Source organism: Pongo abelii, chromosome 1, assembly GCF_028885655.2.
Source record: "Pongo abelii isolate AG06213 chromosome 1, NHGRI_mPonAbe1-v2.0_pri, whole genome shotgun sequence".
In the NCBI taxonomy this organism is placed as follows: domain Eukaryota; kingdom Metazoa; phylum Chordata; class Mammalia; order Primates; family Hominidae; genus Pongo; species Pongo abelii.
This window is the reverse complement of record NC_071985.2, coordinates 426,485-498,573: the sequence shown is the minus strand read 5'-3', so window position 1 is coordinate 498,573 and position 72,089 is coordinate 426,485. Positions and strand designations below refer to the sequence as shown.

The window sequence follows — 72,089 nt, the reverse complement described above, 5'->3', positions numbered from 1 at the left end:
CAACTAGAAGTGACACTTCATGTGAAAATACTGCTGGGGAGGAAACTTAATTCTCTGTACAATCAGATTCGTTATGTCTTATAGTCAGGGTTGCCATCTAGCCCTGTTTTCTCAAGATATTCCCTTTCTTATGCCTGTTGTCCTCATGCCCTGTCTAGCTTAGCCTTTTAGCACTCAAATGCATTCTGAGGTAGATGGTCACCAAGAATTGTGCCAATCTTTGATGCAGGGCAGAGTCTGACAGAAGAACGACAACATCAAAAACGGAAAAGTAGAAAACTTGGCTTACCTGCTGCTGGATCTGCTATTGAAGAGAAAAACATGGACAGCAAAGGGTGAGATTCCCAAAGCTAACTGTCGCTGCTATTATAATCTTAAAGCTAACCTGGCACTTTCTTTTGTACCCACTTTTTATACCAGAATTTATACATGCAACAAGGGTGAAAACTAATTTTACCCATGATAGTGTTCCCACATCAACAAGGAGAACTGTTGGAACTTAGGTCATTCCTGCTCATCATTCACAATTGAACTCCTGCTTATTTGAAGAACTCCAATTAGATAGAACTCACCGGCATGATCTTAAAGTACAAATTTATCATATGGTTGACCTCATAAACCAATGGTTGCATAGTTTTTAATGTCTAGACCAAAGATTTTAAATGCATAGTTACATTTTAAAAAATTTAAAACTGTATATTAATCACATACCTGGATGGAAAATATCTTTTTCAAAAATCCAGCACACAGAATGAAAATAAATGTCTTAAATATTTCAAAACTTTTTGGCCTAAACATCAAATAGCTACAATTACAAGTAACTTGGGGGGCAAAATGGCTGCACTAAATAGTACATAAGAATATTACTAAATAATCTATAGACACTAATCTTGACAAATCACCTATATAGAAAAGTTCATGAAAAATCAAAATAGACAAAATATATACTATGTTCAATTTTTTTCATAAATCCATATTGTGAGTTTAGATACTAGTGCTAAATGCTGGGGCAAGCATGATGCTGCTGCAAGTGTGTTCTGTTACTGTTCAGCATCTAACAATTTGGTGATAAGCTTCTAAAGCATAGTAAGCCATTTTCCATGAATTATGCCAGAGAATTCACCTCAGAATATTGTATATTTATAATAAGCAAACTCAATGTGAATGTAAACCAACTAAGCTGAGTGTGTCATATTATTCAATCACAGCAATATTCTGTATAAAGACTACGTGGGAAAGATGTGCTAAATATTATGTATATATAAAACTGGACGTTTAAGGTTTGGAATTATGCATAGTTATTACATGGGGCATGGTATAATCCAGTTGATTCCTTTATTTTCTAAGTATGCTTAAATGTTGCTATACTGGGTAATTCTTAAAATACAGGGAATGAATCAACACTACCAGAGTGGAAAATGGTTTTAAAATCTGAGTGGTTAGGAGCCACTCATATCTCCCCTTTCCCTTTGTGAAGAAAGCTGGGGAGATCCCCAGGGTCTCATTAGCAAGTTTCAGGGCCAGGAGTATTCATGGTCAGGGTTCAGGACACAGCTGCCCTGATAAGGATATTTTTGGACCCATTTTTTCCTCTTGGGCTTTAATATTCCCAGTGGACCAATAGCAGTCACTGTGGCTGGTCCCCAGTAGGTAGCCACCATTCTCTGAATTTACTGTGAAATAACAAGCATAGCCCTCCAAGGATCTTGTTCTTATTAAATTATGGACAACCAGGTCTGGGTGAGCATTTAGTGCTCCTCCACCATACGAATTGCTACTAAATGTTTGCCTTTAATTTCCCCAATGGTTTACAGTTTTTTAAATAATAGATACATTATAAATCAGCTGATGGAAAACTCCGGCATAAAGCTGGTAATATTTCAAGAATGAGAACTGAAAAATGCATAAGGATATAATGTGGGTTTCATCAGTAAAAATCTGAGAATTTAATTTTCATCGTTTTCCATCCATCCATTGTGGCATGGTTGTGGTGGAATGTACTGAGGGGCCCTGGTGTGAAGTTCCTGTCTACCAGCCAGTGGGCTGCAGCTTCCATCATTTTTATTGTCCTTTGTTCACATACCAAATAAGTCAAAACTGCTGAGGTCTTAAAACCATTCTGAAAGTGCACCTGTGATCACACAACACACGTTCTTCATGTGCCTCAATTCTAGGCTCCTTGTTGAAGACAGACAATGTCTTATATTCAAGTCCTTTCAGAATATCAAACTTTGGCTTACCCAATGTGCTTCTCGGGAAACATTTATGGAATGAATGAATTGATGTCTACTTTGTCCTGTTGGAAAACAGCATAGAACAATTACACTGTCACTGTTTAAAGAAAACCATGTTCCTCTGGGGAAGTTTCCTTAAGCCTCATTATTTTCAACTGTAGAATGGTCTAGTATCTTACAAAGTTGTTTGGAAACGTAAAATTTACGAATCAGTTATTAATGTTCTTACTGCTATTTGCAGGTGAATGCATATACAAGTAAAGCCATTTTTCTAATTTGGTACACACCTAAATTTTTTGGATCAATTGTCTAATTTGGGGTGTGTTTAATTCTGGAGGACTGGTTTGGATGAAGGTATTTGGAGCTGTCATATTCTCAGGGATAACTCTAGACTGGTGCTGCCTAGTAGAAATCCTAGGGGAGTCAGATAATTCTAAATTTTCTAGTAACCACATTAAAAATGTAAAAAAACAGGTGAAACTAATTTTAATCTGTATTATCCAAATATATCTAAAAGTTACCATAATATATGCAACACATCTCCTTAAAACTTTATATTTTTAACAAGTGTTTGAATTCTTAACTTGTGCTGACGGCACATCTTGATTTGGAGCAGTCATGTTTTAGGGGCTTCACAGCTTCATAAGACTCATGGCTACCACACTGGATAGTGTAGAGATCTGTATGATGCAGGGAGAAGCTATCCAAATAACTCATAAGTGTTCCTAAACGTAAAATATTTAACTGATATGGATATATATGCATAATCTACAAGTTTGAGAAATCCCTTTTGGGATACACTGTCTCTAATATTTAAACTAGTTTATTTTTTCATAAGTTGGATTATAACATTTCAATGAGTTGTATGTTAATAATTGGTAGTTAGCTGCTGCAAGAAGGAAAGCAAACCCCACTTGACCCTCAACGTTTTCTCCCATGATTTTTCTTCCTATGAATTCTTAGATGACTTCTCAGAACTCAGCTTTTTATTCAACACAGGCTCATTCTCAAATACTCCACCTGATACATGTAAGTTGAGCACTCAAATTTTACAATGTACAAGCGTGTCAAGAATGGTATAAATTAGGTCAAATAATGCAGTTATTTTTCCATAGGCAAATACATACTCATGGTGATTTTGAAACTGGATTCTAAGTGTGAGAACTAGTCTAAGGAGAGCAGTGTAGGATGCGGACAATCCTCCTTTCCTCCCCACCACCCTATCCTATGCAATCAGGCTGGTTCCATTATTATGTCTTAGGTGTATCCTCACCAATATAAGGTACTCGAAAGACAGAAATAAATGGTCATGAACAAAGATTGTTTCATTGTGAACTCTAAATAGTAATCACCAAATCAAGAAAATCCTTAAATGAACAATGATGGTATAATGAGATGTAGCCCAATCCTGCTCAGGCAGTTCTGTCAGGAAATTATGAGCTTCAAGAAATAAGATGACTTGACCTTGGTTTGTTCATGACTGCATCATAATGTCTTATGTAAATCACATACCTTTCCAACTTTATCATATCTATCTCTTTTGTGTACCCTACAGAGCTATGGAGCAGGGCAATTATTCCGTGTATGCCGACTTTATCCTTTTGGGTTTGTTCAGCAACGCCCGTTTCCCCTGGCTTCTCTTTGCCCTCATTCTCCTGGTCTTTGTGACCTCCGTAGCCAGCAACACGGTCATGATCATTCTCATCCACATAGACTCCCGCCTCCACACCCCCATGTACTTCCTGCTCAGCCAACTCTCCCTCATGGACATCCTGTGTATTTCCACCATGGTGCCCAAAATGCTGGTCGACCAGGTGATGAGCCAGAGAGCCATTTCCTTTGCAGGATGCACTGCCCAACACTTCTTCTACTTGACCTTAGCAGGGGCTGAGTTCTTCCTCCTAGGACTCATGTCCTATGATGGCTACGTAGCCGTCTGCAACCCTCTCCACTATCCTGTCCTCATGAGCCGCAAGATCTGCTGGTTGGTTGTGGCGGCAGCCTGGCTGGGAGGGTCTATCGATGGTTTCTTGCTCACCCCTGTCACCATGCAGTTCCCCTTCTGTGCTTCTCGAGAGAACCACTTCTTCTGCAAGGTCCCTGCCCTTACGAAGCTCTCCTGCATGGACACATCTACCTATGAGACAGCCATGTATGTCTGCTGTATTATGATGCTCCTCATCCCTTTCTCTGTCATCTCAGGCTCTTACACAAGAATTCTCGTTACTGTTTATAGGATGAGCGAGGCAGAGGGGAGGCGAAAGGCTGTGGCCACCTGCTCCTCACACATGGGTATTGTCAGCCTCTTCTATGGGGCTGCCAGGTACACATACGTGCTGCCTCACTCTTACCACACCCCTGAGCAGGACAAAGCTGTATCTGCCTTCTATACCATCCTCACTCCTATGCTCAATCCACTCATTTACAGCCTTAGGAACAAGGATGTCACAGGGGCCCTACAGAAGGTTGTGGCGGAGGTGTGTGTCCTCAGGAAAGGTAACCACTTTCTAAAGAAATAGCATATGCTGCTAGAGACTTGAAATGAAGGATACAAGACTTTATCATTGCCCTTGAATTTAAATATTCTCTGCCTGGAAACAAGTCACCCCCATGCCAGCAACTGTGGGGCATTTATGGGATTTGGAAAGCTGCCTGGGATCTTAAGGATTTCATTTTTTTTTAAAGGTATTGAAGGTTCTGAACAATGAACAGTTTGGGATGGGGTAGGTGTAAAGTTGAGGTTTAGTAGTCACCCATGACGTTTTAACAAGGTGTGTATTCCACTAAAAATCATGGAGTAGCCTGTTTCTGGCTCTGCTCAGTCATGACAAAAACGGTCATCTTCAACAACTACCCTGACTTCTCTCGACTTTTCCCCTTTAGACACTGTCCATTGACCATGACAAAGAATCAACTCATCAAATATTTATCATATTTCAAATATAGCAGTCACCATCTTATCCTCAGGCTGTGTTCTAAGACTTCTGGGGGAAGCCTGAAACCATAGTATAGAACTATAGAAACTGACTGCCATCAGTCACAACATATTTGCTCATCTTCTACCATAAATGTAATGTTTTTTCTTACCTAAGCACTCACAGACACAGTGTGATAAGTTTTGCAGTTTGAGGTGTGGCAACAAAATTGCCACAAATGTGTTTTCCCTTCTACACAATTTCAAAGAAGGTTCATTCTTACTGTAGATCTTGGCAATCTCAGCATATTTTTTTTTCTCGCCAGAACCTCCAGTTAAGAACTTATTGGATTGTGTCTCTGATAATGGTTTGGCTGTTTCCCCACCTAAATATCTTGAATTGTAGCTCCGATAATCCCCATGTGTAGTAGGAAGGGCCTAGTGGGAGGTAATTGAATCCTGGGGGTGGGTTTTTTGCATGCTGTTCTCATGATGAATAAGTCTCAGAAGATCTGATGGTTTTACAAAGGGTGGTTCCCCTGCACATGCTTCTTGCCTGCTGCCATGTAAGACTGGCCTTTTCTTCTCCTTAACCTTTCACCATGGCTGTGAGGCCTCTCGAGCCATGTGGAACTGAGCCCATTTAACCTCTTTATAAATTACCCAGTCTTGGGTGTTTTATAGCAGCGTGAAAATGGATTAATCATCTGTTTCTCAGAGACATGAGCAGAGGGCCAGTATCTTTAGAAATATAGAAAGAACACTTAAGTCTTATAATAACTAGCAAGGTTTTGCCAAATACGGATTCACCCAAAATGTCAAGTGGCACTTTGGAATGGAGTGAGAGTGGGCAGGCAGAATTATCTGAAATTAAAACAATCTAAACTCCAAACTGTGGGAGTCACTCTTGGCTTGTAGCAACCAAGTCTATACCTACTGACACAAAAGGATTACTTCCTGAATAAGAGTTAAAGCGGAGGAAGAGAAAAAAGGTGAATAAGAAACATGAAAAGATTGAGACACCACAAAATATCTTATATAAATAATTTAGACTATTTTTACAAGATAACTAAGTTCAACACTAGACAAAATATTGACACATGAGTTAGAAACTAATACCGATCAATACATTGTTCACAGGTCTGTTATTTTTCCTTGGGAAAGTTAATACAAGCCCAACCTAATTGATATAGCAGCACTTCTCAAATGCTTTCATGACATAACTATAAAAATTATAGTTACATGGCACCTTGAGGAAAACTGATGTGGCTGTTGAGAGCAAAATCAGCTCCCCTGTGGCTGTAGCCACACCGGACACTGAGACCAATCCAGGGTTGAGAGGATCAATATTGGTTGTAACCCTTTTGTGGCTCTGTAGAAAGGCATACCACACCAGAGGGAAGAGTCTATACAATCAATCCAATAGCTAGTCTGGAGAATTTATGGATGACATATAAAATATTCTTCAGGAAGGATTATTGAATCACATTCTAAAGGCTGAAAAGGTATAGGGTTTTCTGCCTATCTGTAACAGAGGGTGTAAGGTATATGTCTAATGGATTTGTGATGACTAGAAATCATAAGTAATGTGACCATTAGCTGACTTAATGCATGAAAAGCATTCAATGATGTTTGGGAAGCAGAACTTTAGTAATAAGACCACCTTCTTTTCCCCATTAGAGAAATAAATGTTAGGAAGTTCAATTTTCCTAATGTTTAAATATCTTAATATGCTCTGGTGAAAAAATTTTAGAAAATGTATAACTTGTATTACCCTCACTTTTTTCTTCTCTACCAGTTGCATTCTTTCCCTCATTCTTATTTCTCATGTCTCCTTTATTCCTACTGAATTCAATATTCTTCTGTACTATGCATAAGACAAATCATTCTGAAAAACACAAGTGACAAATGCCACTTTTGTGAAAATAGAAGGTAGGAGAAAGTAGAAGGAAAATCTCTTGTGACCCAAACTCATTAAGCCAAAGGGAAAAGTCAAGCTTGGGAAAACTGTCATGCAAAACTATATTCCATGTCTGTTCCCGACTATGGGGCTACAGATTCCATACTGTTCCCAAATGGACAGCTACACAGGTAGAAAGCTACATACCTCCCCAAGGGACCTCCCTCACAGTCTGCTAGCAAGAAAATTCCTTGCTGGCCCAGAGATTTTTACCCTAAAACCATTCTGTTGAATGTCATGCTGACAATGTAAATGAATGGCTTATCTTGACAGGCAGTGGACAAAGACAGGCCTGGGAGAGTCATCCCTCCACTCCCCTGAAACAAATGCATATTTGACTGCTTCCTCTGCTGTGTACCTTATCTTATATACAATCCAGACTCACTGAGCAGGAGATGAACACCCAGGTGACTGTTCCTCTAAACTCTCTCCTGTCACATCTAAAGTGCGAATTCAGTGAACACTGATTAAAACCTCGAAAGAAGGCAACGACTTCATTTATTCACACTTCCTTTTTCTTTTTTTTCCTCTAATGCTCACTGTTTCCCTTTTAAGTATTGAAGCCTCCCAACCCTCTTTAGAAGAAGCACAAATCTCAGATGTTCCTGTCATTTTGTTCCTTTTTCCCAGGTGCATCCTCAACCTTGGCACCAAAAACCTCTACATTGAGACTTGGCTCCAATGCTTTTTGGTTCACATTTATTAACTTTAAAGATTTCTCCCCAAACAAAAGAGGCCAGTGACTTTTGAGAGGTTTTTAAGTTTGTCATAGCCTCTATTTCTAAAGAAATTTAAAATCTAATTTTCAATTTGGAGCGAGGCTGTTATCCCCACATCACTGCCCTTAAAATCTCTCTGGAGAGATGCCAAGATTCAGTAAGACATTTTCATGATGAAATACCAAGAAACGATTCCAGTCCTTCACTTGGGAAAACAATGCACCCTCTGCAAGAAAGGATGGGCTGCTTCTAAAGTTCATGGTAAACCCAGTCAACTTGGATTAATTGCTAACCCAGGAATTCTTCCTGGGGGATGTGGGAATCTATTAGTGAAAAGACTTTTTGACCTAGCCTCACCCCTACACAATGTATTTAAGAAGTCTGACATTCTAAAGCAGCAGTGGGAAGACTTGGACCCAGCTTCTCTGAGGTAGGATCTTAGACTTTCATGAAAAACAGAACATTACCGAGACTACTGGGATGTTTAGGTATTACTCCATAACTATTGGAAGGCCACCTTACTGTGAGCTTATCTGCTAATAAGTTGAGGCAGTGGTCTTTTCAAGATTAAGAAGCATAAATACATATATTCACTATCTGGCAAGCAGACAACTGGAAAAGGGCATTTAGCATGAAACGTGGGAAGCTAAGGGAAATCTAATAGTTTAGTAGAACATGAATAGATTTACTGAAGGAAAATGGCATGTAAGAGCTGACAGTTGGAAGAATGTGCTTTGTATTCACACTGAGAAAGTTTGACTTAACTGGTAGCAGCGGTGCATATTATTGGATAAGCATAGATTGCCCTCTGAATATTTTGTTAAAATTTTAACTTACATTTTAAGTTAAATGATTGATTGCTCCCTTCATATGCATTTAGGTGTGGCTGAAGACTTCTTGCATGCTTGGAGGGGAAATTATGATTTTATTTCATTCTAACCTCCTTCCTCCTATTTAACCCATAAGGCATCCACATGTGCCTAAGATAAAATCTTTTTTTAATATAAAACTATTAAAGAGGTCTCCTAGAAGCCATCTTAGCATGGCATATAAAAGCCTGTTGAGCTGAGTAATTGGAGCCCAAGGGGGGGGAGATATGGACATTTTGGAAGCTCAGACTATAGGGGTATAATAATGAGTGCATTGTGTTTATAAGCTGCAGGTGTCTGCCCCTCGCCTCAGCTCAGCTCGCCTCACCACTGCTGCTCCTGTGTAATCCTCCATGCCCTCATTCTCCATTTCCTCTTCCACAGTATTAGCAGGGTGGACTGGATGGGCCATATACCAGATCCTTTGATTTCTATTTGCCACCACACAAACTGACACCGCTGCCCAGAAGCATTCCTCTGCACATCCAAATCACAGCCCTCCTTCTGGCAGCTTGGAATTTAGACCTTTTACTTTCAATGCTCCAGGAAACCAGATGCACTTCTTTCTTTCTAGTCCATTGGTGATATCCTTGACAATATAGTTTAGGTAAGTTGGCATCTAGCATTAAAACCTGTATTCTTCAAACTGAACTAATTTCTGGCATAGTAAGTGTTCAATAAATGTTCACCTACATGCCATTATAGTGCTGATTTTTATTTTTTTTTTAGCCAAGAAAACCTCTTCTAACTTATGCCTAACTTTCCACACTGAAAATTTCCAAATTGTCAGTTGGGATTGGGAGGGAAAGTAGACTACTTTTCCATGAATGAAAACAGTTACCATTTAAATATGCAGATAAAGGGGGTGGTAACTAAGGCAGTATGTAATTAGAACTGGAGAAAAGGTAAGGGAACTATGTTGCTGTGGAGAGAAGGATAAAATCTGATTAATGTAGGAAGCAAGGTCCCAAATGCGTTCATTCATAAAAGTTAGACGGGGTTCAGCAGTAGCTTGTGTAGGTAGAAGAAAAGGAGTTCTGTGGCCAAAGCCCACTGTGGCTATGAACACTTATGAGTAGCAATTAATATTAATCTTGCTTTCAAAACTAAAACTGCTAGATCTTTCGTAAGTACCTATTTCAGCATATGTAACTTTCTGACTGAAACAACTCCCATTTACACCTTATTTCTAGACACTGAGTTCTGGTCTCTCCACCTTCACTTTCCAGCCGCACTCCACCCCACACACCTCAGCTCTCCACGGGCTCTTCAGCTGTAGTTAGACTGAACTCTCCCCTTTTTCTTCCACCCCGGTGCCTGCTAATTCCCGCTTTCGAGCCTTCTGACATTACTTACACTGTCTTTGATGATGTCCTCTCTCCTTCAGTCTCGAGTTTCGGATCAGACCGGTTTCCCTCTCCACTATTGCACTGTTTAACTGAACTGACTCCTGTCTTCTGGTTCTTGTGAGCCACTATTTTCAAAGCAGTGATCGCTTAGATTCTCCTGAAGATCCTTTCAGCCTCTAGCCCTAGGGTGAAACTTTGAGGTAAAGAATTCTGACATAGTATTCCTCCCTTAACACTTTCATTTCCATAGTTTGTTACCTGTAATCTGCCAGGTTGCTATCTGCCATGTTTAAAAAATATTAAATGAAAAATCTCAAATTTTAAACTGCACACCACTTTGAGTAGTGTGGTGAAATATCATCCCTTTGTCTAGTTTATTCACACTGTCTGCTACCCCCTGAGTCATTCAGTAGCTGTCTAGGTTATCAAATCGACTGTGGCGGACTCAGTGCTTGTGTTCAAGTAACTCAGTTTTTCTTAATGGCCCCAAAGAGATGGAGTAGTGAAGCTGGCAATTTAGATGTGCCAAAGAGAGGCTGTAAGGTGCTTGCTTTAAGTAAAAAGGTGAAAGTTCTTAAGGAGAGAGAAACCCTCATAAGCTGAGTTTGCCAAGATCTATGTTAAGAAAAACTTTATCTTTGAAATCATGAAGGAAAAAATTATGCAAGTTTTGCTATCACATCAAACTGAAAGTTATAGCCATGGAATATTGTTTTAGGTATTCTATTTTATTAGTTATTGTTAATCTTACTGTGCCTAATTTATAAATTCAACTTGATCATAGGTATGTATGCATGGGATAAAATATGGTGTATATATAGGGCTCAGTACTATCTGCAGTTCTAGATATCCAGTGGGGGTCTTGAAAACTGTCTCCCACAGATAAGGGGGAAACTACCTTTGTCTACTACTCAAACTTATGCATAGCATCTTCTGGTTTGCTATGACTTCATGTATGTAAAACTTCTAAAGTACCCAGCACATGTAAAGCCCTATTTGTTTATGGTTTGGGGAATACCAAACTTCCTGTTTCTCTTCTTCTATCTCTTAGTGCCTTTCACACCATTTATCTTCTCTATAAGCTTTAATCAAAGCAGAAAGATCCCAATATACTATCCTTGGCCCTCTTTTTCTCATTCAGGAACAAATAATCGATGACTCTTATCCTAAGCGCCATATAGCTCTTAGTAATATGTTGGTGACATGCCATTCTTTTACTGAAAGAACCCTGAAGTCTGGAGAAGTAACTATGCGTGTCATCCCCAGAGCAATTTGACAGCTGAGCAAAGCATAATGGAATTAGCTGTGTTATTTGTGGTTAAACACCTTTAAAAAGTCCCCAACATATTTTCATTTTTAGAAATCCCCACTTTAGACTTAAAATGATCTGCTTCTATGAGGATTTTTGATATGATACATTAATCAAACTTAACTATATACTCCTTAAGAATAGTCAGTTCTATCTTCATAGCCCACACAGTACTAGGTAAGTGTCTTGAATACGGAATGTGTTTGCGCTTGAGGCACTCTGTCTCTAAGGATGGAATGGAAAACCCTTCCCCTTAAAGCTTTACAGGTACGTTGTGTCAAGTGGAGAAGATCAGTTCTGGTTAGCAGCTTTATTGCCACAGAAAGGACACTGGCAGATACTTCTCATAGCTCTAGTCATGCTGAATTCCCGGAAAGGGGTGTCAGAATGAATTGCTCTAAGCTCTTCTCCCTGGTAGAAGAACATCTGACCTCTTTTGGAGATCTCTTTGTACAATTTTCAGTGAGTCACCAGTTGTTCTTGATTTCTATGGCTTTTCCCAGAACAACTCCAGGGCTGTTGTCCTGAAACATACAGCTTTGATCACCTGGCACCCTGCAGAGAGATTCTCCTCCTCTTTTCCTCTTCTCTCCATGTGGCAGACCACAGGTAGAATAAATGCCTCTTGGCTCACTCATCCCTTGCCCATCAGCCCAAAGTGTGCAGATAACAGAAAAAGAGCTCCTGTGTGTACGGTGTCTTCCACCTCTTGGCTTGATCTTCCCACCCTCTCATTCCTGCCAGATAATTATGTTGCAACATTGGTTGATGTTATAACTGGTCCTGGGGGTCAGGGGTTCTGGGTTATGTTCTAATCTGCACTGGGGACAAACAATTCCCCACCTTGAACAGCCTGAAGCTTTGATCAATGCAAATAAAAGCTTTTTCTTTTCTTTTTTTTTTTTTTTTTTTTTGAAAGACTAGTTGATGAAGGAACCTAAGGGTCTTAGAGTGGAGAATGATGATAGTGGGGGAAAGATGACCTGATGGGGAATGAAATCTAGGATCTTGTATGTGTGAATAAGCCAAACCACACACAATGCTAAACAATAGCGTCAATTCTAATGTTAAAATGTAGATGCTCGGAACTGATGTAAACAGAAGTAACCGATAACATATTTTGTCCATAATGCAAATATTTTCACTGTCTACTTGCAATGCCCAGTATCCTATGGAATAATATTAGGCACGCATTTGAACATGTCACATTTGGTTCTCAATATTGGCTCCATTGAAATGGGTGAATTGCTCGTTTGTGCCAAGCGATGCGTAGTGTTCTGCTCTTCAGCAGGGCCTGTTCCCTATACATATCCCCACCCACTCACAGATGCACACACCACACATGCCATGCTCACACACATATGAACACACTACACACACATGTACGCACAACACTCACAAGCAACCTCTAATTATTTTTATACAACCGAGACCGTGTTAAAAAAAAAAAAAAAAAAAAAGGAGGTGGCTAAAATCATCTTTCTCCTGTTTCAGCTTTTTTACTCTCCTCTTCTGGGATCCTACAATTAAGATAAAATCTAGGAATTGAAAACGTTCTTATCCTTTTATCATAGACATTTGAGGCAATAGTGTTTTGCCTCTTCTTTGAATACCTTGTAAAGTGGAGTCTGATTATTTACATGAACAAAATGCTCTGGCTCATGTTCTGATTCAAAAGTAATTGGTTATATTCTTAGGTCATTTTCATTTGTCTCATTCTTGCCTATTTGTTTCTCAAAGTGTATTTTTAAAAGTATGATTGTAAGCTAACTTAACGCTATAGTAATTAATGTATAACATCCATAATGCATTTAAGTGAAACAATAGATGTGGGTCAAGACAAACTTACTGTCTGCGAGATTAATATTTTTAATTTACAACAAGCTATTGCAAAAGCCACTGCAAATGGAATTTTATATTTAAATAGTCTCTTGACCCATGATTCAAAGCTGTGGCTATCACAAAATCTTTCACCTGTTAGAGAAGGTAAAAATAGCTGACTTTTATCACGCTTGACAGGAGTTAATATTTGATGCTCATGTATTTGTTTTTTTTCTCATCCTCAACCAAGGTGTGATAAACTGAAGTTTCAGCACAAACCAACACAAAAATTGCTTTTTTTTTTTTCTTTGGATGTTTACTCATCTTTTAGGCCTATTACTCGTATCTCCATCTTCAAGCACTAAAAAGGAAAACTGTCTCTACTGTTCCTATTGTTTTTGTTTCAACATAAGGGGAGTTTATTCCTTCTTGATGCTTCAGGGTCTGTAAATTTGACTATTCTGGAACCAAAAGATTCAGATATATTTGTAGTATTGGTGGCCAAAACGTTTGACAGAAATAAGTTTCTTCAGTAATCCTGTCACTAAAATCAGAAGAAATACACCATAATCTAATAATAAAAAGGAACAATTCATCCCTCAGTATCCCTGAACATATAAAAGGGACACGCATTCACATTACTCAAAAATAAAAAAGCATGAGAATTCATTCCATTTATTCAAGGAATGTTTGATACTGCTGTGTCTTCTGAGTTCAGAAATTTCTTTACCATCCTATAGTTTTTCTTTGTATTCTTGTTTTGTTTCTTGAGACAAAGTCTTACTCTTGTCCCCCAGGCTGGAGTGCAATGGTACGATCTCAGCTCACTGCAACCTCCGCCTCTCAAGTTCAAGCGATTCTCCTTCCTCAGCCTCCTGAGTAGCTGGGATTTTACAGGCACCTGCCACCATGCCCGACTAATTTTTGTATTTTTAGTAGAGATGAGGTTTCACCATGTTGGCCAGGCTGGTCTCGAAGACCTGACCTCAGGTGATCTGCCTGTCTCGGCCACCCAAAGGGCTAGGATCACAGGTGTGAGCCACTGCGCCCGACTTTAGTTTTTACTTATATAAACATGAAGGATCAGTAAAATGGTAGAGAAATAAACTTGAGGAAAAAACCCAACTAGCAGTGGATTCCTAGGATGATACAATATTAAGACAGGTTCAGGATGCCACTCTCAGAGAAACTCTAACATTTTGGCTAAACAATATTTTAAGAAGATTAGGTCATGATTGAATTATATGATGCAGTATTTAGTCATAAAATTTTGGCAGAATTCATTGTGTCAACCAGAAACACCACCACGATAACGAAACTAAAGCCCTCCTCTGAAGCAGTTTGTGGTGGTCGTCCTGCCAGATTTATGATCCCCAAATTCTGTGAGAATAGACACAAGTTCTCACAGCAATCCATGCCTAAAACATGAACTCCTTTTGCAGGACAAAAGTCTAACCACAAGACAGTGTGGCTCCTGACCCCAAATAAGGTCATCTGTACTGCTTTGGTGTTCCAGACTTTCATAAAGCTGTTCAGTAACAACAACAGCCAAAAGTCAGTTATGTAGATATTTTCTATCAATTTAAGTCACAAATAGATGTCTGCGTATGCCTTTAGTACAATCATCTCATTGGAGATAGGGAGCAATTTAAATTCAAATCATGTATTGCAAGGCGAAATGGGAAATAAGGCACAGTAACCACCCTCAATCTAAAAGTGATAAGATTATAAAATGTATTCAGAAGATAGTTCAAAGTAAAAATCAGATTCTAAACCAGGTACTGTATGAATTATTACATTTACATGTCACATCCAGCCTGTAGAGTACAGAACTATGAGGACCTTTCACAGATGATGAAATTATTTGAGAGTTTCTGTCCAATATCATACAGATCATTAATACTGAAACCCAGGATTTCAAATGATCCTGAAGTAGGTGATCTTTTCTTGATCTCACGCTGCTTCTGACATGCTATTACTGGTGGGCTCTTCCTACATATCAGGTCATTAAATAAGCTGCCAGATTTCTGCCTTTACAGCCCAAGGAGCTGTCATGGACCATGGGCATGGAGGGTCTTCTCCAGAACTCCACTAACTTCGTCCTCACAGGCCTCATCACCCATCCTGCCTTCCCCGGCCTTCTCTTTGCAATAGTCTTCTCCATCTTTGTGGTGGCTATAACAGCCAATGTGGTCATGATTCTGCTCATCCACATGGACGCCCGCCTCCACACACCCATGTACTTCTTGCTCAGCCAGCTCTCCATCATGGATACTATCTACATCTGTATCACTGTCCCCAAGATGCTCCAGGACCTCCTGTCCAAGGACAAGACTATTTCTTTCCTGGGCTGTGCAGTTCAGATCTTCCTCTACCTGACCCTGATTGGAGGGGAATTCTTCCTGCTGGGTCTCATGGCCTATGACCGGTACGTGGCTGTGTGCAACCCTCTACGGTACCCTCTCCTCATGAACCGCAGGGTTTGCTTATTCATGGTTGTCGGCTCCTGGGTTGGTGGTTCCTTGGATGGGTTCATGCTGACTCCTGTTACTATGAGTTTCCCCTTCTGTAGATCCCGAGAGATCAATCACTTTTTCTGTGAGATCCCAGCCGTGCTGAAGTTGTCTTGCATAGACACATCACTCTATGAGACCCTGATGTATGCCTGCTGCGTGCTGATGCTGCTCATCCCTCTATCCATCATCTCTGTGTCTTATACGCACATCCTCCTGACTGTCCACAGGATGAACGCTGCTGAGGGCCAGCGCAAAGCCTTTGCTACGTGTTCCTCCCACATTATGGTGGTGAGCGTTTTCTACGGGGCAGCTTTCTACACCAACGTGCTGCCCCACTCCTACCACACTCCAGAGAAAGATAAAGTAGTGTCTGCCTTCTACACCATCCTCACCCCCATGCTCAACCCACTCATCTACAGCTTGAGGAATAAAGATGTGGCCGCAGCTCTGAGGAAAGTACTAGGGAGATGTGGCTCCTCCCAGAGCATCAGGGTGGTGACTGTGATCAGGAAGAACTAGCGGGGACTCCCAGAGCATCAGGGTGGCAACTGATCGGGAAGGACTAGTGGGGAATCCCAAAGCATCAGGTTGGTGACTGTTATTGGGAAGGACTAGCGGGGACTCCAGAGCATCAGGGTGGCGACTATGATCGGGAAGGACTAGTGGGGGACTCCCAGAGCATCAGGGTGGCTACTATGATCGGGAAGGACTCCCAGAGCATGAGGGTGGTGACTGCGATCGGGAAGGACTAGGGGGGACTAGTGCAAACATCCGCGGTGATGCGGCCAATTACGCAGCTATTACAGAAAATATGGTATTGGTTCTGAAGAATATTCAGTGTCACTTTTAGCATTCAAAATTAACAGGCAAAATCAACCTGTTGCAAGGATTACTTAAGAACAGTAGCAAAGCTGGCGAGCATCTCTGCATGAGTCAACGTGTTCAACTGGATTCACAAACATTTCCAGAGGGCATTCTCAGTCAAGTAGCCCTACAAACCATTCATGGCAAGCCAAGCAGCCCTTGGAAGTGCCCGTGTTGCCGTGTGATCATGAGTCCTGCCTGTCTGTAATGTTAACATGTGATCATGAGTCCTGCCTCTCTGTATTGCTAACGTGTGATCGTGAGTCCTGCCTGTCTGTATTGCTGACCAACTTTTGAATGGAAATTGGAAGGAGCATTTGTCATCTCCTTGATGACTTAATTTTAAACATTCAATACAAGTAAAATATTTTCTAGTGCTAATAAACGTGTAGCAGTTTTATTTAGAAAATAGGCGATACTATTTTTGGTTCCGTATTAGTTACATTTTATGAATGTTATCACTTACCTCTGAAACACTTGCCCTGCCTTTGTTCACATGGAGTCTAATATATTCCTGGAAATATTGATTCATTGATTGAAAATTGACTCTGCCATTAAGAGAGTTACATGGCCAAAAACCTACAAAACTGCCATTTATGCTCAAATTGTTAATAGATAAATGTAGAATGAATAAACCAAGACATTTTATTAGCTAACTTAGTTCCCTTGGAATAAGTTGCTCAATTTTCTTATTCTCAACATCTTCATTGATATGCTAAAAACAAGTATTTTTGTAATTAGCTGGAGTTAGATGTGGTGCTTTGATAGATGTGTAACTTTGGTGGAATACTAAGCAAAGACTACACTGACCCCTCCATTCATGTAATTTTAGCCTCCTGTGTGTAAGGTCCTGAAATGAGACATAAAAAATATTGACGGACCTGGTGTTTATTTATTGATAGAAGGCTTAGAAAACATTGGACAGAGCGGTTACATAGTTGACAAAGACTAAGCAAACGTTACTCAGCCTTATGTTGTTCTAGTGTTGACACAGATAGATAGATGGAAAAATGTTTCCTCCATTGTTGCTGACGTAGATAAAGAATATTCCCTTCAATATGCTAACCCCTAGGTGGCTTTTCGTTCAGAAGGTTCCTAATAATTTGTTCTTTACCCTGATATCAAACACATGGAAAAGAGATGGAAGAATGTCCTGGAGGGATTAAGTGAAGAAACAGACCAGGATTCATTTATGAAATATCCTCAGTGTTATTTCAATTCGGCTCCATTCACGTTTAATTCCTTTGTGTCTCTGCACTAATGCCTTCCCTATTCTCCATTCTCCTGCCTTAGCTAGAACCTTCTCGAACTTTCTTCCCTCTGCAAAACTCCTTCAGTTCACATTGCATTTGTGCTCTATCCTGGGACATCTGTGTTTTCTTTCCCATTTTCTCAGTTGCTATATATTAAAAATCAGGACTTTTATTCTTATGTTTCCAAGATTAATTCTTGGCATATTTAACTCAAATATTTAACTCTAACATTGACAGACATTTCAAAAGTATACCTGAAACAATAAGTGAAATGCATTTTGACAAGTTTCTAGGGATATCATGGACATTAGTGATTGGGGCATGGAAAGTGGTGACTTATTCAATGTTTGAGTCTATTCAACAAATTTCGTGGTGGTTACATCAACATGTTCTTTTCCTGGTGATTTATCAATCTTTCCACTGTTGACATGTGCACTTTTCTATTGGAGGCTCTACTTTAATACAACTTAAAAATTTTTAATCTTATTTTACACATGGTGTGTATCCATTCCCTTCACACACAAAACTAGTCCCACTGTAAAAGGGAGTGACCAAGGACTTTTCCCCAGTCATCTCACCAAATTCTTACATAAGGTAATTTGTGGTCACCAGATTTGCTTCTTTATTAAAATAATGTATAAATTTTAATATTTAGTAATATACATATTACTAAATTATCAGGTGTATACCTGAAACATGGCATGCACTAATCCAGTTAATGAGGAAAAAATAGAAGACTGTCCCTAGTTTTGAAAACATTTAACTACATTACCTGATTTTGATTCTGATCTTCACAAAATCTTATAAAGTATTTAGAGAAAGAATTATCCCCATGGGAGATGAAGAAGCTGATGTTCACAGCAAATTATTGCCCCATTCAAGCAAGAGGCAGATGGGGCTTCGGAACCACATCTTCTAACCTCTGGTCTGGTGTTTTGTGCCAAGCCATGATACTGATAATTTACAAATGAGAGAAGTGGCCGGGCATGGTGGCTCACGCCTGTAATCTTAGCACTTTGGGAGGCCGAGGCAGGTGGATCACTTGAGGCCAGGAGTTAGAGACCAGCCTGGCCAACATGGCAAAACCCTGTCTCTACTAAAAATACAAAAAATTAACTGGGCGTGGTGGCAGATGCCTGTAATCCCAGCTACTTGGTAGGCTGAGACAGGAGAATCGCTTGAACTCAGAGTGGAGGTTACAGTGAGTCAGGATCGTGCCACTGCACTCCAGCCTTAGCAACAGAGCAAGACTGTCTCAAAAAACAAAGGGGGGAAGCACATGGCACAATGTGTAGCTGCCAGCTTGTTAACCCTAATAATGACCTGGGGACAAAGGTCCCTTCAGAGCCACATGCTGATAAAAGCCATGTTCACTTGCTGTTGGATGCCAGTTAGGCTGGTCTAGCAAGGACCTGATGACCCACGTTGAGGGGTAATCAGATTCCCTGTGGGGTCTTTCTGCAGGTAAGGGATGTGGATATAAAATTAACTGAACCTTTGCTTCTACAGACTTGTTTTATACAATAAACATCTATATGCAATATAAAATTGTAATAGAAGAAAGCATAAAGTCTACTTATTAAATACCTTAACTGCTTTACTCAATGCTCAGGAAGATTTCAGGCAAAAAAGGAATGATCAGAGAAACTGAAGATAATTAGATAATTATTTAGCATAAAGAAAAGACTGCAGACCTCTGTATCCACAAAAATTAAAAATCTGAAAAAGTGACAGAACATCCCTGTCAAGTTAGACAAGTGACTTTAAATGAAGTGAAGTTCTGCTAAGAATCCTGACAATTATGTGAAAACAAAATGAAACATCAGGTCCTGACTCTACAAAGAGGTTCCATACATAAAAAAAATTGTATTCATAGATAATTTTATGGCATTGATAGGTTATTTAGTTAAAACAATAGGCTGATTCATACACAAATGATAAAAACCAGATGTATTTTTAAGCTTTTTTTTCAGTTGAGATTGTATTGAGGATAGATTGCTTAAACCTGGGTGACTCCCGTGACCATGTCACACACTTAGCATTTCACTGTGTGCTTCCTTCTAAATCCCAGGTAATAAAGGCCAAGAAAATACTTAGTTTGTTTTGACTACATTCCTTTGGTTTATACAACTAGCTAAGAATATAAAATGGTAAATACCTATAGCTTCAACTCTGGTTGTTTCACATTGTATTTTTTATGAGCACTTTAAGCTTATTTGGTTTTGTTAAATCATCACATACCTAAAAACAAGAATTTTTGTTTTGTGATGCATTGCAAGCACTTAAAATTTTTCCTAATATAGAATTTGCCCTTAATAAATATTAGTATGATAAACAAATGAAAACTTTCATTTTAGAAGGCTTAGTACCCCAAAGTACAAATTCTAATTTTTAAAAATCTTTAAAAGTTTCCTTGGCATCTCAGGTTTGAAGAGACAATGTGGAAACTGAAGATTAACAAAGTTAGACTTTTATAGGCTCACATAGAAGTGCATGTCAAGGGTGATGCTAGAAGCAAAAAACACCAAAAAACTACTTAAATTATTTCCAGCTTCACTGATAAGTGATTTCTATTAACTATTTTAAAATTGCAGCTTATGTAAAAAAGTCATTGGCTTTTGCTAGATTCTTCATATATTCTTTGAAGCAAACAGGAGGCAAGTCCCATTAGGGGCATTTCTCAAGGGTGGAAGCAGAAAACTTTCATGACTAAAAATTTAAATGCGAAGTTTAGGATTATGTATGTCAGTTGATGTTATCAAAGTTATTCTTTCCCTGGATTTCCAAAGTGTTTAGCATCACTGGTCATTTCAATTAATGAAGTATTCTATAAACTTGGAAAAATTAAAATCAGAAAACATGTTTGAACATAGTTAAAACCATATCTTTGGGCCTCAGCTTCTGAATAGCTGAAGGTTTAATGAAGACAACTGCTTTTCTGTCTCCCTGTATAAACTGGGGAAACTACTTCAAAGGGAGAAAGGATCATATAATTTCGGCCCAAGGCAGGGATGCTTGCAAATAATGGCTTTGTGTAGTTTGAAAGACTGTAAAAATCTTTACCTTTTTTGATTATTTCTAAGAACAAGATTATAATACATGCTGAGTATGTATTTAAGGGATTTCATTTCAAAGATACAGAATACAGTTGTAAAGAGATGATTATATAGGTTGAAAATAATATGCCACCTTTTCACTTAAGAATACAATGAACCTGCTATAGGATGAAGATGAATATAGATCACCTCACATTCCAGTGGTCACTTAGAATTCTATTATGTACTAAAACCTAAATCATTTAGTATGTGTCCAGTTAGCAGATGCTTAGGTTGCTTCCACTTTCTTATTGCAAATAACACCAGAATGGATTTTTTTTTAATAAATTGCCCACTCATCTGATTATTTCCATACTACACTTCCCTGGGAGCGGAAGCTCGTACGTGTTTTTTAAACTCCTGGCATTGACTCAGTGCACGCTCTCATACCAGAAAACAAGACAGAAAACCCATTGTAATTCCCACCAGCAGTTTGAGATTCCTACTTTTATCCCCGATGTTGATACAACCCAGCTCTCATGTAGAAGTTCAAGTTGAATAAGATTTCCTGAAACTCTATTTCTGCATTGTGGCCCTTCTACATTGCTATCCTATTGAGGAAGCTTCGTGGGCTGATGCTCTAGGTAAGAAGAAAATTAAATTCAAGCCGTCTGCCTCTGGCAATCCAAGGCACAGGTGAGCAGATCTGCATTTCATTGCATTTCATCGCCTTGCAAGAGTAAGAAGAATGTGACCCTAACTGAGCAGTGATAGACACGTATTAAGAGGGAGTGATGAGTTTTTATGACTCCACCTAAGAGGGGCCTGAAAAGACTACTTGATTGGCAAGAGGCCAAAAACACCTTTAATTTTCCAAAGATGTTTAGTTCAATAACTAAGTCTAGATAGTCTGATCTGGCTCAAGTCAGGAATAATCATATCAAAAATGGTCCCTTGACTGTACTCGATCCGCAGTAGAGAGACTCTCCTGTAACTTAGTTCCCCCACACCCCCACCTTTAGGGAACTTCTAAGAAAGTGATCTAGTGTGTTACAACAAAAGTAAACATCACCATAACAATATAAAGTCTGACTACAGAGTTGGCCCTTTAAATTCTTTTAAAAAAAATCTCTCTCCTGTCCATTAGGGGTCTTCAGTACCTAGGAAAATATAGTATACGAGGACAATTATGTTGAAAAAAATCATAATTTAATCATTGTTTCATAAGTCATTGATCACTCTAGTACCATTTCAATTGATTCCACAAGGATTTAAATTCAGTTCACACTTCTGTAATTTTTTTTGAAATGAATTTGTTCATGTAATTGTAAGATTCTTCAAGGGTCATTCTGTTTTTCTGTTTCTTAGGGTACATGTGATAACTTAATACATTGATTTGTAAAGATCAATGTAATTGAGAGATCCATTACCTTAAATATATATTTGTATTTTCTTTATGCTAGAAACATTGGAATTATTCTCTCCTTAAGTGAACTCTGCCACATTACAGAGATCTTCAAATCTCAAATCCCCAACAGGGAATAGTATGTACAGGGCTGCATGTTAACAGCAGTGATGCTGTGCAGGACTGGAAACATGCCTATTGAATGGGCCATTATGATGTCTGCTGGGAGATGAGTCATTGCCTTCTGCATTCTCACAACCGTGACATGTGTGAGTGGCATTTGTAAGACCTTTCTTGGGGTACATTTGATGAGATTTTTTTTTCATGTAACTTAATATAAAGCCAGATACCTGCAGGCAGGTGTGTAATGACTGAGAATTGCCCAGGAGTTAGGGAGAATTTTGAGTTTCTGGAAAATTATTAACTTCATGTTGTCACTTTATTGCTTTGTTGACAACTTGTGATCAGAAATTCAAATTTTCCTGGAGTGTGTTTATGGCCTTTTATCCTGCATTCATTTAACTTCTCTTTGGCTGGTGGTAAACTGAAGTGATGCTCAAAGGGATATTGTCTTTGGGAAGTAGTTAAGGGTAGTAGCAGAGAGCATGAAAAACAAAAGTTGAGTCCTTGAGCCTGGATCAAGGTGGCACTTGACAGTAGGCACTTCTACCAACCAAATTTGGGTTGTAGGCATTAAGCATCCTGGTGCTTTCCCCAGGCAAATAGGAGGATAATGATATCCAGTGGAAATGTTTATCATCATTCCTTCAGGTTGAGCAGGGCCACGGTCATCTGTGGGACCTGGTACCCATGCACTGTTATTAACATATACTTCAATACAATTATCCATCCAAGTGACTGTCCAAATTAAGGGTGGGAAAGGTACTTAGGCCCAGTAGGTATAACTAGCTGCAGCTGCTCTTGCAGACATAGGGAGACTTACCATCATTGATACAATCATTAAAGCTGTAAGCAGCATATTCTCTGGAGTTTCTGTTACCCTTGTGTTCTTCAGGCTTTTTTCAGCTAACTATGTCAGCTTCTTTAGCTGGGCCCAGGTCAGCGGCTCCGCTTTCTTGGTGGATGGCAACTTCTTCTGTAAGTTGTAAGTACCCAAACTGGAAGCTGATTTTTTTTCCTGGTGAAATAAAACCTCTCCCCCATGTTGTCAACTTCCCTATTTCCCATGTTTTATTTTTGCTGTCTTTCCACCAAATCAGTTTTCCTTCACGTGGGCTGTTCTTTTTACCAGTAAAATGTTCTTCTGCAGAAGTAGTGGTCTGATTTCTATAAATGTTTAAAAAACTTAAAGAATAGAGTGCTAGATTAAGTTGCATCTAGGGAGTGTTATACTCCTTACTCTCTTTTTCCTTTTTTTGTTTAACCAGTTGAGCTTTGAGTGTTCTGTTAGTTCTTTCAATTATGGCCTGTCCTTGGGAATTATAAAGGATTCCTGTTGTATGTGTAATTTTCCACTGATTTAAGAATTTTTGAAATGCTTTACTACAGTATCCTGGCCCATTATCTGTTTTAATTTTTTCCGGAACTCCCATGACAGCAAAACAACATAATAAATGTCTTTTAACATGGGAAGTACTTTCTCCTGTCTGGCAGGTTGCCCATATGAAATGTGAATAAGTATCAACTGTCACATGGACAAATGACAATTTTCCAAATGAAGGTACAAGTGTGACATCCATTTGCCATAATGCATTAGGACATAAACCTCTGGGATTAACTCATACCTCCTGAGTGGGCAGGTGTAGGACTTGACACTGAGTACAATGTTGTACAATATTTTTGCCTGTTTTCATGTGATATCAAATTTATTTTTTAATCCTGTTGCATTTACATGAGTCAGGGCATGAAGTTCTTGTGCTTTTACGAAGGCAGATGATACTAGCAAGTCAGCTTGTTCACTTGGCTTAGTTAAAGGCCCTGGTAAATTAGTATGTGCTTGAATATGAGTAATATAAAATGGGAAATTTCTTTTTCTTACAGTTTGTTGTAACAAATTAAACAGCTGATTTAACTGATCATCCATACTATATGTGATTAGGGCTGTCTCAACATCCTTTGTAGCCTGCACTACATATGGACCATCTGAAACAATGTTAATAGGCTGGTTAAAATCTTGTAACACTGAAATGACAGCAACCAACTCTGCTCTTTGAGCTGAGCGATATTTTCAACGACTCATTCTTTTGGCCCAGTGTAAGCTGCTTTTCCATTGCTGGAACCATCAGGATACACCATCAGAGCATTTTCTAAAGGTTTCTCTCTGGTAATTTTAGGTAAAATTCAAGTAGTCAATTTTAAAAACTGGAAGATTTTTGTTTTTGGGTAATGATTATCTATCAATAATTCCCACAAAATCAGCAAGACCAATCTGCCATGCAGCAGAATTCATAAAGGCTTGTCTAACCTGTTCCTTGATTAAAGGAACAATGATTTTATCTGGGTCACTTCCACATAATTTTACTATTCGTAGTCTTGCCTGACCAATTAATATAGCCATTTGATCTAAATACAATGTAAAAGTCTTAATTGTATGGTGAGGAAGAAATGACCGCTCCACAAGATCTGTATTTTGAACAACAATGCCTGTTGGAGAATGTACAGTAGCAAAAATCAAAAGTTGGAGTGGAGCTAAGTGATCTATTCTATTTACTTGTGCTGACCAAATTTTTTCTTCAACTAATTTAATTTCTTTAGTTGCCTCTGGAGTTAATGTTCTACTATTCAAGTCCAGATCCTCTCTCAAGATAGAGAACAAATTTGACATGGCATAAGTAGGGATGCCTAGAGTTGGCCAAATCCAATTAATATCTCTTAGCAATTTTTGAAAGTCATTTAATGTTCTTAATGTGTCTTTATTTCTATTTTTTGTGGTTTAATTTTTCTTTCCTCTATCTGCATTCCCAAATATTGAAAAGGAGTGGAGGTCTGAATCCTATCAGATGCTATTGTCAGTCCTGCATTTGCAACCTCTGTCTGCAGAAATGTGTGTAATAGTCAACTAATTTGTCTCTCTTTTCTGCAGCACACAAAATATCATCAACATAATGAATGATATAACAGTCTAAAAACTTGTCTCTAACTGGTTGAAGAGCCTGAGCTACAAAAGTCTGACAAATAGTTGGACTATTAAGCATTCCCTGAGGCAACACTTTCCACTGAAATCTGGTGGCTGGTTCTTTATTATTTATGGCTGGTATAGTAAAAGCAAATTTTTCAAAATCCTGTTTTGCCAGAGGAATGGTAAAAAAGCAATCCTTTAGATCAATTATAATTAAAGGCCAATCTTTGGGAATCATGGCCAGAGAGGGCAGCCCAGGTTTGGAGAGGCCCCATGGGTTGAATTACCGCATTAACAGTTCTTAAGTCAGTTAGCATGCACCATCTGCCGGATTTTTTCTGAATTACAAACACTGGAGAATTCTAAAGAGAGAAAGTGGGTGAAACATGTCCTTTTTGAAATAGCTTTTTAACTATTTTATGTAGCACCCCCAACTTTTCCTTAGCAGCCACTGTTTGACCCATACAGGATGCTGCAGTGAGAGTCTGAATTGCTCCTTCACTGTAGTGAACCATAGGTTGGGCAATAATGAGTGCCATGAAGCCAAGTCACAGCGAGCCTAGTTTCAGGCCCCCTCCCCCAGCACTCACTCAGCTGAGGAGGAGGTGGCCATCATGGTTTTAGCCCCAATGGCCCCGATGATTCTGGATTTTTACTTTTAATCTTAATGTTTCAGGATATATTATCTCCTGTAATTGATTACAGTCAACATTTTGCATTGACCGAGCCATTACAGACTCTGCTGCATTTTTACAATCTGAACTTTCCATTCCTTTCCTGGATTTTGCCCCTGCCTCTTCTTCACAATCTATTACACAGCTTTGAGGGGCATCAGAAGCTGAAACACTATCTTCTATTTGAAACAGTTCTAAATTTGCTTTAATAATGGTCCAATCATTCCATACTGTAAGTGGGATGATTTTACCTTCCCTACTTTCTTGTTTTCTTTGCCAATTTTTTCCCAATGTTTTAAATCTAAAGTTCCCTGTTCTGGAAACCATGGGCAGAATTGTTCTATTATTTGAAATAGCGTAATTAGATTTTCTGTAGAGGCTTTAACTCCCCCTCTTCTAGAGAGAATTTTAATGAGGCTGAGATAAGAGGCATATTTACTTTGTTTGCCCCATTGTTACCCTGGGTTCCTCCGAGTGCACAGGCTTACCATAAGGCTGACTGTGGACGTACTCGGGAATCTCTCGTCAGTTGTCGTCAATGCTCAAGTTCTTAGCATACCTTCACCCTAGAGAAGGACACCCACGTTGGGTGCCATATGAAGGTGTGGCCTGCCCCTCCACACCTGTGGGTATATCTCATCAGGTGGGATGAGAGACTGAGAAAAGAAATAAGACACAGAGACAAAGTATAGAGAAAGAAAAGTGGGCCCAGGAGACTGGCACTCAGCATATGGAGGACCTGCACTGGCACTGGTCTCTGAGTTCCCTCAGTTTTTATTATTATTTTCATTATCTCAGCAAAAGGAATGTGGAAGGAGAGTAGAGTGATAATAAGGAGAAGGTCAGCAAAAAAACATGTGAGCAGAAGAATCTGTCATAATTAAGTTCAAGGGGAGGTACTACACCTAGATGTGCACGCAGACCAGATTTATGTTTCTCTCCACCCAAACATCTCAGTGGAGTAAAGAATAACAAGGCAGCATTGCTGCCAACATGTCTCACCTCCTGCCATAGGGCGGTTTTTTCTCCTATCTCAGAATTCAACAAATGTACAATTGGGCTTTATACCGAGACATTCAGTTCCCAGGGGCAGGCAGGAGACAGTGGCCTTCCTCTTTCTCAACTGCAAAAGGCTTTCCTCTTTTACTAATCTACCTCAGCACAGACCCTTCACAGGTGTCAGGCTGGGGGACAGTCAGGTCTTTCTCACCCCACGAGGCCATATTTCAGACTATCACATGGGGAGAAACCTTGGACAACACCCAGCTTTTCTGGGCAGAGGTCCCTGTGGCTTTCCGCAGTGCATTGTGCCCCTGGTTTATTGAGACTAGAGAATGGTGATGACTTTTACCAAGCATACTGCTTGTAAACATTTTGTTAACAAGGCATGTCCTGCACAGCCCTAGATCCCTTAAACCTTGATTCCATACAACACATGTTTTTGTGAGGTCAAGTTTGGGGCAAAGTGGCTGGGGCAAAGTTACAAATTAATAACATCTCAGCAAGCAATTGTTTAAGATACAGGTCAAAATGGAATCTCTTATGTCTTCCCTTTCTACACAGACACAGTAACAATCTGATCTCTCTCTCTTTTCCCTACAGCAGAGGAGGGTGGTTCTGCAAATTTCCAGTACTTGCTGATAAATGATGCTATCATCAGGAAATTTTATGAATTTGAATGATGACAACCTTACTATAAGATACAATTCTTTTGGCCTATAGTTGTGAATTCTTAGTTTGTTTTTTAAATTTGTTATATGTCATTTACGCAGTAAGATCCCCAGACCCATGGGACTTACTCAGGTTAGCACAATCAGCACACACAAAAGTGAGTACTCACTAAACACTCATTTCAAAGGGATGCATTACACTAACTCCAAACCTCTCCTTGGTGGCCTAGGTGAAACCTCATGGCCAACATCACCTGGATGGTCAGCCACACTGGATGGTCAGATTTCATCCTCATGGGACTCTTCAGACAATCCAAACATCCAGCTCTACTTTGTGTGGTCATTTTTGTGGTTTTCCTGATGGCATTGTCTGGAAATGCTGCCCTGATCCTTCTGATACACTGTGACACCCACCTCCACACCCCCATGTACTTTTTCATCAGTCAATTGTCTCTCATGGACATGGTGTACATTTCTGTCACTGTGCCCAAGATGATCCTGGACCAGGTCATGGGTGTGAATAAGATCTCAGCCCCTGAGTGTGGGATGCAGATGTTCCTCTATCTGACACTAGTAGGTTCAGAATTTTTCCTTCTAGCTGCCATGGCCTATGACCACTACATGGCCATCTGCCATCCTCTCCATTACCCTGTCCTCATGAACCGTAGGGTATGTCTCTTCCTGGCATCAGGCTGCTGGTTCCTGGGCTCAGTGGATGGCTTCACATTCACTGCCATCACCATGACCTTGCCCTTCTGCAGATCTCAGGAGATTCATCATTTCTTCTGTGAAGTTCCTGCTATATTGAAACTCTCCTGCTCAGACACCTCACTCTATGAGATTTTCATGTACTTGTGCTGTGTCCTCATGCTCCTCATCCCTGTAGTGATCATTACAAGCTCCTATTTACTCATCCTCCTCACCATCCACAGGATGAACTCAGCAGAGGGCCGGAAAAAGGCCTTTGCCACCTGCTCCTCCCACCTGACGGTGGTCATCCTCTTCTATGGGGCTGCCGTCTACACCTACATGCTCCCCAGCTCCTACCACACCCCTGAGAAGGACATGATGGTATCTGTCTTCTATACCATCCTCACTCCGGTGCTGAACCCTTTAATCTATAGTCGTAGGAATAAGGATGTCATGGGGGCTCTGACAAAAATGTTAACTGTGTGAGATTCGTCCTTTAGGAGAAATTATAAAGTAGAAAATTTGGATATAAAGATTTATTTTCCTTTTCTCTACCCATCAGATACTTAGGATTTTATCCCTGTTATTCCTTAGACTCTCATACAATGATGTCTCATCTCATATTCATCTCATTTTGAGGAATTCTTTCACTGTATAGAAACTCTATTTTACAGTCCTCCTCCACCCAAAATTCTTATACAATTGTGTCATACTAATGTAACATTTTTGGCAGTTGATAACTGCTCTAACTTTGTGAAAAAATATTCTTAACCTTAGGAAATAATATTTAGAGACAAAAAGGTCATGAGGTTTTCAAATGATGAGAGGGAAAGAGGGAGAGAGACAGAGAGGGGCAATGAAACAAACTGAGTAAAATGTTGGTGTCACAGGTGAGTATGGGTAAAGGGTATATAGGTATTAATTATACTATTTTTTAATGATAATTTTTTGTGAAGTTGAAATCATTTACAAATAATTAAATACCAGGCTTTTTTCCCTTTTTGAAAATATTCTCCTTTCTGCTTGGTGGCAGTGTGACATCTTAGAAATCATGCTCATTTCATTATGTCTAATCATTACTGAGAAAATCCAGTCATTGCCCCTTCTTCATTGAGGGCTACCTTTTCCTGCATGGTCCAATTCTGATGGCATCTAGTGGATTTACCTCTCTGAAATAATTAGTGCCATGTGGTGCATTGAGGATGTAGGGACCACATAAGGGACTGCAGAAAAAATATTACACCTGAGTGGAAGGAGTTTTAAGGAAGGTTACCTGCCCAGGGTGATTCCTGAGCTGAGATTTCAAACATGTAACTTACACAAACAAGCAGAGGGATGACATCATTCAATCCTTCATTTATTCGACAAACATTTTGTGCTATATTGTAATATTAAAAATAAGACTAAATTCAGAATAGCACATGGCTACTTTTTCCAAGGAATTTGAAAAATACATGTAGTTGTTTATGTAAACAAATGTAACAAAATAAATTGTTTTGATACTCATGTATGAAGGATACAGCTCATAAGGACACACTAATTCTATCTGTGACATCTGAGTTCAAACAAGGAGCTGAGAGAAGACTCTGGGGCTCAGTGCTGAATAGTGACTAGAAGTTACCCTCAGATAAGTGTGTGATAGTGGAGCCCAGGGTAACTTGCTCAGAGACACGCTGCAAGGGAAAAGGCACAGCATGAGCAAAGACAGGGCTGACCAAGCAAGAGAGATCAATGCCCAGTAGACCCGTCTTTCTTATTTCATGTTAGGCTTATTTCTTGTTATTGTGTGGCCCAGAGTTTTACAAACAATAGTGAAATGATCAGATTTGTATTTTAGAAATGTTATTTGTGTGGTAAGCAGTTGGAGATGTGCAAGACCAAAAACATAGAGACCAGGTAAATGAGAATGGTGATCTAAGTGATGATGATCTAAGTGGAGTCGACCATGCCTTTACCCTAGAATAGGCCGATAGGACATTTGAGGTGGGGTCTGCTGAACCTGTTACATAAAAGCACAAATGTGGTAGCTGCACACCTATAATTTCCTAATTGGCTATGTCCAACTTGTGAATAATCAAGTGGTTTCAAACGTCCAGATTTCTCTTTTCTCTCACCACACCCAATTATTTTATGACTCTAACATAAAGATTCTGTAGTGTTTTGGAAAAAAACATGAGAGAACTAGTTTTCAGTATTTTTTCTGAACTCAGACAATATAAAATGCATACTCTAACTTTGTATGAATTAGAGCATGTGTCAACTCTCAGTTTGCTGGATTATAATTAGACATATTTGGTTATCTTTAAAACTTCTTTGTAACAGGAAATAAAATATAGCAAAATTTCATGAAAAGTGATTTTTGTAGAGTTTTATTGTGCTCTAAGTTGTTAGCCACCTAAAATAACCTGTTATAATATTTTTGGTAAGTCTCGTGGTAACTACAAAGCAAAAACCTGTACTAGATATACAAAATTTTTTTAAAAGAATCAACACATACCACTAGAAAAAACATCACTTAACCATAAAAGAAGATAGTAAGAATGGAAGAAAAGAATGAACTCTCTATAAATCAACTAGAATACAATTAACAAAATTGTAGTATTAAGTCCCTATGTATCAAAAATTATCTTGAATGTGAATGTATTAAATTATCCAATCAAGAGACATCTGGTGGCAGAATGAATAAAAAATGCCACCTACAACAGGTTACTTTAACCTGCAAGGACATATGCAGACGAAGTGAAGTAGGATATCCCATGCAAGTCGTAACCAGATAAGAGCAGGAGTAGCTATGCTTATATCAGATAAAATAGACTTAAGTCCAGAACTGTAGAAAGAAACAAAGAAGATCATATATAATGATTAAAAAAATTCAACCGAAAGTATATAATAATTGTGACTATATATGCACTAAACATTAGAGCACCTAAATATATAAAGTAACTATTAATAGATCTAAGGGGAGAGATAGCAACAAAATAATACTAAGAAACTTCAACACCCCACTTTCAGCAGTGGAAAGATTATCCAGACAGGAAGTCAACAATGAAATAACAGCTTGAAATTGCACTCCAGGGCAATGGACGTAAAAAGCATATGCAAAACATTTTATTCAGTAGCTGGAGAATACACATTATACTTGATTGCACATGAAACATTTTCTAGGTTAGATCACATGTTTGACTGTAGAAAAGACTTAAGATCAAAATATCAAGCATCTTTTCTGATCACAGCAGTTTAAACTGTAAATGAATGAAAGAATTCTGATACTTTACAAATAAATGGTGATTAAACAATATGCTCCTAAACAATAGGTGGGTCAACGAAAAAATTAAAAGGGAAAATAAAAAGTTGCTTGAGACAAATGAAAATTGAAAACTCAACATAGAAAAACCTACAGGACACAGCAATAGCAGTTCAAAGAGGAAGTTTATAGCAATGAAGGGCTACATCAATAAAGACCTCAAATAAGAAAAGGTGTAATATTGTACCTCAATTAACTAGAAAAAAAGAATAAACCCAAAATTAGTAGATAATAATGATCAGAGAAGAAACACAATAAATGATAAAAACAGTGCGAAACATCATATAAGAGTTGTGTTGTGAAAAAACAAAATTAACAGAAGTTTCAAGTAAATTAGAAATTTTAAAAGGAAACGTTACAACTGATGCTACAGAAATACAAAAGATTATGAAAGTATAATTCCATGCCAAAAATGAGATAAACTGGAAGATATAAATTCATATGTAAAACCTATCAAGATTGAATTATAAATAGTAAATCTAAGCAAACCAATAATAATGAATAATGCAATGAAGGTAGTAATAAGTCTCCCGCCAAAAAGATAAAAAGCAGCCCAGGACAATATGGACTCATTGCAAAATTCTATCAAAAATGTAAAGAACTAATACCAATTCTTCTCAAACACTTCCAAAGGATCGAAATGGGAATACTTCCAAATTCATTTTACAAGGCTAGAATTACCCTAATACCAAAGCCAGAGAAGGACACAGGAACAAAAAAAGGAACTGCAGGTCAATATCCTTTGGGAACATGAATCTACAATTCCTCAAAAAATGCTAGCAAACTGAATTTAAAAGCACATTTCAAAAAGCATTCACCATGATGAAATGGGATTCATCCCAGGGATGCAAGGATGCTTCAACAGAGGCAAATTAATAAACATCACATAGCACATTAACAGAATGATAAAATTGTATGATTATTTAAGTAGATGAAGAAAAGCATTTGACAAAATTCCAAAACTCTCAACAAATTAGGTATACAAGAAATGTATCTCAACATAATAAAGGCCATATATAATAAACCTACAGCTTTCTCCCAAATACCAGGCCACAGACAGGATGAAATATTTTAAATAAACATTAAAATAAATAAGTCCATATTGGTCATTAAATTGAGCATTTTACTTTTTATTGTATGAATTCAAGATGTACAACATGTTTTGATATAGATATCCATAGTGAAATAATTACCACAAGCTAGCCATTTAACACATCCATCGCTGTCTGCAGTTTACTTTTTTGTGATAAAAACACATATAATCTAGTTATTCTCTTAGCAAATTTGTAATATATAATAAAATATAACTATAGTCCTTCTGTTGTACATTAGATCTCTAAATATCTTTATCTCACATAACTGTAATTTTGTCTTCTTTTACCGACATTATCCCAATTTCTCTACTTCCCTGACTCTGGTAACTGCCCTTCAACTCCCTATTTATCTTACTCAATTTCCTTTTATTTTACATATAAATGAGCTCATGCTGCGTTTTTCTTTCTGTGACTGACTTATTTCACTTAGCATATTGTACTCCATACTTTAAAATTTATTAAGCTTAAAGAATTAAACAAGTAAACTCTAGTTGCCTAAGAAGTTAATGTATCCAGAAATATAAATTTCTGAACAATCATGGAAAATGTGTTACAACTGTATCTTTTTTCAAGTAGGTCTTATAAATATTTTCTATATTAATACTGACTATGTGCTCGTTTGGTTGTCATTCTATTCTGAGTTTTTAACCCTCTTATTTAACCCAATCTCTCCTCAAAAATGGATAAATGCATTGACTCAAGAAACATTTATTTTTGAGCATCTGTTTTGGAAATAGGTTCTATATTTTAGGCATTGGAAAGACACTAGTGATAAAAATGGTAAAATGCTTTATCTCCTGGATCTTACATTCTATGGTAGAGAAGAGATAATAATCGCAAAAAAACTATGAGGAATGATAAACATTATAAAGAAGAGTAAAACAGGGTATGTAGGAGATAATTACTGTTTTATATTCACTGCTCAGAGATGTCTTCTCTGATAATCAAGATAGCAGAGAAGAGACCTAAATCAGTTGAAGAAATGAGTCACAATGTATCGGAAAAGAGACCACCAGGCAGAGAGAATAGTAAACTTTTTTTCTTAAGTGTATTAAATGCATTGTTTATTGATATACCCCGTTAGTTAAATCATATTCCCCCACACTTTGTTACCTTTATTTTAATTTCCATTTTTAAATTTTTATTTGTGATGAACAAATAAAATTGTATATATCTATCATGTACAATGTGATATTTTAAAATATGTATATTGTGTGGAATGGGTAAATTGAGGTAATTAACATGCATCACCTCATATACTTACAATTCTTTGCAGTAAGAAGACAAAATCTACTCTTTGCCTTTATTTCAAAATTATTTCATTGTGTGGTATTTAATATTTTCTATTTAACAAAATTTGTATATTCTATTATGTACAAATACCTATACATAAAACATATAAGACTAAAACATCCTTAATTTACCTCTTTACACAGTATCTACTAGTTTCCTAGCATAAGGAAGAACAGAAAATATTTTAGAAGATACGTCTATTCTCCTTTCCTGTATCATTCAATTGTAGCCAATATGTTTACCCTAGTGCTTATTAGTATTTCTTTACAGTGCTTTTATATTTTCTCCATCATCTTTATTATTGTACAATCACTCACAAGCCACAGAGCAGCCATTCAGCTTCTTCTCCATCACTCTCCTTAAGTGCTCTCCTGACTGAGGGTGATTCCCATTTCACATCTTTCTGTTGGCCGATCGTCATCTCTTTTTAATGGGTCATCAGTTCTCTGAATCGTCATATTTCTGTCTTAAAATGTTTTCTCATTTATAAAACTACTTTATTAAGGATTTGGGGTTGTAGAGTATTTGAAATTTATATCAGTATTTATCTCTGATTTAAGGCAATAATTTTGGGGTGGATTTAGTTTTTTCTATAGTATTTTTAGAAAGATGTTGCATTTTCTAATTTCATTTTTAAGCATTTGATTTGCCTTTCCAGCTGTTACCAGGTGGATTGCATGGGGCTGCAGGCATTGGGGAATCTTTTCTTGTTTCTCAAGCCCTACAGCTCTGTTGTACGCATTCCTGCTGTCTTCTCCATGTTCATTTCTTACCACCTCCCTACTCCTGGTTATGCCTGGGATGGTGACCCCCTTAGTTTAGGCAAGATTGTCCTGTTATCTCCACCACTTCTTTCCCAGGTATACTCTCTGCATCTTTCTCTTCAATAACCCTAGGATTGCTACCTGGCCTCCATGTTCATCAGGCTTGGGTATAGCAGTTTACACTTATGAGAGACCCCTCTCCTTCTTGGGAAATAATATTTCCTGGTATTTTTTATTATTACCACCACCAGTGACCTTGACTGGGTCTCTTCCCTGCAGGACTTCCTGCTTCCAATATGGAGTTTCTGTACCAATTCTGATGAGCATCAGTGACTTTCTTCCCCTTCCTTACATGTAATTTATAGTTGATGGATTGCCTTTGTTTCCTGATTTCAGTGAAGGAATCATTTGTGCTTTTTTCATTTGTTTTTGTCTTGGATGTTTATTATATAGTTGGAGAATTAAAGTAGGATAAAAAGATTGGAAGACTATCTAAAAGTTTGTATCAGCAACTAGGACTCCTTTATGTATGTTTGAACAGTTTTTTTCTGTTTGCTTTTGTGAGAAATCAGATGAATTTGATGTGCAAAGTGTTATTAGTTAGGGTGCCTCAATAGAGGCCCGGGAAACATTGGAACACCAAAATGGATGGAGCAAACATGAGCAGAACAGAAAAAAGAAACAGCAATATGATAATATTAGGGGATTATAATACCCCACTCTCAACACTCATAAACAACAAATGGACCCAAAAATAAAATTTAAAAATATCTTGAGACAAAAATGGGCAAATAACATACCAAATTATGGGGTACAGCAAAAGTAGTTCTGATAGCTACCGAGACAGAGAGAGAAATGATCCCAAATAAGCAACCTAACTTGGCACTCTAGGAATTAGAAGAAAAAAGCCAAAAGTTAGAAGAAAGAAGAAAGTTATAAAGGTTAGAGCAGAATTAAACAGAGACAAGAAAGACAAAAGATCAGTAACATGAGGAGTTGGTTCTGTAAAAACGTGAGGAAAATTGGCAAACCTTTAGGTAGACAAACCAAGAAAACTAATAGAAATGACTCAAATAAAACTATAAGTAAAACAGGAGAAATTACAGTCAATACCACCAAGATAGAAAGGGTCATAAGAGACTACCATGACCAATTATGTCAGCAAATTGGGTAACATAGAAGAAATGGATAAATTCTTAGACATATGTCCTGAAGAAAGAATAAAACTGAACAAGTGAATAACTAGTACAGAGATTGAATCACCAATAATAATAATAAACTTTCCTTAAAAGTTCAGGACTTGATGCTTTTACTGGTGATTGCTACCAAATATCTAAAGACAGATTAATGCTATTCTCAAACTTTTCCAAACAATTAAAAAGGGTACACTTTCAAATGCATTTTTAGATGCATTACCCTAACACCAATGTCAGACAAGGACGGTATAAGAAAATTGCAGGCCAATTTTTTTCATGATCATGCATGTAAAGATGCTCAACACTAGCAAACTGAATTCAATACGTTCAAAAGATCATTTCCTTGAATGTTTTCTTTCTTGTGAAATTCCTCATTTTGCTACCAAATGTCATTTTTCCTTATATTTTATTTTTTCACTAATCACATTTAATTTTAAATTTTCCAACTAAAAAAATCTGTGGGTTTAATAAACATATTTTTAATTAACATTTAAAATAAGCACAAGTTTGTAAACTGTGTATTTTCTGTCCATTAGATTCTGGTTATGAGTATTGGGTCAATTGCATAGAAAGCTTTTTTATTTTTTTCCAGAAGTAATCTCAGGACCTTAAATCTCCACTGAAACTCTCGAAGTTTAATTGGTCAGCTGGGATTGTAGTCCCTGGGGTGTTGACAGCATAAATAAGCCATACCTTAAGTCTAGACAATTTATCCCTGTAGGGAGTCCCTCTTCTCCTCTGTTCTCTTTCAGAACTACTTTATTAGTTTAGGTTCAGTGTATGTAGCATATGGTGACTTTATGGGTTTCAGTTTTCTGAACCGCAAATATGCAAAAATATAGAAAAAGACCAAGCATCCCACCTTCAGTGTGTCACTAAGGGAGCATCTCTTCCTCTTTCTCCCCTAATAAGTTGTATATTATTTTCTCAGTATTTTAATTGTTTGCTATTTATATTATCTGAGATTTGTCATTGGAATCACACAAATATTAAACCAGGAAACATCACCCAGGAAGAAATTGAGATCACTCACAATATCAGGTATTCTAAAACGTGTTATATGAAAATTGTAATAATTTAAAGCATGAATCACAAATCTTGCAGGTAGAAATGTCAACATATTTAATTTTTTTTAAGGAAGAGCAACTTGGATGAATATATGGATGTAAACTTGCTGATCAACTACAGCCAAAAATTACATTGTAATTTTAACGTGTCCCTAAACTTGACCCATTACCAATCCTGATAAGTCTGTGCTTATGATTATGTAGATTTTCAAAGGATTGAAATGTAGTTGCCTTTTCTAAATCTTGACTAGCTTGTCTGACAAGGTAGGATCATGTCAAGTAGATTGGACTCAGATGATCCCTTTAAAGAGCAGTCTTTGGCAAACACTAATCCTAGAAACTCATATGATTTTGTTCTTGATGAATCTTACTTATTATAAATTTTTTTAAAAACCAGGAAAGGAAACATAATGTTAAAACCACTCATTTGTGTCCATTCACATTATACTATAGAGAAGACTGATTTTTTTTTTCAGGTGATTATTGTAGCAAAACATTTTAAGTTTTATTGAGATCATTTGTCATGTCTAAATTTGTTCATTGTAATGTATCCTGAGCTTAATTCAGTGCCTGGCTCATGATAAATTTTATTTATTGTGGTGAGAGCAGTTAACATGAAATTTACCCTCTTAACACACTTTTTCAGTGCACGGTTCAGTATTGTGAACTACAGGCACGATGCTGCACAGCCGATCTCCAGGACTTCTTCATCTTGTGTAACTGAAACCTTATACCCATTGTACGATAGATCAAGAGAAGACATACGTGATATACGGCACAAGACCTATAGAACAGGCAGGGAAAACTTCCGGCATCAGAAAACCTGTTCATTGCTGAGTTCATTATATTCACCTCCTTACACCACAATGCTAACCCATGAATCTAACTGGCTGTGACAAAACTGTCTTTCATAAACCTACAGACTTTAAGATTTATGGAAAAAGAAAGGCCTGTGGTATCCTAGAATTCAAACATCCACTCTTGGATCATCATTACCACTTAGCTGAGCTTTGCATTGAATTCCAGATAAAGAATATCAAACTCAAGGATATAGCAGCTCTTGAATAATGGGAAAGATAAATGAAGTGTTTGGGAAGTAGAAAGATAATCATGAAGTTCAGTCATTAAAGTCTTGCCCTGAACAAATGCCATGCATGGACTTCATAAAAACATAAAATAGGTATAAATAAAAAACGTTTATTTTGGGAAATTATATTTAAATCAAAATCAAAAATATGCTCATCTGAAAGACAACAGAAAATGCAGTCACCAAGGGAAATAAAACTAGTTACCAAAACAAAATGTAAACAAAATAAAACTTACATAAACATATACATTCATGCATTCAAAAGTTACATAGAATTTTATTTAGCCATATCTCAGTATTTGGAATTTTGCAAACACCAAGAGTCGCAATAATAATACATAATCTTTGTCTCTCACTCTGTTATTTTTTTTCCTCAAGCTTGGGAAAGACAATGTGTTGAGTGGATAGAGAGTGTGATTTTGGGGATCGGGATGAGACAGTTCTGCTTAAGGCAACTTCTCTTAGGATGGCAGGAGGTAGCAAGAGAAGAAAGGGCAGAATAACCATTACAGTTTACACCATATTTATAGCTATACTGTTTTAATATCATATGAAGTAATTAGTTTCAATTACTTTTTAATAACAGATATATATAAAAATATATTTAAAATGGTTATCTAAAAGTTTAAGAAATTAAAAATCTTTAGTCTTAGAAATCATCTAGAAATTTAAATTTCTGAATTATAGGTAAATGTGTGTTATTATTTTCTTTTTTCAAATAAACCTTACAAATATTTTCAATATTGATATTGTTTCATTTTAAATGTGCCACAAAGATGATGCTGTCATTTCATTGTCATTCTAGCAGTAAGTATTCTGAGTCCTTAGCACTCTGTTTGACCCAGCCCTCTCCTTCCAGGAAACGACTAAATATACTCATTCAGAGCATATTTATTTTTGAGCATCTACTTTGGGGCTACCACTGCGTTAGGCTTTCAGCAGACACCAGTGATAAAAATGAGCAAAATGTCTCATCTTATTAATATGACATTATATTATAGAAAAGAGAAATAATTATAATATGTTGAAGATTGTTAATTTCATGAAGAAAAATAAGGATAAGGGACAGATCAGTCCTTTTTTTAATTCATTGGTCATTGAAATATTTTCTGATAACCGAATAGCAAAGAAGAGACCTAAAAGAACTGAAAAAATGGGTTCTAGCATATCTGGGGAAAAAGACTCAAGGCAGAGGGAATCGTCATCTTTTTCCTTTAGTAAGTGTGTTAATCCCATTGATGTTCATCGATATGCCCATTAAGTTTAATCGCATTTTTTCACGTTTTGTTTTATGTCATATTCCCTCTTTTTAAAAAAAAAAATTCTTTCATTAAGTGGTCTATTTTTTCCATTTAATAAAATTTTTATATTTTTTCTATTACCTTTATGCCAATACTTTTATAAAGTATAGAAATATTTTTATGAAGAGTAAACCTGTCATCTTTCCATTTACACAATGTCTATTGATTCCCTAGCATACGTAAGAATACAATAGCTTTCTCTCTTCTTTTTTTCCTTTAACATCCAAATTTAGTCAATATTTTTTAGTTTATTACTATATCTTTATGCTTCATGCTTCACTACTTATCAACTTTAAGTATTATTTTATTGCTACACAAACTATGAAGCAACCATTTGGCTTATTTTTCATCATTTTCTTCAAATTCTTTCCTGGGTCAAGCTAATTTCCATTTCACATCTTTGTGTTATCTGACAAATTATGTCAATTATCAAGTCTCTGCTTTCTAGTATCTCTGCCTCATGACGGTCTCTCATTGTTAAAATTGCTTATCAAGGATTTTTTCTTTGTAAATTAAGTATGATACTGTATCATGAGTTCTGCTACATAGCAATAATTTTTGGGTGGATATATTTATTCTGCTAAGAAGTTAGCTACTTATTTTTTTGTGAATATTGTTGGAAGGAAACCAAATTTCCATATCTTATTTTTAAGATTTAATTTGCTTTTTCAGTTATTACTGGGTGAATTCCATGAATTTACAGACACTGGGGAGTCTTGGCAGGTTTCTCAGGCCTCGTCAGACTCATTCCTGCCTTCTCCGTGTCCTCCGTGTCCTATTCTCTATCCCAACCCGTCACCATGGGCGGGCCTGGCATGGTGATCAGTGTAAATTAGGCTGCCTTGTTAGCTCCAGCACCTCCTCCCCATGTGGTCTGTCTTTCCATTTTCTCTTTTGATTGCTTCCTGTCTCCTTGTCTGTCATAATTGTGTACAGCAGTTCATGCTGATGCGACGACATTCTTCACCTAGGAAAAGATGTTTCCTGATATTTTTGAGCACTGCCACCACCAGTAACTGAATCCCGTTTTTCTTCCCTGCGGGGTCTCCTGGTCCAGATCTTGGTTTTCTGCACCAATTCTGACGTGTCTCTTTCTGCCTTACATGTGATCTGTAGTTGGAGGGTTTTCTTTCCCTGATTTCATTGAAATAGTCACTTGTACATTCTTATTCATTGTCTTGAAAGCTTAGTATACATTTTAAGAATAAAAGTAGAAAGATTAAGATGAATAGTATAGCTAAAGATATATACCAGCATCAGAAGCTTACTTTTTATATTTGATGAGTTTTGTTCTGTTTGCCTGTGAATAATGGTTTGAGGAAGGCAAAGGTTGCAAGGGGTTATTGGTTAGAAGTCTCTCACAGAGGTCCAGGCAGAAAACGGTGTGTGCTAAGATAAAGAGGTAGTGGAAGAGGCGAGGAGAGACACCAGCAAACACACACACATGCATATGCGTGTAACTGCATACAGTTGATAGGAGATTAGTTAAAATCATGCTATTTTCTCAGGACATGATTAGTTAGCTGGTGCATCCATTATTTAGCCTGTACATTGTAACTGTTGTCTATTCTCAACTTTATTAGCAAAAATAGTAACATAGGGAATGAACAAAGTGCTTTGAGGATCAAATTTTTTTTTGTCTTTTCCCTAAATAATTCTAGCTCAAATAAAGATTGTTTTACACAATTCCTGATCACAGAGGGTTTTTGTATAGCTTCATTCTCTTAAGGAAAAGAAAGTCTTAAATTCCACAACTTCTGACCTCAGAGAAATCTACATGTAGTTACAGAAATAAGGCAATCTCCTAATTGCCTCCTAATTGTATCGTGTACACACACACACACACACACACACACACATAAACATATTGGAAAGTTACAAAAAGTTGTAATTAGAGTGTAAGTTGCCTATTAGCTTAATATTTGTTCAGTTTCTCTTTTTCCCCTGCTACTAAACTTACATACAATTAAAAAATCTGATTTGGCATCATCTTTTGTGACTTCAGAAGGTAGGGAAGCACTTTGTGCTCCACACGCAGCTGTGTGTAATTTTCCTTAGTTGTCTTTTTCACTTTTAAAAACTAATTTTGCAAAAGCGTTCCTATTTCTCCACATCCTCTCCAGCATCTGTTGTTTCCTGACTTTTTAATGATTGCCGTTCTAACTGGTGTGAGATGGTATCTCATTGTGGTTTTCATTTGCATTCCTCTGATGATGACCAGTGATGATGTGCGTTTCTTCATGTTTGTTAGCTGCATGAATGTCTTCTTTTGAGAAGTGTCTGTTCATATCCTTCACCCACTTTTTGAGGGGGTTGTTTTTTTCTTGTAAATTTAAGTTCTTTGTAGATTCTGGATACTAGACCTTTGTCAGACAGATAGATTGCAAAATTTTTCTCCCATTCTATAGGTTGCCCGTTCACTCTGATAAGTTTCTTTTTCTGCACAGAAGCTCTTTAGTTTAATTGGATCCCATTTGTCAATTTTGGCTTTTGTTGCCATTGCTTTTGGTGTTTGAGTCATGAAGTCTTTACCCATGTCTATGTCCTGAATGGTATTGCCTAGGTTTTCTTCTAGGGTTTTTATTGTTTTAGGTCTAAAATTTAAGTCTTTAATCTATCTTGAGTTAATTTTTGTGTAAGATGTAAGGAAGGGGTCCAATTTCAGTTTTCTGCATATGGCTAGCCAGTTTTCCCAACACCATTTATTAAACAGGGAATTTTTTTCCCATTGCTTGTTTTTGTCAGGTTGGCAAAGATCTGATGGTTGTAGATGTGTGGTGGTATTTCTGAGGCCTGTGTTCTGTTCCATTGGTCTATATCTCTGTTTTGGTACCAGTACCATGCTGTTTTGGTTACTGTAGCCTTGTAGTATAGTTTGAAGTCAGGTAGTGTGATGCCTCCAGCTTTGTCCTTTTTGCTTAGGATTGTCTTGGCTCTACAGGCTCTTTTTTGGTTCCACATTAAATTTAAAGTAGTTTTTTCTAATTCTGTGAAGAAAGTCAAGGTAGCTTGATGGGGATAGCATTGAATCTATAACTTACTTTGGGCAGTGTGGCATATATATCCAAAGGATTATAAATCATTCTATAAAGACACATGGACACATATGTTTATTGTGGCACCATTCACAACAGCAAAGACTTGGAACCAACCTAAATGCCCATCAATGATAGACTGGATAAAGAAAGTGTGGCACATATACACCATGGAATACCATGCAGCCATAGAAATGGATGAGTTCATGTCCTTTGCAGGGACATGGATGAAAGTAGAAACCATCATTTTCAGCAAACTAACACAAGAACAGAAAAGCAAATGGTGCATGTTCTCATTCATAAATGGAAGTTGAACAATAAGAACACATGGACACAGGGAGGGGAACATCACACACCAGGGCCTGTTGGTGGGTTGGGGGACTAGGAAGGAGGTATAGCATTAGGAGAAATACCTAATGTAGATGACACTTTGATGGCTGCAGGAAGCCACCATGGCACATGTATACCTGTGTAACAAATCTGCACATTCTGCACATGTACCCTAGAATTTAAAGTATAATTAAAAAAGAAAAATTAATTTTGCTTTGGCTTTCGATGTAATTCTACTTAAACTATTATACATATACAGTAACATATACACACATTTCATTTTACAAATTCTCCATTTTATTTTGACTTGGCATTTGATAATATCACTTTGATAGTAGCTTGTGAATATTAGTCAAGATTTGTATAGAGGTTGGGTACAGTGACTCATGCCTGTAACCCCAGCACTTTTGGAGACTGAGTCAGGTGGATCACTTAAGGTCAGTTGTTCAAGAGCACCCTAGCCAACATAGTGAAACACCATCTCTACTAAAAATACAAAAATTAGACTGGGCACAGTGGCTCACACCTGTAATCCCAGCACTTTGGGAGGCCGAGGCAGGTAGGTCACCTGAGGTCAGGAGTTCCAGACCAGCCTGGCCATCATGGTGAATCCCCATCTCTACTAAAAAAAAAAAATATATATATATATATATATATACACACAAAAATTAGCTGGGCGTGGGGCCTATGCCTGTAATCCCAGCTACTTGGGAGGCTAAGGCAGGAGAATTGCTTGAACACGGGAGGTGAAGTTTGCAGTGAGCAGAGATTGTGCCACTGCACTCCACCCTGGGAGACAGAGTGAGATTCCATCTCAAAAAAAAAAAAAAAAAAAAAAAGTACAAAAATTAGCTGGGCATGGTGGCACACGCCTGTAGTCTCAGCTACTCTTGAGGCCGAGGCAAGAGAATTACTTGAACCCAGAAAGCAGAGGTTGAAGGGAACAGAGATCATGCCACTGCACTCTAGTCCAGGCAACAGAGCAAGACTCCATCTCAAAAAATATTTATATAAATATAAAATATTTGCATCCAAAGGACATTGGGTCAATTGCTTTACTACATCTGCATAAATACATCATTTGAACATGTAAATCTATCAGTGTAAAAATGGGCAAAGTGCAAGAATATACAAAGAGTGAATAAATACAAATATCAAATAAAACAAATGTTAATACTTTTTGTTGTTTGAGTAAAATTTTATTCAATAAAAACAGAAGGAAGTGGCATTTCCCACCCATGGATTTATGTTGAGGAAAGTTCTATAGGTCTTCACAACACGTTTTAGGAGATATATAAGGAAAATAATAGGAAAATAATCATACTGTAAACGATTGTGGATTACCAATGTTGACCTCATTACTTTCTCTCCCCCAGATATTAATCACTTAGTATTTGAAGCTGAAGTGTCCTGAAGTTGCAGGAAAATGGAGGAAACCAACAACAGCTCTGAAAAGGGATTTCTTCTCCTGGGATTTTCAGATCAGCCTCAGCTAGAGAGGTTTCTTTTTGCCATCATTTTGTACTTCTACATCTTGAGCCTTCTGGGGAACACTGCCATCATACTAGTATGTTGTCTGGACTCCAGACTCCACACTCCAATGTACTTCTTCCTCAGCAACCTCTCATGTGTGGACATCTGCTTTACCACCAGTGTTGCCCCACAGTTGCTGGTTACCATGAATAAGAAAGACAAAACCATGAGCTACGGTGGCTGTGTGGCCCAGCTCTACGTGGCCATGGGGTTGGGCTCATCTGAGTGTATTCTCTTGGCCGTCATGGCTTATGACCGCTATGCTGCTGTCTGCCGGCCACTGCACTACATAGCCATTATGCACCCCAGGCTCTGTGCGTCTCTGGCCAGTGGAGCATGGCTCAGCGGCCTCATCACCTCCCTAACTCAGTGCTCCCTCACTGTGCAGCTTGCCCCTCTGTGGTCATCGCATACTGGATCATATTTTCTGTGAGGTGCCAGTGCTCATCAAACTGGCCTGTGTGGATACGACTTTCAACGAGGCAGAACTCTTTGTGGCCAGTGTAGTCTTTCTAATTGTCCCGGTGTTACTCATCTTAGTCTCCTATGGCTTTATCACCCAAGCTGTGTTAAGGATAAAATCAGCTGTGGGCCGCCAAAAGGCCTTTGGGACCTGTTCCTCTCACCTGGTTGTGGTCATCATTTTCTATGGGACCATCATATTCATGTACCTTCAACCGGCCAATAGTAGATCCAAAAACCAGAGAAAGTTTGTTTCTCTTTTCTATACCATAGTCACCCCACTTTTAAACCCCATTATCTACACTCTGAGAAACAAAGATGTGAAAGGGGCCTTGAGGACCCTGATATTGGGAAATGCTGTTGGACAAAGCCACAGGGACTAGGAAACACTGGAATTCTAAAGAAGTGAAGCACGCCAAGGCAGCGTGAGGGTTCATCCTCTCCAGACACTCCTCTTGTCAATCCCAAGACCGTATGTTCTATCTGGAAAAAAATGTTTGTCCTTCGTCCACCTGCCATCAAAGTTCATGTATCCATTATTTCCTTCTAATGTGCTGGCCCATCTGATAAACTTCTACTAATGCTTCAAAGCTTAGCTGAAATGTCACCTGCACTCACTAGCTGTCCTGAAACACCATCCTTCTCATCCTTGTGCAGAATTAACTGTTTCATAATATATGTTTCCATAGCACTTGATCCACACTACCATTTCTACATTTCACATTTATTTGAGAAATATGTATACATATATCTCTAACTAGGCAAAGCAAGATATATAACAGACTGAAAAAATACATGACCATTTGCCCAGAACACGTCACTTTTAACCAGAGAGTGGAACCATCCCACTCTATTGGCTTATTTACAACACGAGAAACACAAATATTATTCAGAGTTGTGATGCTTTGGTTCCACAGAATTGTGGGATGCAAATAATGACTAATATTTTATTAAAGGAATCAAATAAGCAAACTTGCATTAAGGAGATTGATTCATATATTGTTAATTCCCTTTTTTATTGAAGTGTTTAAAAGTTGAGTAACAGTGCCATATACTAAAATGTGTTTTAACATATTTATAGAAAATTCATAAAATAAGTTATTGTTTTTGGCCTTAAACACTGGAAAACAGTTACTTACATAATTTTATACTTTAAAAATTTGAAATATGAATCCCACACACCGTCTCATGTTAATGATCATAGTTATATGTTTGGTTTCCAAAACAGCAAAAAAATGAAATATTTAGAAGCATTTTAATAAATGTATTCTTATATTTGACCAAACTTTTACTTTCTGATTTAATTCTGTCTCTATCTCTCTGTGTATCTTTGTCTGTCTCAGCCTCTTTCTTGCTTTCTTTTCCCAAAATGATTGAACTTCATCAATTTGTCAACCTCAAGTATTTTAAGAGAACTGTGCAATTATAGAAAAAAGTGATTTAATCTGTGGTTGTAATTTTACTTCATATTCTCATTATGATACACATGAAAAAAGCATGAAAACATCAATGCAAATGAAGAGTAAAATGCAGGCAGAATCTGGGGTGGAAGTGGAATTTTCAAGTGATTTAGACTTTTCTTTTTTGGGCAGGGTCTTGCTCTGTTGCCCAGGCTGGAGTGCAGTGGCTCAATCATGGCTCACTGCAGCCTCGACCTCCTGGGCTAAAGTGATCCGTCTGCCTCAGCCTTCCAACATTCAGATTTATAATAATTCATCCTGGTGTGAGAATACTGTAGCCTGTCTACAAATGTTAAGGATAATGTTTGGACCTGCTTCTCCTACCAAAGCCTGGACTGAAGGCAAAATGGCTGCACACACAAGAACAAAAAGGCATCAGGAGAATTCACTAATGACTCAGGCTGCCTCTTCACAAATACCCTGTCCAACTGGCACCTCTTCAATATACTTTTAGCACACAAAATGATGAAGATCCAATTTAACAAAAATGAGGGAAATATTGTCTTCTAGGATATTCTTATGTGATTTTTCTCCTTCAGTAATGGAGAGTTGGGAACTGAGCAGAACATGCTGAGGAGCACATGCTTTTATTTACAATATGCAAGTAGAGAAGAAGTTCTACAGGAAGCCTCACATGTACAAATGCATTATTCCTGATAACCCGAGCAACACAGCATAGGGAAGGATGTACCTGTGTCAGAGTCTGAATCAATTTACATGGAAAATGGCCCCAGGGCAAAAGATGTGGAATTTAAAGGAAAGAAATATCTCCAAGTGAAAAGACAAACAGGTGTAAAGCAATGATATGAACACAATATGTAGAAAAAACTACATATGAATTGTGAAGCAACCATTTTCAAAGACAAACTTACATCCATTTAAGGTAATATGGAATACAAATCCCGCTGAAAATAAAATCAAATTATTACTGTATGTAATAAATTCAAACATAATTCAGAATAAAAATAGAGAATAATATAGCTAAAGATGCTAATTTCAGCAATAAGCAGATAATACTTATTTGCACCCAAAAGGAAACCAGAAAATAGATGATATAACATGCAAAGCAACCTAAAAAAACTACTTAACTGCAGATGAAAATGGGAACACATTTGAAAATAAAATCCTGTTACTACTTTCTTGAATTTAGAGCTTTCCTGAGATATGGATATGTTTATACTGCTTTTATAATCATCATACATGTATAATTTCATACTATATTTATAATGTGAGTTTTTCTGATTAATCTATAAAAATATCCACCATTTATTAAAAATCTTCCCCATAATTGAATAACATGAGTAGTTTCTCTTTTTTAAATACCTACATTGAACATACTTTTGTTTGTGAATGTTTATAATTATGTATTTATAATGTATTTTATAAATAGTTAGTAAATCTAAAACAGGAACACATCAATTTGCACACATTACTAGCTTGATCTGCAGAACATGTTTTCAAAGGATGCGCCAAGAAAAAAACTGTATTGCTTAGTTAAATGACCATTCAGTATTGCAATTATTTAAAAACTATACAACAAGAATGCTGTAATAAGTATATGGTTCCACCACTCCAAACACCATGAATTTTTTTTAAAAGATATATTTTTAAGAAAAAATGATTTTAAATAACATAAATATTAATGAATTCATGAAAAACAAAAACCATATAGGACCAGAGCTCAAAGAAAAATGGAAGGCACTCACTGTTTAAACCCTAACCCAAATGGTCAGTAAAAGAGACCAGTAGCAGCTACTGCAAAAAAACACCAAAATATAAAGACCAATGACACTGTGAAGAAACTGCATCAACTAATGTGCAAAATAACTAGCTAGCATCATGATGACAAGATCAAATTCACACATAAAAATATTAACCTTAGGCAGGGCACAGTGGCTCACACCTGTAATCATAGCACTTTGGGAGGCTGAGTCGGGTGGATCATGAGGTCAGGAGTTCAAGATCAGCCTGGCCAGCATGGTGAAACCCTGTGTCTACTAAAAAAATACAAAAAATTAGCCAAGCATGGTGGTGCGTGCCTGTAATCCCAGTTACTCAGGAGGCTGAGGCAGGAGAATTGCTTGAACCTAGGAGGCAGAGGTTGCAGTGAGCCAAGATTGTGCCACTGTACTCCAGCCTGGGCAACAGAGCAAGACTCCATCTCAAAAAAAAAAAGATAAAAAAAATATGTTATCACTTTGGTCTCATTTGAGTATGAGTGATCAGAGAGGGAAAATAAAAGTACCAAGAAAAATAAACAAGGGTCTTATAATAAAAGCAACACAGAATGGCCAAAGCTATCCTAAGCAAAAAGAAGAGAAAAGCTGGAGCCATCACATTACTAGACTTCAAAATATACTACAAAGTTATAGTTACCAAAACAGCCTGATATTGTAATAAAAACAGACACATGGGCCAATAGAACAGAATGGAGAACCTAGAAATAGATTCATGTATTTGCAGCCAACTGATTTTTGACAAAGGTGCCAAGAACATACACTGGGGAAAGGAGAGTTTCTTCAATAAATGTCCTGGAACAGTAATCAACAGCTGGGGCTGGTACCATAGGGACACTTAAAGTTGAACTTATCAATTGCTGGAATCTCGTATGAACTAACTTGACAAATAAAAACAATGTTGAGCCCCCGTCTTAAGAAATTCTCCCTATACTCATGATTTTTACCTTCAGGAGTCTCAACAGCTTCTCACTGTGCAAAGTAGAGAGAAATTCCTTTTTGCTTTGGCAGAGAGAGGAGAAAATAAACATTTGAAATATGCCCAGAGGTCTCTGTTCACCTTAACCTGATCTCAATAGAAACTATTTAATGATCACCATTCTAACTGGTGTGAGATGATATCTCATTGTGGTTTTGATTTGCATTTCTCTGATGGCCAGTGATGATGAGCATTTTTTCATGTGTCTGTTGGCTGCATAAATATCTTCTTTTGAGAAGTATCTGTTCATATCCTTTGCCCACTTTTTGATGGGGTTGTTTTTTTCTTGTAAATTTGTTTGAGTTCTTTGTAGATTCTGGATATTATCCCTTTGTCAGATGAGTAGATTGCAAAAATTTTCTCCCATTCTGTAGGTTGCCTGTACACTCTGATGGTAGTTTCTTTTGCTGTGCAGAAACTCTTTAATTAGATCCCATTTGTCAATTTTGGCTTTTGTTGCCATTGCTTTTGTGTTTTAGACATAAATTCCTTATCCATGCCTATGTCCTGAATGGTATTGCCTAGGTTTTCTTCTAGGCTTTTTATGATTTTAGGTCTAACATTTAAGTCTTTAATCCATCTTGAATTAATTTTTGTATAAGGTGTAAGGAAGGGATCCAGTTTCAGCTTTCTACATATGGCTAGCCAGTTTTCCCAGCACCATTTGTTAAATAGAGAATCCTTTCCCCATTTCTTGTTTCGTCAGGTTTGTCAAAGATCAGATAGTTGAAGATATGTGGTATTATTTCTGAGGGCTCTGTTCTGTTTCATTGGTCTAGCTCTCTGTTTTGGTACCAGTGCCATGCTGTTTTGGTTACTGTAGCCTTGTAGTATAGTTTGAAGTCAGGTAGTGTGATGCCTCCAGCTTTGTTCTTTTGGCTTAGGATTGACTTGGCGATGCGGGCTCTTTTTTGGGTCCATATGAACTTTAAAGTAGTTTTTTCCAATTCTGTGAAGAAAGTCATTGGTAGCTTGATGGGGATGGCATTGAATCTACAAATTACCTTGGGCAGTATGGCCATTTTCACGATATTTCTTCTTTCTATCCATGAGCAAGGAATGTTCTTCCATTTGTTTGTATCCTCTTTTATTTCATTGAGCAAACAGGTGCTGGAGAGGATGTGGAGAAATAGGAACACTTTTACACTGTTGGTGGGACTGTAAACTGGTTCAACCATTGTGGAAAACAGTGTGGTGATTCCTCAGGGATCTAGAACTAGAAATACCATTTGACCCAGCCATCCCATTACTGGGTATATACCCAAAGGATTATAAATCATGCTGCTATAAAGACACATGCACACGTATGTTTATTGTGGCACTATTCACAATAGCAAAGACCTGGAACCAACCCAAATGTCCAACAATGATAAACTGAATTAAGAAAATGTGGCACATATACACTATGGAATACTCTGCAGCCTTAAAAAAATGATGAGTTCATGTCCTTTGTAGGGACATGGATGAAGCTGGAAACAACCATTCTCAGCAAACTATTGCAAAACAAAAAACCAAACATAGCATGTTCTCACTTATAGGTGGGAATTGAACAATGAGAACACTTGGACACAGGAAGGGGGACATCACATACCAGGGCCTGTTGTGGAGTGGGGGGAGGAGGGAGGGGTAGCTTTAGGAGATATACCTAATGTAAATGACGAGTTAATGGGTGCAGCACACCAACATGGCACATGTATACATATGTAACAAACCTGCACGTTGTGCACATGTACCCTAGAACTTAAAGCATAATTAAAAAAAATAAACTAACAGAGCCTGCCGTATTACTGGCGTTTTACCACAGGCTGACCAATATGCTAGAAGGAAAATACCCAACTCCAGGTCCTTCTAACCTGTGTCACCCATGTGGAGGTGGGCAGGGGATGTTAAGAAGCTCTTTGAAGGTTGCAGTCCAAGAACACATGCTGGCAAATAGATTCAGACCAATTTGTAGGACTATAGAATGTTTTCTCTTCCTTCCACACTTAAAAACACATTAAAATATCTCGTGTATGATAACAGGATGCACATGGAAGGATGACAAGCCTCAAATCCTGTTTAATAATGAATCTGTAGAGAAGCCAAAGATAACAGAGGACACAAAAATAAGAACACTAGAGCAAATTATGGCCTCTGACATCAGAGGTAAAATTAGCGATAAACATAGCCTAACACATAAACATAAACTTCACACTAAACGCCTGTTTATCTTCACCTAACACATCATGTAAATTATGGTAAGAATTGTATCCCCACAGACTCATATATTGAAGTCATACCCCCGACTATCTCAGAATGTACCCTTATTTGGAAATAGGACCATTGCAGATGTAATTAGTTAATTGAAGATGAGATCATACCCTAGTAGAAAGTGTCCCTAATCCAATATGATTGAAGAAAAAGTTAAGTGGTAACAACATATTTTAATGAGTCATATACTATTGAAACAGAGAAAACAGTCCAGCACGGGCTGAACTCAATTTTGATGTATACAGGGTTGACGATCATTTTAAACTTGACAAAACTCTAGCCAGGCTCTTCTGAGCCTTCTCAATTAAGCCTTAACTTTGGCCTATAAAAACTTGCAAAAGACAGGAACATAGTTGGTAACAGCTCAAGTCTACATCTCTAGAACGAACGACCCAGTCTCCCTTAAAGTGAACTGTCTGAGAAAACTTAAATCTGCCTGTCTTCATAGTTGCTACAACAAAAATACCATGGCCTTACACAACAGTTATTTCTCACGTTTCCGCAGATTGGAAAGTCCACAATAAAGGTTCCAGCCTGTCTGGACCTATTGGTCTGTAAGGACCCATTTCCTGATTTATAGAGCATGGTCTTCTTGCTGTGCCTTCACATGGCAGAAGAGGCAAGAAAGCTCTCTGGAGTCTCTTTTATGAGGTCACAAACTCATGAATGGCCTTAATCACTCATGATCTAATCAACCCCCAAAGACCTCCTCTCCCAATATCATCACATTGGAGTTTATGATTTCAACATATAACTTATGTAAGTACACAGACAGTCTATAGCATGCTTGTCCCAGCCAAGACTTGAAGATAGGGCTGCTGTCTCCTGACCTCTGTGGGAGGGTAGAAGCCCAACATCAGCAAGTATCAGTTAACAAAGCAAATGGGTTTCACAGGAACCAACTTCCCCTTCTCACGATTTGTAATTTCTCACATCCCTGACCCTACTGAGCCCCCACTAACTCCCCACTAACTCCCATTTCTCTTTCCTCAAACTCCCTTTGACATTTTCCTCAACCTGGATACATCAAAGTTAAGTTCATGCTGAACTCTTGCCTGTTTCAATAGTATATGACTAATTAAAGCATGTTCTTACCTCTTTAACCAGTTTTCCATTTTGTTTGACAGTTATCTGGCACTGGAACTCAAATCCAGATTGGAACCCTTATCTGGCCCTTGGACAAGACAGTCAATCCTTTCTGCATGCGTAGAAACCTTTGTCTCATCTTCAGTTGACTTACTTTTTTGGGTATTTGGTGGCGAGTTCAACTTCTGGCCTATTTTCTTCCTATGTTTCTGGGTGTAGTCTCTAAGGCTGGGTTAGAATTCCAGGCTGCTTTTGAAAGATACCTCCTGGGCTGGCTGTTTATCTTCCTGGCTCCCTGTTTTGAGTGGGAATTCACTTCCTAACTCTTGTGCTGGAATGTTCATTCTGGCTTCTTGTGAGGCCTCTTCATTCTATTTGAACTTACTCTTCCCACAGGAACTCCACAGTTAAACCCCTTTTGGGTTCCCACTCGCTATATATACTATGACACTAACCACGTCTGCTTCTATTTTAGGCAAAATGACTTTACTGTGGATAATTCGGAACTGCAATTGTTTATTTGAAAATCTTAAGATCTGCCTAAAGTGGCTCCTATAGGACTGCTCCCTTCCCATTTCCTTCTTTTCCTTCTTTTACCCATCTTAACTTTTTCCATTAAACACCCCTGACACTTTGATATGCACCTCTTTTCCATTAAACATCCCTGACTTTTGATATACACCCATCCTTTACCCCTACCAGATGTTTCACTTACCTCTTTAGCCCCTCAACTCCCTATAGTCACTGGAACTTATGCCTCCTGACTTACAGGGGGTTCTCAAGGGACTGATGCACACACAAAGCAACACATGGGGCTTCCTGGAAACAAATATAATCCACAGCCTGTGTAAGATTACGTTTTAGGTGAAAAACCCACAAATACCCCAAAATGTGTTATTAATTAAAATCTGTCCTCACTACCTTAACAAGTGTCTAGGCTTTACCTTTGAAACTGGTGTCATCCTTATTTAAAAAAAGTTGGACATGCACACAGGAATATTATCTTTTGAAGATAAAGGAATAGATTGAAGTAATGCTTCTTCAAGCCAAGGAATGCCAAAGGTTGTCATCAAACTACCAGAATGCTGTGGTACGCATAGCAAATGAATACATCAGCTTTCAACAACAACATCAAAAATACAAGTCATGGTAGCAGGCAAAAAATATGCTTTAAAGAAAAAAACAAAATTAGAAAAGGACTTAGACATGGCAAGCCAATCATGTGATTTCTTGATGTTTCTTCTGTGTTTTCTGCCTAGAAAAACCCACTGCGCTCACTGCTGTGTGCATCTATCTGAACCTCTTATGGCTCTGAGTGCCATCTGATGTATGAATCATTCTTTGCTCAAATAAACTCTCCTAAATTTGTCTAAAGTTTTTCTATTTTTATTGTACTTTAAGTTCTGAGATATATGTGAGAACATGCAGGTTTGTTAAATAGGTATACATGTGCCATGGTGGTTTGCTGCACCCATCAACCCATCATCTAGGTTTTAAGCCCCACGTGCATTAGGTTATTTGTCCTAATGCTCTCCCTCCCCTTTCCTCCCACCCCTCAACAGTCCCTGGTGTGTGATGTTCCCCTCTCTGTGTCCATGTGTTCTCATCATTCAACTTCCATTTATGAGTGAGAACATGCAGTGCTTGGTTTTCTGTTCCTGTGTCAGTTTGCTGAGAATGATGGTTTCCAGCTTCATCCATGTCCCTGCAAAGGACATGAACTTATCCATTTTTATGGCTGCATAGTATTCCATGGTGTATATGTGCCACATTTTGTTTATCCACTATATCATTGATGGGCATTTGGGTTGGTTCCAAGTCTTTGCCACTGTAAATAGTGCTGTAATAAACATACGTGTGCACGTGTCTTTATAGTAGAATGATTTATAATCCTTTGGGTATGTACCCAGTAATGGGATTGCTGGGTCAAATGGTATTTCTGGTTCTAGATCCTTGAGGAATTGCCACACTGTCTTCCACAATGGTTGAACTAATTTATACCCCACCAACAGTGTAAAAGTGTTCCTATTTCTCCACAGCCTCACCAGCATCTGTTGTGTCCTGACTTTTTAATGATTGCCTCTAGCTGGCGTGAGATAGTGTTATTTCTGTAGTCTCTCTTCTGTTCCACTGGTCTATATATCTGTTTTGGTACCAGTACCATGCTGTTTTGGTTACTGCAGCCTTGTAGTATAGTTTGAAGTCAGGTAGCGTTATGCCTCCTGCTTTGTTCTTTTTGCTTAGGATTGTCTTGGCTATATGGGCTCTTTTTTGGTTCCATATGAAATTTAAAGTAGTTTTTCCAGTTCTGTGAAGAAAGTCAATTTTAGCTTGATGGGAATAGCATTGAATCTACAAATTACTTTGAGCAGTATCACCATTTTGATGATATTGATTCTTCCTATTCATGAGCATGGAATTTTTTCCATTTGTTTGTGTCCTCTCTTATTTTCTCGAGCAGTGGTTTGTACTTCTCCTTGAAGAGGTCCTTCATGTCCCTTGTAAGTTGTGTTTGTAGGTATTTTATTCTCTTTGTAGCAGTTGTGAATGGGAGTTCACTCATGATTTGGCTGTTTGTCTATTATTCATATATAGAAATACTTGTGATTTTTGCACATTGATATTGTATCTTGAGACTGCTGAATTTGCTGATCAGCTTAAGGAGTTTTTGGGCTGAGATGATTTAATTTTCTAAATTCACAATCATGTCATCTGAAAACAGAGACAATTTGACTTCCTCTCTTCCTATTTCAATACACTTTATTTCTTTCTCTTGCCTGACTGCCCTGGTCAGAACTTCTAATACTATATTGAATAGGAGTGATCAGAAAGGGCATATTTGTCTTGTGCTGATTTTCAAAGGGAATGCATCCAGCTTTTGCCCATTCAGTATGATATTGGCTATGGGTTTGTTATAAATAGCTCTTATTATTTTGAGATGTGTTCCATCAATACATAGTTTGAGAGTTTTTAGCATGAAAGGGATGTTGAATTTTATCAAAGGTCTTTTCTGCATCTATTGAGATAATCATGGTTTTTGTCATTGGTTCTGTTTATGTGATGGATTGTGTTTATTGATTTGCATATGTTGAACCAAACTTGCATCCCAGGGATGAAGCTGACTTGATCATGGTGGATAATTTTTTTGATGTGCTGCTGGATTCAGTTTGCAGTATTTTATTGAGGATTTTCACATCAGTGTTCATCAGGGATATTGGCCTGAAATTTTCTTTTTTTTGTTGTGTCTCTGCTAGGTTATAGTATCAGGGTGATGTTGGCCTCGTAAAATGAGTTAGGGAACCAGTCCCTCTTTTTCTGTTGTTTGGAATAGTTTCAGAAGGAACTGTACCAGTTCGTCTTTGTACCTCTGGTAGAATTCAGCTGTGAATCTGTCTGTTCCTGGGCTTTTTTTTTGGTTGGTAGGCCATTAATTACTGCCTGAATTTCAGAACTTGTTATTGTTCTATTCAGGGATTCGACTTCTTCTTGGCATAGTCTTGGGAGGGTGTATGTGTCCAGGAATTTATCCATTTCTTCTAGATTTTCTGTTTTATTTGCATAGAGATGTTTGTAGTATTCTCTGATGGTAGTTTGTATTTGTGTTGGATCAGTGGTGATATCCTCTTTAACATTTTTTTATTATGTCTATTTGATTCTTCTCTCCTTTCTCCTTTCTCCTTTATTAGCCTGGCTGGTGGTCTATCTATTTTGTTAGTCTTTTCAAAAAACCTGCTCCTGGTTTCATTGTTTTTTTGAAGGCTTTTTCATTTCTCTATTTCCTACAGTTCTGCTCTGATTTTAGTTATTTCTTGTCTCTGCTAGCTTTTGAATTTGTTTGCTCTTGCTTCTCTAGTTCTTTTAATTTCAATGTTAGGGTGTTGATTTTAGATCTTTCTCGCTTTCTGATGTGGCCATTTAGTGCTATAAATTTCCCTCTAAACACTGCTTTAGCTATGTCCCAGAAATTCTGGTACATTGTATCTTTGTTCTCATTGGTTTCAAATAACTTATTTATTTCTGCCTTAATTTTTTTATTTACCTAGTAGTCATTCAGGAGCAGGTTGTTCAGTTTCCATGTAGTTGTGTGGTACTGAGTGAGTTTAATTCTGAGTTCTAATTTGATTGCACTGTGGTCTGAGAGACTGTTTGTTATGATTTCCATTGTTTTGCCTTTGCTGAGGAATGTTTCATTTCCAATTATGTGGTCACCTTTAGAATAAGTGCTATGTGGTGCTGAGAAGAATGTATATTCTGTTGATTTGAGGTAGAGAGTTCTGTAGACGTCTATTAGGTTTGCCTGGTCCAGAGCTGAGTTCAAGTCCTGAATATGCCTGTTAATTTTCTGTCTCATTGATAAAGTTTTTCTTTTAACAGTTTTGTGTTGGAAGTGAGATTTGAAGAACACCTAGTAGCCCCCTGGAACAAGGAATGCCCACGTGTAGATACCCACTAGGGCCCATTGCTCTCACGCTGCAACTGAAGGTTATGGGTAAAATTCCTCTTGGATTCAAGCTCTGCAAATTTGTGCTTTGAGCTCTAACTTTGAGCAATTTGTTGACTGGACTGGGTTCAGAATTGGAATGGATGTGGTAAAGAAACCAGACTGGGTCCAGTAGGAGGTCTCCAGTAGGTAAGACTCCTGGAAGATAGCACATCATGTGCTTTTTTGAATCCAAAGGCTCTAGAACTCTTCCATCTGGGACTGCAGCCTATTTTATGTATAAGAACCATGGATCAAGAACCTATGTTTTTCTAGAAAAATGAGTGAACCTGACCAAAGGTAACCTCGAGTTACAAAGGCCACAGTGGGGAAACTTTTTAGAAAGGACAAAGAGGTGCATGCCTTTATAGTACACCAGCCATGGGGACTGAGAAGACTTCCTTGTAGCTATTTTGAACCCCAAAGGAGTTGCCTCAAAACTAAAGGACCGTGTGTCCCAAGAAGTTTCCCTGTATTTTAAATAGGCCTTTGCATAAGAAATTTTTCATTTCTATACCAGTCTTCTGATGGACCTGGACTGTCTACCTACTAGAGAAAGCCCCCAAGGGCTAACACTCCCTGGGCAATAATCAACCAATGCCCCAGAGAAAAAAGGAAGTTTGAAATCAAATGTAAAAAATCCCCATACCTGAACCTATCCAATTGACAGTTGAATCGTTTTTAGAAAAACATTTGTAAGAATGAGTCTTTTCTGTTTCCTCTATTTCATCCTGCTTCTCCCATGGGAACCCCGCAGTCAACTGAAACACCTCTTATGAAACTTCCTGCTAAACACATGCTCTGCCAACTCCTTCTTGTCATGATCTTTGCTATGCCCCAAAACTCCTGGGGAAGGTGGGGGTAAATATTGTTCAGTCTTGCAGTCTTGAAAACAAAACAGGAGAGAAAAGTTGTACCAGTCTGTGATTATAGAGCAAGATTAGAAGTATCCATGCTGAGTCAGGCACACAAAATATTTGTCCTAGTCTTCAGTAGGTTCCACCCACTTAGTATTTTAGTTAAGAGGCAGAAGGTGGTTGGAAAACCACTGATCTAGCAGAATAAATCTCCAAAATACAACTTTTTGGCATAAAAACTATTTTCACCTGCTTATTTTGAGGACTTTTTGTAAAAGAAATTTACATCCATAACGGGAATCTCCATTTGTAAGAAGGTTTACCTGTCTGGACAGAGAACACTGGAAACTCTGACAATGAAGAAAGCGTTGGCTTAAATCTGCAAAAGGCCTTGCCTTGAAAGGGCTTTTCCTAGCCGTCTTGCCTTAACTGGGTCTTAACGACATCTTTCTTTCTTGGTTTAGGCAAATTAAAGCATTTAAGCTGGAAGTCCAAGCTCTGTGCTTTTGAGATATAAATTTTCTACACTATCTCTAGAGTCTAATAGGTATCTATTTAAAATGCAAGTTTAGGGTAGATAACTCATCAGAAGTAGAAGAAAGAAAAATAGATATTTGGAAACTGAGCAAATAAAAAAACATTAATGATCTTTTCCACAAATATTAGTAAGAAGCTTTAGCCATTTAAGTGGTATTAGCCAAAAACAATTTAGATCCAGATATTCTTTAATAAATTAGTGAGATTTGTATTACTGTACCTAGCACATGGCTAAAAATTTGTAATGTTTCTGTTACATGTCTGTCTATATCTGGATGTATGTACATATGTGCAATATTTTTCTACTGCCTTATACTATTGCCAAAATTAAATAACACCATGTTCAAACAAGATGGATGTCTAGCTGTAGGCAAGCAGGTGATTTTTCTGCTTTGCTTCTATGTCTGGCCCATAAAAGTTTGTTCACGCTGCTGGGCAGAGCTCTCTGAATTTCTTCTGATCCGTAGTACGATCCAATAATGAATCATTCTTTGATCAAATAAAGTCTGCTAAGTGTAATTTGTCTTAAGTTTTTATATTAAGACTCACTTTCCTCATTTGAAAAATGAAATGATAAAATATATATCCTAAATTTGACAGATTTTTCTATTCATTTTTCATTTTGAAATGTGATCATATTTAGTGAGATCCATTACTCATTCATCCTCTTGGTCTATGACTGGTTGTGGAACAAATAGATTTGGAAGAAGATGAGAAGCATGATGATTGTCTCCATTAAGCCAATAATTTTCTGAGAGTCTATGTGCAATACAGAAACAGGCTGCTGTAACTGCAAAGTAAACTGAGTATATGCACTTAACTGCTCTCATGTGGCGTACTGACTAGGCATAGTGATGAAGTAAAACAATTTATTTTCTGAGTTTACTTAAATGAAATGTGAAAATATAAGTACTTTTTTCACTGTTTACTCTCCTCACTCAATGAAAATCTCTATTTCTCATGCTCATCACTTCCTCATGGACTCTGAGTTCAGTTGGCACCTACTCCATATTCTGCTTTCTGTTTCAGCAGGTAATGTACAATTTAACCCAGAGGAGGCAGCATCCTCCTGAGACCAGTGTCCCCCAGGCTTCCTTCTGGAGGCCAATCTCCTCCAGACTGTGGCAGCCCAGTCTCTATTGGAAATTAACAGAGAAAATTGTCTCCTTGATATGTTATACATCAGGTTTTCTCCATCACTGAGTTTGCATGTTAAATTGGGTCACTTCTGGTGAGACACAGGGGAAAATTTCAGAACTCTTTATCATCATTGGTCCAGACAGTGAAATACATATTGAGAAGCTACATGTTATTTAATCAAGGTATTGCTGGTCTAGTATTTCTCAGATATTTACCCAATAAGGAAATTGAATTTGTCTACATGAGATTTATGTAAGCAATCATTTCAAATTTTTTATGAGAAAAAAACAAGACATGTTTGCTTAAAGTGATTTAATTGTTCTCTTAGTAATTATGTTTCATATTTTTTCCAATGAAACAAGCAAACAAAATAGTGCATTCAGTTTGCTTGAATTTTTATCATTTGAATTAGTTTTGGAGAGATCTATTTTTAGCTTGAGACTAGAGTGGAAGCAGCTCATGGTGCAGTGTGTATTGGTTTTGTTCCTCAATGTTGCTCTTTTCCTTGAAATAAGTGGGATAAAGGGCAGCTCTTCAGCATCAGGCCACTCAGAGAAAACTACACTGAAGTAAAAAGGCTTCATATAGATTAGATACAAATGCTCTCAGAGGTGGGGCAGCAGAGGCCATCTTGTTGAGTGTAGTTTTACATTTCAGTAAATTGAAATTAAAATGTATTTGTAGGTTTCCCAACTTAAAACATATTAGCTGTGTCAGGACATGACAAGAATTCAGGTCTCTTTTAATCTTATTACTCATCATACCACATGTGTAAATTTAAAATAGACTTGGAAGCAGGAAACCTTTATACATATTTAATTCAATACGCTTTACAGTTAAAAATAATATATTCAAAATCTGCAACTTATATCTATCAATGACACACATACGTATATGAAAGTATATTGTCTTTTTAACCAATGTGCTAACTAAGTTTTTGTTAATAAATGCACGTCAGTTTGCCTAATATTTTGAATAGGTGTATATACGCTTATATATCATAATGATAATACATGTTTGTTTGCATCCCTATAAATTTGTCCTCAATTTCAAATTGTAGACAATTTTCAAGGAAAATATTGATTTAATATCTTCAATAAACAGTAACTATACACTATACACAACTATATATACATATATACATATGTGTATATACATACACATATATGTACACACATATATACATGTGTATATATACACATATGTATATGCGTATATGTATCTATATAGACATATACATATATACACAAAAACTATATTTACAACTACATGTATATGTGTATATATGTGTGTATATATGCGCATATATATACACAAACTATATATAAATTATATGATGCTTTTCCTTTAGCAGTGCAGAAATGTGAGTGTTAGAATCAAGGAAAGAGCATTATTATTTTCTCGTTCTCTAGATAATTCATTATGAAGAATTGGCCATGTGGCAGTTTTGTAGAATTTTACATCTACCGATGGCAAGCTAACCCGGGAGATAGTATACTCCTGTACACTGCTGATTCTGCTGGAAGGGTGGGTAACCTTTTGCCTTGCTCTACGGGACAGCTGCAATTCTTGGTTGTTTAGTTGAGACATTTTAAATACAAACCAATTAACCATTTTAATATTTGTTTCATTGAATTCTATTAAAAAGTCAGAACAAAAACCTAGTTTTAAGTTACTCTGCATTGTTAAATAGTATTATAATGGATGCCAAAATATGTAGAATGTAATCACCTGAGTCCCCATTACTTTATTAATGTTTAATCATATTTTTTAAGATTATTACTTTAATATGTGAGGTATTGAATCCATAATGTCAAAGAAAACAGTGGAAAAAAGGGAGTTTTTTTCACTGAATTTTACAAGCAATTTAAAAATATAAAATATAAAAGCAATTTATAACACAAAAGTATTTCAGTTGCTTCTTTGACATTAATGTATAAAAATATTAAAGATATGAAATATCCAAAATCTAGAAAGAGTATAACAAATGATTTTTAAGAATGAGTACTTAGGCTTATCATTTATTCATATTTTTATTTGCTTTAATGATTTTAACTATTAAAATATTACAGATATAATTACTTTTCAATTTTTTTCACCTTATTTTTTTCCCTCCCCTCCCCCATTTATTGGTATTTGTATTCATTCCAGTAACTGTTTCATACAAGCTTGTGTGTGTGTGTGTATATATATATGTGTGTTTATAAATAATGCACTGCACAATTTGAATGTTTAAATGCATATCATAGGGAACGTATCTTGTGTAATAGTTTGTGGGTTTTTTTCAAAACTATGTTGAAATGTTCAATATTGATATAGGTAGAGTATCCCATTCAGTTTAACTTCTAGAGAGGGTTCCATTCTGGGATAAACTAGGGTATATTATCCATTTTCCTAGTGATGGTAATTAAGGGTTTAAACATGGAGCAAACATCCTCACATACGTCATTTTTTAAAACTCAAGTGTACTTTTGTGAGAAGGAGCATTGCTGCATCAAACTTGTGCATCTTCAGTTGTGTTAAAAATTTCCAGTTGATCCTCCAAAGTAGGTAGACTGCTTACACAGCAAACTAAGCAGCAAAGAGCTTCATCCCTTCACATGTTTCTCAAGCCTTTACTTGCCAGACATATGTTTTCTAAAGCAATGGACACAAAATAGCATCATGTTAAAGTTTTAATTTGCATTTCCATAACTAGTAAAGTTGAACGTATTTTGAATTGTTATTAGGTCATTAGCTTTTCAGTTTTCTGAGCCCTTGTTCATATACTTTGTTTTTTATGCTAATGTGTTTTTATAGTTTGTCGTTTATCAGGGATAGTGCTCCTTTGTCATTTTCATTGCAAATATGTATTGCTCGTCACTTGACTTTGTGTGAGAGTACAATTTTTTTTTCTTTTCTTTTTGAGATGGAGTTACGCCTTTGTTGCCCAGGCAGGAGTGCAGTGGCACGATCTCAGCTCACTGCCACCTCCACCTCCCAGGTTCAAGCGATTCTCCTGCTTCAACCTCCCAAGTAGCTGGGATTACAGGCATGTGCCACCACGCTCAGCTATTTTGTATTTTTAGTAGAGACGGGATTTCAGCATGTTGGTCAGGCTGGTCTCGAACTCCTCACCTCAGGTGATCCACCTGGCTCAACCTCCCAAAATGCTGGGATTACAGGAGTTAGCCACCGCGCCTGGCCAAGAGTGCAATTCTTTTCAATTACTTGTTTTAATGATACAATGAAATGCTTCAAAGTGACTGTATCATTTATAGCATTTGGACAAAAGATTATCTTCAAATTTTTTCATTAAACATATAGGACAGGTAGAACCTAAAAAATAACATTTCACATTATCTTTAAAATTTGTCATAAAACATAGGTTCTACCTGTCTTATAAATAACATTTCACATTTGCCTGGTAGCAAGGGATAGCATTTATGTGCTTAATAGGGTTTATCATTAACGAAATAAGGCAACTAAACCTTAGATGATCAGTAACCTGATTTTAAAATCACTTGTTTAAAATTGGCTCTACATTGGGCAGAACTTCAAATTTTATTGAGGTATTTTCAAGATAGGGTAATAGTTAAGAAGAGGAATTTGTTCATGGTGCTGCTGCCAAGGAGTTACACCAATAACTCGAGGTGTTACCAACAATTCAAACAAATCTGGCTGTTCAAAGAAATGGGTAAATGCCACTGACTTGTTTTGGGACCGTAGATGGAGAAGAGATTGTATGTTGTGACTAATGAAAATGAATATTTCAGCTCTGTACCATTTTTTACCGTGCAATTTGGTTTGAATAGGTTGAGTATGAGGTTGGAGGATGTCCACACAGGGAATATTCTGTAAGCCATTCAGGAACTTGAGCCTTGAGTTCTTGTGAGAGTTTAAGCAAGACTAGACTCAGGCACATCCAGTTGCAGTAAGGACAGATGTTTTGAAAGAGGAGCTGCCACGAATTATTTGTAACGAGACGTACCCACCTCTTTGATACCACAGCTTCTTGGAGTGAAACAAAATTAGTTTCCAGAAGATACTGAAGAGACTTTAAAAATCAGTGTGCTCTCTTCCTTCCATCGGTGGCCCCCTGGTGGGGACTTAGTGCAAGGAGACAGTAATAATAGTGCTTCTGTCAAAAGGTTGCTTTCTTCTTTCCAGAAATAGAAACATGCTTCCCAAGAAATAATCTAAATCTATTTATATTTCTGCCACTTCTAACTTTTTGTTCTATGGTCGTTTCTTTCTTTTTTTTTTTTTTTCTGTATGTCTTATCCCCCCAGCTAGATTGTTAAGCATGTCTGGGACAGGAACTATTATATTTTTACTTTCTGAAGATTACCTGGCCTACTGCTAGGCACCTTCTAAAATTAACTTTTTGCAAGAGGAAAGATAAGCGGTAGATGTATCTGGAGGCTGCTGTTGGAGTGAAGAGAGACCTCCTGTGTTCCCAGTTATGCCTAATTCATTTATTCCTTCTTCAAATTTGTATTTTTTTTTAATCGAGGGAGAATTTTTAGTGTTGAAGCCTTTTAGCCTCTAGACGTGTTTGAGCCTGCTGGCTTTCAGGGGCTTCCTGTCCAGATGGAGAGACAGACATATCCGCAAATAACAAGGCAGACTACTTGTAGTGTGGGCAGGGTGCTTGGGAATGGGAGCACTGAGATCTCACTGGGGGTGGAGCGGTTCTGGGAAGATGTCATTAGGGGAGAAATGTATTGGAGCTCTGTTTTGAAGGCTCGTAGCCTTTGGTTTTTGCTTGCTTTTAAATTCCTGGGTTATTGTACCATTTCTCTTCACCCCTGCTCCACAATTTTTAAAAATTCTGTCAACATAAGGTTTTGGCTTAAGCTATGCTTCACAGAGAACATAGCATCTTTTATAGCTGGTGCCACTCCTATGGCATACAGAAAAGCATAGGATTCAACATAACCCCAGTGTTGGGCTGTACAGGCTTAAAATGAACCTGTAATACCACAAAAAGAGCAGTGGAATTGGAATCGGAGGATCCCTTTTGAGTCTTGGCTTTGTCTCTCAAGAAGTTGACAGAGTTGCTGCATGCCGAAGAACTTGTAGCCCCCAAGAGGTATGGGAGTTGAACTAGGTATTGAAGGAGAGCCATGCTTTTGGATGGCTAAGTGGCACATACTGTTGGATAGCTACCTAAATGATACAGGGGGATCATATTAATACCAGGCCATAAAATGTCAACACAGATTGATTGAAAGCCTGTATGTGCATATTTGCATATTAAAGAACAGTTATGTTGATATGTTTACATCTCTGTTAAATGAAGAATCAGATTTAGTGAGATGTAGGATTAGATATAGTATTATCAAAAAATTTTCATGAGAATACAGTAAGCCTATGGGAAAGATTCATTGTTTTGTCATTCAAATTTGATACAAATTTCTGTTTAATTGCTTTTCAGATGAAAATACAATTCTGGAAAGAGGAAATATAGTGAAAGCCTTTTTATAAATATAAAATATTGACTTTTCAAAAAAAATAAAAAAAATTGGCTCTAGTTTGAAAAAAATAAGTTGTTTTGAGTGAGAATATTTTAGTCATGTGAACAGGATCTAACACACATGACTTTGATGCAGAAAAGCTTATTTTAAACATATAGATAATACCAGTGAAAAACAAAATATGATAATATAGAGAAAAAAGTTATTTTTGTGAACTTATGTTAGTCAAAGTTATTTTCTATGAAAAAAACTTAGAATGCAGAGGTCAGCAACACATCCTGGAAATGAACTGCCTTGATTTAAATGCTGGCTCAGGTGCTGTCTCTTTCAGTGCATTGGGCAACTTATTTGATCTTGTTATGCCTCCGTTTTATCTTCAGAATAAGAATAACAGCATATTTTAATTTATTGCACAGTTATGAATATTAATTGAGCCCAGGTGTGTCCTGTAGAGATAATAGCATCTGGCACAGAGAAGGTGCAACACACGGGTAATGGCATTGTTAGTATAACTATTGTCATGTCTTGCACATTGACACAAAATAAATTTCCCTCTCTCCAAACCAGAGCTATTAACAATGGTTTTAAAATCATATTCCATACTCGTTCCACATCTTAAACAGTAAATCCTCATTTTAAAGTGGCTTACCACCCAATTTATTCAGCAAATAACTAGAGTTGACTCTGCCCAGGATGTATAACCACAGTTAAAACTACAAACTTTTGTACTAAAAAATCACCCAGAGACTTGTATGAAAAGCAAATTATTGGTTTTATCCCACAAATTTTTATTTAGTATATTTGCCTTGAGACTTGAAATTCTGCATATTTAATAAGCACCCTAGATTATTTGATGAGAAAAATCTTAATTTCAAGATTGAGAAGTTCTGTATAATAGAAAAACAGTACTAATCAAAAGCTTTTAGAAATTGGTTACTCAACTCATAGTCTTAGGCATATATTTTTTATGATCTTTTCATGTTACAAATCTCCCACTATTTTGTTTAAGCAGTGTGGAAGATGTCCAGTGGATTGAATTTAATTTAGGAGGACATTACTCCTACCATAGTGTGTTCACTTTTTGTCTCATTTAAAACTATTGTATATTTTTTCTCAACAATCAGATCACAGATTTCCCTGCCAAATGGACAATCTCACAAAAGTGACAGAATTCCTGCTGATGGAGTTTTCTGATATCTGGGAGCTGCAGGTGCTACACGCTGGGCTGTTTCTGCTGATTTATCTGGCAGTGCTGGTGGGGAACCTGCTCATCATTGCGGTCATCACTCTGGATCAGCATCTTCACACACCCATGTACTTCTTCCTGAAGAACCTCTCCGTTTTGGATCTGTGCTGCATCTCAGTCCCTGTGCCTAAATCCATCCATAACTCCCTGACTCGCAGAAGCTCCATCTCCTATCTTGGCTGTGTGGCTCAAGTCTATTTTTTCTTTGCCTTTGCATCTGCTGAGCTGGCCTTCCTCACTGTCATGACTTATGACCGCTATGTTGCCATTTGCCACCCCCTCCAATACAGAGCTGTGATGACATCAGGAAGGTGCTTATCAGATGGCAGTCACCACCTGGCTAAGCTGCTTTTCCTACGCAGCCGTCCACACTGGCAACATGTTTTGGGAGCACGTTTGCAGATCCAATGTGATCCACCAGTTCTTCTGTGACATCCCTCACGTGTTGGTCCTGGTTTCCTGTAAGGTTTTCTTTGTAGAGTTTTTGACCCTGGCCCTGAGCTCATGCTTGGTTCTGGGATGCTTTATTCTCATGATGATCTATTTCCAAATCTTCTCAACGGTGCTCAGAATCCCTTCAGAACAGAGTCGAGCAAAAGCCTTCTCCACCTGCTCCCCCCAGCTCATTGTCATCATGCTCTTTCTTACCACAAGGCTCTTTGCTGCCTTAGGACCAACTGCAAAAACTCTGTCCATTCAGGGTTTGGTGATTGCTCTGACATACACACTTTTGCCTCCCTTCCTCAATCCCATCATATATAGTCTTAGGAATAAGGGGATTAAAATAGCCATTTGGAGACTTTGTGAAGATATATTTTCCACAAAACTAGAACATCCTGGTCTTTACTGCAGAAGATCTGCAACAAAAAAACAAAAAAGCATAAATACTTTATGACAAAAAAAGATGAAAAAACTTGATGAAATGATGAAAAATCCTGAAAAAAGAAACTGAATGGGAGAAAGACAATATTTGCATTACTATAAGTAGATAGAAATGCAAATGTTTCTTCAAAAAGTAAAAGTGTAAAAGTATAAAAGTACATTCATAAAATATTTCAAGGTTGTGTAACTGCAGCTTGTTGTGGTGATCTATTCCTTCCCGTTCCACACATGTTCAAACTGGTTTAAATACCTCATCTTGAACCTGTAGCCTTGCACTGCTGTTACTATGAATTTTTTGGAAGAGGACACACACACACACATACAACACACAGTTTTAGTACCTGATTTAGCTAGTCAACAAAAAAACAACAAGCAGAAGGGTTATTAGAACAGGAACATATGTTTTAGATTTTGCCAAATATTTTAAGGACATTCCTCTTTCACTTAGTTATTTTCAGAAATCTGTAAGGAAATAAACACAATTTCCATCAATGCATCTACTGAGATTGTCACTTTTTCTTTTTTAACATGTTATAACTATTACAATAATAAAAGCCAGTAAGTTCTTAGCGTTGGCTTTATGTAAGACACTGGTCTAAAGATTTTATCATCTATATCCATATTTATATAAACTCAATCCTCACAATGAGACTACAATGTTGGTTGTATTGATTTCATCCAGATTTCATAGATAATGAACTAATTAGGAGTCAGGAACATGCCTGAGTCCTCCCAGCTAAAATGGTCAAAAACAGGAATTGGTCGCGGGCAGTTTCGTCAGAGGATCGACAGTGTTTCCACTGTCCTATGTGGAATAAATACAAATTGATGTTTTCATATTAAACTATATTTCTGGAATATACCTAGGTTAAAATGTTACTGTCATATGCTATCAGATTCCAGATTCTTGTCAGCATTATTTTTAGAATAATTACATTTATTACATAAAGAGGGGTATCAAAGGGTACTTTTTGTCATTCATTTTATTTTAAATGTTATTTCACACTCATACAAGCATTTTTTTAATCCTCTAAAATCATTTAGGTAATCATCTTTTCCTAAAATGTTTGACAGGTAACAACAGTTTGACTCACTCTGGCCTGGAGGCTAGTTTGGAAGATAATGAAATTTTACATTTCCTTAGTGATATTTGGTGTACTCAATTTTTACAAAGCTTTAAATTTAGAAAATTGGTAAGTTAATAGAAAATGCCCAATTTTATTCTGGATTTTTTTAATGTATAAAATTTGAAGTTATAGTTTCACTTCTATTTAAAATTGAGTTTTTATAATTCACTGATCAGATTTTCTAAAATATGACTGTTTTATTTCATATTTATTTTTACATAAAAATTTAAACATGTGTTTTTTTAAATGGATTTACTCACTTTTTTTTGAAATTTAGGTATAATTGGCAAATAAGGATTGGATATATTTGTATATATTGTGGTACACAATGTTAATGTTTTCATAGAAGTGTTCATTGAGAAGTGTTCATTGAGAAGTGATTAAATCAAAGTGGCAAGAGCTGTAGGAGGTCCCCAGTCGACTGAGGTCCTCACACAGTGCCTCTAGGTCCAGGGACAGGGAGCTGGGACAGGCGGTGGCTGAGGCTGGGGCTGGCGAGGTGCACAAGCTTGGGTGCAGGGGCTGGCTGCAGGAATATGCACTGCAGCAGGGGTTAACTATGAGCAAGCACATGGTGGCGAAGGCCAAGGGCAAGAGCTGGAGCAAAGTAAAAGTATATGCATGGGGGTGGAGTTGGTTTGTGCAAGCACAGGGATATAAAAATCAGGGACAATGACACCCACATGGTTGAGGCTGCTGGTGCCAGATGAGGGACTGCAACGGGGCTATAGTGTGTGTGTGCACAACTGTGGTGCCAAAGCTGGCAGCATGTACGCATGTGGTTGTGAGGGCAGCTGCAGGTGCAAGCATCGTGCTAGGGACAGGCACGGGGGGCGGGGTGGTCATAGTTGGGTGTGCAAATGTTTCTGCGATGAAACTGACAGCAAGCCTGTGTGTAGCTGCAGGGACTGTAGGCAACATACACGCTGGTGGGGCCAGTTGTGGAACTCAGGTGGCTGTATGCACGCTCACAGTCGCTTGGCCTGGAGTTGCAGCGTGCATTCATGGCTGCAGGGGCAAGCACGGCAGTGGGTGCTGGGTGATGGAAGTTGGAGCCAGCTGATGTGCATATTCAGCTGAGGGGGCTGGGTCTGGAAGCCCACATAAGCCAGGCTCCAGGGGGTAGCCAAGGGAGAGCACTCAGCAGTGGGGACAGGGGCCAGGGGGTGGCCAAGGGAGAGCACTCAGCAGTGGGGACAAGAGCCCAGGGGGTGGCGAAGGGAGAGCACTCAGCAGTGGGGACAAGGGCCCAGGGGGTGGCGAAGGGAGAGCACTCAGCAGTGGGGACAGGGGCCAGGGGGTGGCCAAGGGAGAGCACTCAGCAGTGGGGACAAGGGCCCAGGGGGTGGCGAAGGGAGAGCACTCAGCAGTGGGGACAGGGGCCCAGGGGGTGGCGAAGGGAGAGCACTCAGCAGTGGGGACAAGGGCCCAGGGGGTGGCGAAGGGAGAGCACTCAGCAGTGGGGACAGGGGCCCAGGGGGTGGCGAAGGGAGAGCACTCAGCAGTGGGGACAGGGGCCAGGGGGTGGCCAAGGGAGAGCACTCAGCAGTGGGGACAAGGGCCCAGGGGGTGGCGAAGGGAGAGCACTCAGCAGTGGGGACAGGGGCCCAGGGGGTGGCGAAGGGAGAGCACTCAGCAGTGGGGACAAGGGCCCAGGGGGTGGCGAAGGGAGAGCACTCAGCAGTGGGGACAAGGGCCCAGGGGGTGGCGAAGGGAGAGCACTCAGCAGTGGGGACAGGGGCCCAGGGGGTGGCGAAGGGAGAGCACTCAGCAGTGGGGACAGGGGCCAGGGGGTGGCCAAGGGAGAGCACTCAGCAGTGGGGACAAGGGCCTAGGGGGTGGCGAAGGGAGAGCACTCAGCAGTGGGACAAGGGCTGGCAGAAAGGGCCCAGGTCATTTGGAGGCACATTCATAGCACTGTGCTGGGTCCCTGGGCTGGGGTGCTGGTGGCAGCTGCAGCTGAGGTGGTCCTAAGGAGGGAGTGTTTGGGGGGCATGGCTGAAGCCCCTGGAGATTGTGCGGGAAAACTATGGGGCCCTCAGTGGGGAGATTTCTAGGAATCCTGCTGTGGCTATGCTGGCTATGGTTTCCTTGGAGACAAAAGCTGCTGGATATCAAGCAGCTTATGTCTGCGATGGCTAAACCCAGAGGAATCCTCAGCCGTGAGTGCTGAGGGTGTGTGTGGTGCCTGGAAAGGCTGTTAAAGTTCCCGGTGGAGAAGACTGTGGGAGTCCTGTGCAGAGAAAACCAGCGGGGACTGAGGGGGCTCCTGCGGTGTGGCTGACAGGGATAGCCCCCATCCCTGTTCTTTGTTCCCAGCTGTTTCGGCTATTCTGGTCTCCTTTGTAATCTGGGTGGGGTAAAACTGAAGTTTTGGGCAGTGCGCAGGAGGCCAGGCCGGGGGAATGGTTGTTACTCCTACTCTCCTTTTCCTTGCGAGGGAAACTTGCGATTTTGGGGATTCTCTCTGTACTTAGGAGTCCTGCCTGGGGCCTGGGGTCGATGCAAAGCGAAACTGTGCCGCCGCCTCTTGTGCGGTTTGCCTCACTCATTTTCCTCCACTGTATTGCTGTAGCTTCTTACGTGGACTCCTGAGCTTTTCCAGGGCTATTTTCATTTGTGGATAATTGTGCAATTGTTCTTTTGGGGGAAAACTGAAGCTGGAATCTCCTCCTCCTCTGCTGTCTTGCTTCCTGGAGTAGGAATTAAAAATGTTTATATAATGAAATTTATGCTTTTTGTGTACATTTATTTGAGTTGTGACAAATGCATGGAGTCGTGACAAATGCATGGAGTCATGAAATGATGATCACTGTGTGGATTCAGAACAATGTATAATCCCCCAAATTCTGTTCTGCTCAATCTCTCCCTTCACGTCAGCCTCTGGCAGACACTTACCTGTTACCTCTCCCTGCAGTCTACCTTTCACAAAAAGGTAGCCAAATTGAGTCATAAAATATGTAGTAGCATTTTGATTTATATATAAAGCGTTCCTTTTTATTGCTGAAGAGTTTTCCATTCTACGGATTGTCACTAATTCATTCACCAGCTGTTTCCAATTTTTGGTCATTATAAACATAGCTAGTACAAACATTCAGGCATAGGTTTTTATATGAACATAACTTTTCATTTCTCATGGGCAATGTAAGCTAAAAATAAAATCCTAGGCCCCCTACCAACTGAACAGACAGGCTGCTTGGTCAAGGGGACCCCAGAAAAAAAATTAAAAACTGAGTTCCTAGACATGACTGACAGGAGGTCAGACACTCCTCCCTTTTGCAGTTTATACACAACAATGACTGGCATTAAAGCCAATATACAGATACTATAAGATTCGTAGCCTTTTTTTTTTTGTGATGGCATCTCGCTCTATTGCCCTGGCTGGAGTGCAGTGGTGCAATCTTGGCTCACTGCAATCTCTACCTCCCAGGTTTAAGCAATTCTCATACCTCACCCTCCAGAGTAGCTGGGACTACAGACACGTGCCACCACACCAGGCTAATTTTTATATGTTTAGTAGAGATAGGTTTTCCACCATGTTGGCCAGGCTGGTCTCAAACTTCTGGCCTCATGTGATCCACCTGCCTTGGCCTCCCAAAGTGCTGGGATTACAGGCATGCGCCACCGCGCCCCACCTCATCAACTCTTTATGGCAACAAAATACCAAGTTATAAACAAGACCTAAGGCCATGCCAGGCAAGGGTTAAGTCACACATCCGACACTTAAAGAATAAACTATGCTCTGCCACTGGGTTTCCCTTCTTCTCTAACAGCTAAACAAGTACTGCCCTGGAGAGAAGCCATTGTAAAACAATTGTAGCTCACCACTCCATACTGACTAACCGACTCCTTCTTCCACCAGCCATAACTACAGCTTTCACTGGACAAGAGACTGATTTCAGTAGGTATCTTCTGATAAGAAGACCACTGACCATGGACTGGTTCTGGCTACTTTACAGAGGCTGTGCACTTGCCTGCCTTCCTGTCACAAAAAGACCTTTTGACCTACGGGACCTAACTGCA

General features: G+C 38.3%; 4 protein-coding genes and 1 pseudogene across 4 annotated transcripts in view; all 5 read left to right on the top strand.

Moving 5' to 3' along the window:
- LOC100454916 (olfactory receptor 2T2) overlaps positions 1 to 16,934 on the top strand; it is a 20,175-nt gene extending 3,241 nt beyond the window's left edge. Inside the window, exons 2-4 of the mRNA XM_054560592.1 lie at positions 230 to 335; positions 15,215 to 15,603; positions 15,748 to 16,934. Coding sequence (XP_054416567.1) covers positions 15,236 to 15,603; positions 15,748 to 16,210 — 831 coding nt within the window. The 5' untranslated portion in view covers positions 230 to 335; positions 15,215 to 15,235 and the 3' untranslated portion in view covers positions 16,211 to 16,934. The remainder of the gene's footprint in view (positions 1 to 229; positions 336 to 15,214; positions 15,604 to 15,747) is intronic.
- On the top strand, positions 3,794 to 4,745 carry LOC100432007 (olfactory receptor 2T27-like). The gene is given in 2 exon segments (XM_009235492.3): positions 3,794 to 4,708; positions 4,710 to 4,745. Coding segments are annotated over 2 exon segments (951 nt in total).
- Positions 16,935 to 27,911: 10,977 nt separating the features above from the next.
- On the top strand, positions 27,912 to 30,422 carry LOC100454549 (olfactory receptor 2T4-like). Its single transcript, XM_002832508.4, has one exon. It carries the CDS (start codon positions 27,912 to 27,914, stop codon positions 28,845 to 28,847), a length of 936 nt encoding a protein of 311 aa, XP_002832554.3. The 3' UTR covers positions 28,848 to 30,422.
- A 13,836-nt stretch (positions 30,423 to 44,258) lies between these two features.
- Positions 44,259 to 45,860, top strand: LOC100432881 (olfactory receptor 2G6). The gene is given in 2 exon segments (XM_002832472.4): positions 44,259 to 44,753; positions 44,755 to 45,860. Coding segments are annotated over 2 exon segments (951 nt in total). The 3' UTR covers positions 45,211 to 45,860.
- A 20,081-nt stretch (positions 45,861 to 65,941) lies between these two features.
- LOC100447119 (olfactory receptor 14I1-like) lies at positions 65,942 to 67,432 on the top strand (annotated as a pseudogene).
- Positions 67,433 to 72,089: the final 4,657 nt, after the last annotated feature.

Bases quoted from the DNA above. Each gene is read 5' to 3' on its own strand.
- LOC100454549 (XM_002832508.4), top strand. From the start codon at position 27,912: ATGGCCAACATCACCTGGATGGTCAGCCACACTGGATGGTCAGATTTC.